This window comes from Patiria miniata, unplaced genomic scaffold (assembly GCF_015706575.1).
Source record: "Patiria miniata isolate m_02_andy unplaced genomic scaffold, ASM1570657v1 HiC_scaffold_8, whole genome shotgun sequence".
NCBI classification, from domain to species: domain Eukaryota; kingdom Metazoa; phylum Echinodermata; class Asteroidea; order Valvatida; family Asterinidae; genus Patiria; species Patiria miniata.
In genome coordinates, this window is record NW_024037075.1 from 12489403 (window position 1) to 12551893 (window position 62491).

General features: G+C 42.1%; 3 long non-coding RNA genes, 1 other non-coding gene and 1 pseudogene across 5 annotated transcripts in view; 4 read left to right on the forward strand and 1 right to left on the reverse strand.

The window, feature by feature from the left end:
* The window catches only part of LOC119719517, a 6604-nt gene extending 3256 nt beyond the window's left edge, over positions 1-3348 (forward strand). For both annotated transcript variants that reach the window (XR_005269968.1, XR_005269967.1), the window contains exons 4-6: positions 1-118; positions 563-710; positions 2674-3348. The exon at positions 1-118 is cut by the window's left edge and continues 8 nt beyond it. This is a non-coding gene — a long non-coding RNA (uncharacterized LOC119719517). The remainder of the gene's footprint in view (positions 119-562; positions 711-2673) is intronic.
* A 14507-nt stretch (positions 3349-17855) lies between these two features.
* On the forward strand, positions 17856-20659 carry LOC119719518. The gene is made up of 3 exons (XR_005269969.1): positions 17856-18044; positions 19699-19803; positions 20628-20659. It is a non-coding gene; the product is annotated as an uncharacterized LOC119719518 (long non-coding RNA).
* An 8252-nt stretch (positions 20660-28911) lies between these two features.
* On the forward strand, positions 28912-34396 carry LOC119719519. The gene is made up of 3 exons (XR_005269970.1): positions 28912-28997; positions 32500-32564; positions 34305-34396. It is a non-coding gene; the product is annotated as an uncharacterized LOC119719519 (long non-coding RNA).
* On the forward strand, positions 30192-30264 carry Trnai-aau. The gene has a single exon. It is a non-coding gene; the product is annotated as a tRNA-Ile (tRNA).
* A 1482-nt stretch (positions 34397-35878) lies between the features above and the next one.
* On the reverse strand, positions 35879-39226 carry LOC119719736 (annotated as a pseudogene).
* Between the last annotated feature and the right edge of the window lie 23265 nt (positions 39227-62491).

Consider the following 62491-nt stretch of genomic DNA (forward strand, 5'->3'; position numbering starts at 1 on the left):
GCGCTGTGGTCGTCGTTAAGAAGCGAATCAACAATAGATTTTGCTCCTTGAACCAAGGAAATCTCGTCAACCCATCCCCAGGAACGGTGATCGACTCGGTGGTCACCAAACCAGACTTGTAAGTAAACAACTCATTTAAAAAAATCAAACAGAAAACAAATTATTATCCCTGCACACTGTAACTAACAAAAACTAAAAAACTTCTGAAAATCATCAGTTTATTCTGTTAATATTATAGACTACTAGTGCAGTGCCCATTCAAAATGTGCCAGTTTGGAATAGGCAAATTAATTAGCCTCCGGTAGACCCCCAAACATGGCGGTATAGAGTGCAGTGCCTGTACAACAACGCGCCATATCTACGCCTCACTTTTGCGCGATCTTTCCCCTTAAAGAAATGGTTGAGTCCATGCAGCCAACCCTAACCCTGCTCCGAGTATTTTTATGACCCTGCTGGATCCAACAATCACCAGTAGATATTGAAGTATGAAGCCTGCTGAAACTATTAACATTTATTTTGACTGTATGTATCACTCTGACTGGTCTCCATTTTGTGTCCACAGATACGACTTCTTCCTTGTCAGTCAGTCTGTACGCCAGGGCACGGTCACTCCAACCAGTTACAATGTGATCTGGGACAACTCGGGTCTGGCACCAGACAGCATGCAAAGCCTGACCTACAAGCTCACCCATCTCTACTTCAATTGGCCGGTAAGGAGCGGGGCAAGTTATGAACGGCATTCCAAAGCACTGTGACTATCCTATATATATGGGGGGCTAAATGTCCTTACTCGTAGCATGAGCTGAATTCGGCCATTCACAATGCAGTGCACCATCAAGAGTTGGCCACCGAGAGTCCATTTTTCAAGTTTTGCGGTCAACAAAACATGGCCCATTTGAATAAGTGTCAGTAGACAACTTGAGCTAATATGTCATAGATTGGGGCATCGCGTTCTGCCGCCTTACAAAAAACACCATATTGATAACAAGAAAAGGAATAACAAACAGTGCCTCGAATCGTACGCTTACGAAACCACTGACCGAAAAAAAAACCAATTTCTAATGTCCCGCGCTGCGAATTTGTCGACCATCTCCCACAATGCACTGGGAAAATGAACTCTCCGTGGCAAATTCTTGGTGGCGCACTGCATTGTGAATCGCCCGAATTGTAATGCACGTAGCTACAAGGTGGTCTTGCCAAAGGCATGTAAAGGCACCTTAGAATGCCGCTGTATGACCCATGTCTGACCACGGAGCACAGCCAGAGATCCAAAGTGTTGATTTTTGCAGAGGGAGGAAAACTGGAGGTCCTTATGGAACAAAGATGGCAGACTGCTGCTTCAGTATGTGTAATGTTATAAGACACGTCATGAGGGAACAAAGATGGCAGACGGTTGCTTCAATATGTGCAATGTCATAAGACACGTCATGAGGGAACAAAGATGGTAGACGGCTGCTTCAGTATGTGCAATGTCATAAGACATGTCATGAGGGAACAAAGATGGCAGACGGCTGCTTCAGTATGTGCAATGTCATAAGACATGTCATGAGGGAACAAAGATGGCAGACGGCTGCTTCAGTATGTGCAATGTCATAAGACATATGTCATGAAGGAACAACGATGGCAGACGGCTGCTTCAGTATGTGCAATGTTATAAGACATATGTCATGAAGGAACAAAGATGGCAGACAGCTGCTTCAGTATGTGCAATGTCATAAGACATGTCATGAGGGAACAAAGATGGCAGACGGCTGCTTCAGTATGTGCAATGTTATAAGACACGTCGTGACGGAACAAAGATGGCAGATGGCTGCTTCAGTATGTGCAATGTCATAAGACATGTCATGAGGGAACAAAGATGGCAGACGGCTGCTTCAGTACGTGCATGTCATAAGACATGTCATGAGGGAACAAGGATATGGCAGACGGCTGCTTCAGTATGTGCATGTCATAAGACATGTCATGAGGGAACAAAGCTGGCAGACGGCTGCTTCAGTATGCGCATGTCATTAGACACGTCATGAGGGAACAAAGATGGCAGACAGCTGCTTCAGTATGCACATGTCATTAGACACGTCATGAGGGAACAAAGATGGCAGACAGCTGCTTCAGTATGTGCAATGTCATAAGACATGTCATGAGGGAACAAAGATGGCAGACGGCTGCTTCAGTATGTGCATGTCATTAGACATGTCATGAGGAAACAAAGATGGCAGACAGCTGCTTCAGTATGCGCATGTCATTAGACACGTCATGAGGGAACAAAGATGGCAGACAGCTGCTTCAGTATGTGCAATGTCATAAGACATGTCATTAGGGAACAAAGATGGCAGACGGCTGCTTCAGTATATGTGCAATGTCATAAGACATGTCATAAGGGAACAAAGATGGCAGATGGCTGCTTCAGTATGTGTAATGTTATAAGACATGTCATGAGGGAACAAAGATGGCTGACGGCTGCTTCAGTATGTGCAATGTCATAAGACATGTCATGAGGGAACAAAGATGGCAGACGGCTGCTTCAGTATGTGCAATGTCATAAGACATGTCATGAGGGAACAAAGATGGAAGACGGCTGCTTCAGTATACACAGGTCATAAGACAGTACAGTAATTATAGAGTTCAGTGTCTAGTTCCATACTCATCTTGTCTGTTTCTTCTGTTGTTTTGCAGGGAACCATTCGTGTACCAGCACCCTGCCTCTACGCTCACAAGCTATCTTTCCTTGTTGGCCAAAGCCTGCACAAAGAGCCCCGGATTGAGTTGGCTGACCGGCTGTTCTTCCTATAGGCAGTAAGACCCGGGGTAATATGTAAACAATAGCTTACGTTTGCCAGCGTTAGCAGCTTTTGCTCATGTGGGACAGACTGTTTTCTGCTGACATTTGCGAATGTTAACAACAAAGGCATATGGTCTTCCTATGTCGTATTGTCAGAAATTAGACTTTCATGCTGTAACGCTAAAGCTTCATGCTGAAGATGTCTTCACTGTTTTGCTCATACAAAATTTGGAAATTAGCAAAAACAAATTGACTGGAAAGATTCAAAATAATATAAATGGGGCACAAAACAGCAATTAACGATTACTCCTCTTTCAGTTTGTCATCAGGTTAAAAAAAACATGAAAACTACTTCATGATGAGGGTTTTGAGGTCACAAGAAGTTGGGTCATTCCATGGGTCGGATGGTCACCATCTCAGATTTTATTTTTAATATTCTTCCATAAGATCCAATTGTTTGTTATTCTGTAGGATCCAAATTGTTGCAATTTTCCATAAGATGCAGTTTTTGCAATCTTCCATACGATCCAATTGTTGCGATATTCCAATTGTTGCAATGTTTTTAAGTTCAAAAGAAAACTTAATATTCCAATTGTTGCAATGTTTTTAAGTTCAAAAGAAAACTTAATTAAGAATGTTTTTGTTGTAGAATTGTGAACTTGCACAAAATGTAGGCTTGTAGATATTATGTGAAATTTTTAAACGTGATTTACTTTAAGTTGCACAATTTCAAAAACAACACAATTTTCTGAAGTTTCTACAAGTCTTTTCGAAGTGTATAGCAGTTACAATGTAGAAAATCCATGATGTGGTTTGTAATTTGACTGAAGCATGACAGCAGTGTTTTATTCATCTTACATCCTGCCAAAATGCCTTTGAACAAAAATAATGACTTTGTTAATCTTAAAGGGAAAATACAACATTTGCAAACATCAAAAAACAAAACTACCAAATCATTTTGAAATACCTTGCTGGACTGTTAGTGAATGACAGTGTAAAGCATCCTGTAAAATCATGGCACCTGGTATACTGTCACTTTCAAGAAAAGTGCCATTTTTGTATCAATTTCCAACACTGATCGGCCGATCATCGTTGGAAAAAAAACTGGCTTTTTTCAAATACTGGCCCCAATTGACCATCGCACTTGTTTGCAATCGATTACACACACTATGAACGGGTACAAGCCAGCTAGACTGGTTCCCTGACCTTACAATTCCCCAATGTATGTAAACTGCTCTGTTTCTTCTTCAATGGAGTCAGGGAACCAGACTACAGGAAAATGATTGTTTTTTCTTGGTTTTTATGGCATTTTTTTAACCCAAAACCTCAAAAAAGTAAGTGTAACTTAATTTGCTATATATTTCCAACCCCCCAATTCCACCCATTTCTGAAAATTACAGCAAAAGCAAATGATGTATATTCCCTTTAAAGATGTATTTTTTTATACTTACAATTTTCGCTGTTTTACAAAATGCGAGTCAAAATTGATGTTACTTTTTTCTAAGAAATGTTAGCCATTGCAGATTGAAGTCTGGCAGTGATGTATAGTCAAAGGGGCTTTGAATGAGACTTTGAACATGAACACGTCACTTTGCTCATATGCAGGCTTACAATGTTGCCAAATTTCTGATTGGTATTCTTAACCCAGCCTAGTGTTTGCATAGTGCTTGTGTTCTTGAGCAAGCCACTTTACTGTGACTTTATACTCTCGAATACCGTGCACTGAGAAACCTAAATCTTTTGCTTGAAGTCCAACACATAGACCTCATGCATCACAGGCATCTCAGAGGCTGTTCGTTGTTATTTTAATCTAGTAACAATGAATACACAAAAGGTAGACTCATGCCTAGCCAAGCAATACCAAACCATTGCCCTCTAACTCCCCCCTAATGCATAAGGTCTATTAGTACTGGTCTGTAACATGTTTCAAATCTTGTCATAGGTTTCTCTGGAATCTCTTTTCGCAGCCTTGCATCCAGTCTGCTAATATTCAGTCCTTTTTTTTCAAGTTGGACATACATGGCACCAGTCTAGTCTTTCACTTAAAATGTTAAAATTGGTTCATGCTTCCAAATCACTTGGAATAGTCGATTTTTTAAGTTTGAATTAAGACTTTTAATTCGATATGATTGAAATACTAATGATCTCATCTTTACCTTATACAAAAATGGCAAACTTGCCTGAATACATATGTCCAACACTCAAGATTGTTATTTTAATCAGTGGTTACTAATGTGCTTTCATGTCGTTCTATTAATTATCAATTATTAACTAATTCTTAATTAATTGTATCTTATTAATTAGTTGGTTCTTAGAGTTCCTTAAATGATTGCATATTTTTATTAGTTTATATTCATTTGTAATATTTTTTCTGGGTGTTTTTTTTTCTGGGGGGGGGGTGGTCCCGTTTATTTAATCCCGAGTGTTTTTATTTTGTGTTTTTCCTTCTAATTTCACTTTGTAACTTCATATAGTTTGGGTCGAATAAATAATAATAATAATAATTATGTCTTGATCCTTTTTATGCTGATGCTCATGCCTCTGAAGTAGTATAAATGGATGTATAGTCACAGATAATATATAATTTCCCCTATTTTTATTGAAGTGGAGTGCTGTGGCCTCGTGGTTAAGGGCATTGGATTCGTCGTCTGCAGGTAAAGCTGTGGGTTGTGGGTTCGAGTCCAGCCTGGGGTTATGGTGCGTGTGCCCTTGGGCAAGGCACTTTGTCACTCATTGCTTCTCTCCACCCAGGAGTAAATGGGTACCTGTGAGGGCAGAGATGGTTATTGTGATTGAATTAGCTTCCTCGCTCCTAACAGGCATCATCGAGCTGTATACTCCCCAGGGAGCTGAGATGGTATTTGGAATGTTTCATTGGCCCAATGCGCAGGGGTAATAATGATGTAGGGCCTTGAGCACCAGTCCTGGTGGATACGTGCGCTTTATAAATACCCACTATTATTATTATCTTCATTGAAGACTTAGTGTCGTGCAGGGATCACAAGCAAATCAAGGGGGCACTATACTTGGCACTATTTAGAGGGATAATAAAATCTGCAAAAGAGCTCTCACTAAATTTGTGGAAAGAGTCCTTACGTAAAGAAAGACGTCAAAAGCCCTGGAGAGAAAAACAAAAGATGCAGGCAGCTGTGAGGGGGGGGGGGGGGGGAGCGTCCAGAAGATTCTTAGATCTTTTTGGAAAATGTGTTGGCCCTGAAAAGGATCGCGTTCGGGTTTGAACAAATTTAGTCAATTAATGTAACTGAATAAACGTATTCAATGGTAAAGGCAGCTCTATTTTTGTCAGTCTTGGGTGAAATTCGTTGCTCCTGTGTGAGGAACTCTAATGTTTCCTTCACTGTCAGCTGCACACCCCCTCCTTTTTTTCTCGTCGCCGAATACAAATTGTAGCCTAGGCCTACATTTGATTCTATAGCTCAGAATAGCTGATTCAATGACTCAAAACTCGAATGTTTAAAATTAATGATGATCTTTTGCTGAAGTGGTCAGAAATTGCCTCAGATTGCACCACAGAGCATCTAGATTCCAAAAGTTGTTCGGGGCCCGAACCCCGGCCACGCCATAAGGGGCTTCGCGCTTCGCATTGGTTCTAATTAAGGTATGCCCCCCCCCCCCCCCCCCCCCCCCCCGCCTACCCAACTATCGAGAAGCTATTGATGCCCTTGACTGGATTAAAGATCGTATATACTAAACACCCCGAAGAAATCGAGAAATGTATGTATAGGTGATTTCCAAAGATCCAACAATTGACTATAAGTTTTGGAATAAAGATTTCTACTGACGAAATCGTCTTTTGTTTCGTGAACAAAAGGTTCCAGTTGTGCATCCCCCCACACTGTTTTCTCGAAAAGTATAGGCATAATGTCCACTGAGCTGAAACTTCAACAGGTTAGGTTTTGAACCGTCTTCTTTGGAGTTTGAGTGTTATTATTGGAAACGAACAAACTAAGGGTAAAAACCAAACGATCATATACGCTTCTGCTTTTTATTTTAAGTAAATGTCGGAGAACATTTCAAAACATGCTTTGGTTAAACTTCTACGATGAAGAAAACAATATTAAAAGTTCTGAAATAGTGCTCGTTTAACAAAGTGCAATTTTAATTTTGTTTCGGGCGAATTTTCACAAATCTACATTTCAAATCGTAATAAAATGTCTTTTTTGCCCCTGCGAGTTCTGCTAGTCTATTTTGCTCGTGTGGTTTTTTTTGATAAGAGTGTAGATACACTTATCGAAGTTTTTAAATGTTGAACCCCCGATTTATTGCCGGGTGCTAAAAAAGCATCAAAACGAAAAATTTGGTGATATAATAAGAAAACAGTCCCCAAAACCCAAGGATTCTAGCACTGTCCGATCAGATCGAGACCGCGTCTGTCACTGCTTGGGCCTAGGCCTACATTTGACTTTTACCAAAGAAATTTTCACGAGCTTGTTTACCTCCAATTTACGCAACAATTGTAAGCACGTCAGCTGTGGGACTCTTCACCTGTTAATTGTTTAATGAACTTTCGCTCCCTTTTAATATTTCGTCTCATCATCATCCGGTCGATACCCACCATTGTTGGTTGAGGTGTACTATAATTATTATTGCATTTAAATGAGGTAAATCTATTCTTTTTAGCAATTCAGGTAAATGATTTTGTTTTGTTTTGTTTGTTTTGGGCTGTTAATACCAAACACAATACGAATTACATTGTAAATGTAATCTTCTGCCTTTCTGTTTCCTGAAACCTGCTGAAAATATATTTCAACTTTTCTCATTTTCTTGAAATCCTCGAGGGTTTTTTTTTGGGGGGGGGGGGGGAGTAAGCCTATAGCTACTTGTCTTCCAAAAAACCTAAACCTCCACCGTGATGAGAGTAGTATTGATTTGTTGGCATGCAAAGGGTGAAGTTTTCCAATTTTGTTCTTAAATTCCAGTCTCTCTTCGGGACGAATAAAGTGGCGTACGTAGTGCTGTTTGTGTGAACCGGTGGATTTGCAATGTGTTTGATGGCAATAATTGCCTTGTTTGGATCTAATATTGAATTTACATCACCCAGACGCAAATTAATTGTTCGGATCTAATTTTCTGCTGCTCTGACAAAAGAAAAGCGGATGTCCGCGTTTGGTCTGCCCAGCCATTACAGAAAAACATAACCTGTATCTCTGGTAACAGAAAAACAAAAAACTAAAAAATTGAACCTTCAAAAACTTTTAAACTGCCGTCTGCTACTAATTTGCACGTGACACCCGTTCGCTACCCTTCGCTCAGTTTTCTTATTAACAGCGCCCTCTTGCACCAAATGGTAAAAACAAAAACACACACATGACATGCATGACATGTGCTCATCTCAATTATTTGCAAGAAGTACCCTGGACTTCATGGACTTTGGAGGTAGGAAAACTGCTCTTTTGATATTCCCGTAAGTATTTCTTGAAGAATAACATTGAATTAGCCCCTTAAATGTGGCCAATTTATTGGACTACCTCCGTAAATAAAGGCCACACCGTCCACCATGTACAAAAACATGTCGAACTTTGTCAAGTTTGATTTTCACATTTAGGCCTAGCTGGAGTTACATACCCAGCCCTAAATTTTTTCATTGGGTTGTCATTTATGACAACAAAAAAAATATAAAAAAATAAATGACAACCCAATGAAAAAATTTAGGGCTGGGCAACTCCAGCTAATTTAGGCTAAGTTTGTAGCTTGATGAGTAACTCCAGCTGACATGCTCATATTCATCTCACATGTAGCTAGGCCCTACATCATGTGAATGAATATGAGCATGTCAGCTGTGGAGTTACTCAAGCTACAATGTTTATAGGTTTTATTTGCTTAAGAAGCATGTCGAGCGCAATTTGAGTCCCCCGCTTAAACTTGCGCGCGCAAGTTTAAACTTGCGCGAGGGACTCCCGAAGCGGTCCGCAAATTACACTGCGCCATTTTGATTTGCGCAAAGGCGATCGCAATTTGAGCATCTTGCGGCGGGATTTTCATTGATGAAGAAAAGCAATGTTACAACTTACATGAAGAAATAAATTAATAAATAATGAAATAAATCAATGAACAAAGACATAAATAAAAAGGGGAATTCAATTAGTGTCAATGAAAAGAAACATTCAGATTTAGCAATGCTTATCAGATTATTTTTTTAGGGGGCGGGGGCAGGGAGGGGACCGGGCAAGCAATCAATAAGCACACTAGCGGCGATTGCTTCGAAAGTGTACTGAAGTTGTTCAGTAATGGAGACCAGCTTCAAGTTTTTTGCCTTATATTCTTAAATGTAAATAAATCACAATTTTCTGGGGTATCCCGTTGTTAACGTCAAAAGAATGATTATGATCCCTTCAATTTATTGTTCATGTTTTGACGTACGTTATAGTAATCATTTACATTATTTTTTAAATGCTTTGAATTACATTACATGTACCAGAGTTGTAACAAGTCACTGATTTTTGTGACTCGAGTCGAGTCGAGTCATTTTAAAGAAGTGACTCGAGTCGAGTCATCAGGTCAAGACGGTCGAGTCGAGTCGACTCAGTCGATTCGAGTCACAGTGTGTAGTCAAGTCAAGTCGAGTCGAGTCGAGTCGAGCAAGTATTTAGCTCAGTCAATTCGAGTCACAAATATTTGAGCACTATACCATAAATAAACACAAGAGAGAAAGTCATTTTTTTGGCTTTTTAAATTTGACATTCGGGCTACTGCATGTGGCGACACCACATTTGGCTCTTAATGAAAATAAAAAGGGGGTGCCAGCTGATCGTCATTCAACTAATGGGGACACTGATCAAAAATGTATACATTATTCGTGAACATTCTAACGTGACGTGAACAAAAACTGGCACCGGTGTAATATTTTTCGCCAAGTCGAGTCGAGTCATTCTGATGAGGGACTCGAGTTGAGTCGAGTCATTTGCTCGCAGTGACTTGAGTCAAGTCGAGTCATTTGCCCTTAGGGACTCGAGTCGAGTCGAGTCACCAAAAGAAAAGTTGTGACTCGAGTCGGACTCGAGTCGAGTCATTGACTCGAGTCATTACAACTCTGACATGTACTCAATTAAAGAAGTACTTATTCTTAAAAAAAAATAGTCATTTAATTAATCTAGCAATTAATTAATTGGACGGTACAATAATTCATTTAAAAAAAAAAAAATACTTTGCATAACATTTCGAGCGCTGTGTACACTTCAAAAATGCATAATTTGAAAAAAATTCACGAACTCATTACTAATTTAATTAATTAATTTAAATAATTCAATTTTTTATTTGCAGGCTCAATAATTCATATTTAATGTTTATATGTTTTAACTTAAAAAATGCTATGCATCTAAAATGGTCATTATTTTAAAAAGTAAATAAATTTATTAATGATTTAATTAAATAATTAAATTTATTAATTTAATTAATTAATTTGACTTAATGAATAAATATGTTGTTTATTGTTTATTAAACAAAATCCTAATGAGCCATAAACAATAATACACATCGTGATGCAAAGTGCATAAATTGTTTGCATTAATTACCACCCCTTATCTCTGAACCTCTACACAATCAACCTCATCAGCATAATATGTTTAAAAAAAGGCATTAATTTAGGCATTGTCTCACGAAGCACAGTGGTGCTATTAATTGGAGAAAAATATGCTTTAAAAATATTGTTACATATCTGCATGAGTTTTTATACCAGGAAAAAAATTAGTTCAGCGGCTTTGCATGCATGGGGAAAATCTATGTAGCGCGCAAGTTTAAACTTGGGTGCGCAATTTGTAGCAAGGAAATTAATGCACGCGCAAGTTTAAACTTGGGTGCGTGCAGGTTTAAACTTGCTCGCGCAAGTTTAAACTTGCGCGGGGGACTCAAATTGCACTCGACAAGCATACTCACCCTCTTTATAGGCTAATCAGAAAGTGATGCCATTTTCTAATTTTTTGTGAAATTTCATATTGAAATTTTGATACGCAAACGGGTGCAAACAAATCTGGAAATTCTGGAAAATAAACATCTGAAAAAGGCAGCACTTTCTGATTAGCACTTTCTCAGCCATTCCATGGTGACTCGCGTGACATTTGAACAAAATGTAAAGTTTTAATGCATTACTGTTGTTAACCTGGCATTTATTCAACTCAAATTAGCATGTATTTGAGTCAGGGCATTGTGAATTTATGGTTTAGTCTTTATATGATTACTTTAAAATCGCTATTTTTTCATGTATCACAGTTTTTTTTGACGTGACTCGCATGACAGGATAGAAAAAGGGATTTTTGACATCCCTTGATTCAAATAGCTTTTCCTATGGATCTACCAGTGTTCTAAAAATTATTCTTACTGAACTTAGAACTTAATACCCTCATCCAATACATGCACAAGTTGTATTGTGCCAAATATCCCTTGTTGTAAGAAAAGGCCTGAAGAAAATGTGACTCGCGTGACACAAATGCGTGACTCGCGTGACACAGTAGCTTTTCACTTTCACATTATAACTGTAATTTTAGTATAACGAATCAAATCATAATATTATATTAATAAAAATGATTTACCTGTGAATACCTTATGAAAGAGTGTGAAAACTGCTATTTATCCCTTTACTTTGGCAAATGTTGGGGGTGGAAATCTGGTTTAAACACAATATCCTTAACAATGACATAGAGAGAAACAAATGTTTTGGAATTTTAGTTACGAAGTGATGTCATCAATCCACGGGTGATTATTTCAGGAAAACAGTTGTAATTCTTGGTCATGTAGAGTCACAGTTTCCTTAAATGGTAAGATCGAGCTGCAATTAATGATGCAGTTGTATCGGAATGTATACAGTACAGTCGAATCTCGTTTGTACAAATTCTGTTAATTATACAAAATTCTGGTTATAACAAACATAAAGCCTTAGTCCCCACTGTGCATTTATGTGCACAATGAATGGGACTGATGTTCCTCTTAATACAAACTTCTGATATAACAAACAATTTGGCTAGGTCCGAACGAGTTTGTATTAACGAGACTCGACTGTATATACATTTGTAAAAAACTGATTCAATTTCTTGTTACATAACTAATGCTTTTAAAGACTTAATTCGAATTCTATAATTTAATAGGGCCTATGGCATTGTTTCTTTGTATTACATGTAAATGAAACATTCCTGGCTTGTGACCAGGCGCGGATCCAGAGGTTTTTTTGGGGGGGGTCAACCCCCCCCCCCCCCCAGCTCTGTCAAAAAAAAATTCTCATACAAATTCCTGAAGAATAAGTCGAACCCCCCCCCCCCACCGCCTGACACCCCCAAAAACATTATACTGGTCTAATGTCCGCATGTTCAAAATACGGTACACCATTCTGTAATGTGTTAATAATCGTCGAATTTGAACAGCGCCCCCAATTGAAATTGGTACCAGCCCCCCCCCCCACCCCCCCCCCCCCCCCCCCAGTTTTTTATTTACGGAAGCGAGTGTCCAGAGAAAAAAACGTGTGCACATTTTCAAATTTTTTGGCTGATGAAACCCCTCCCCCCCTGCGAAAATTCCTGGATCCACCCCTGGTGACTCGCGTGACATACATCATGTGTGACTCGCATGACATTCTTGAGATAGTTTTTTCTACAAGGAATGTAGAGCAAATAAGAATATTCATACTTTTATTGATAGACCACCACTATTTCATTTACAAATATCAAACACTAGCTGAATCCCTCTATAGTTATTAAGTAATCTGAAAAAAAGTCCTTTTTTGTGACTCGCGTGACATATTTTTTAGGGTGTTTTCACGATGAAATAGTGGGAAAATACTGAAGACATTTCGAAAAATTCTCAATGTTTTATCAAATAGATTGGAATAGCTACCAAATGTATGCAGATAAAGCACAATCTTATGAATGAGCTTCAATTACTTCCTCAGTTTGTGATTTATACCCCTGACCCTCCGTTTCGCCCACAAAATTCATCCATGTTCAGGAGGCTGAAACTTTAATTCAAATGATTTATTTTAAAATAATCTTTTGAGATTTAGATGGTTTCAATATTCCTCTTATCAAATATAACTGACAAAAATTTATTCCTTTCACTTCATTTTTTGAGTTTGGTGATGACCCTTACATGGAATGGCTGTTCTGATAAAGGGGGCGAAAATGCTTCTAAAGCCAAAAAAACCTACAAACTAGCCTAAATGTGAAAATCACAATTTGACAAAGTTCGACATGTTTTTGTACATGGTGGAAGTGTGGCCTTTATTTACGGAGGTAGTCCAGTAAATTGGCCACATTTATGGGGCTACCATTGAATGAAACTTGAATTTTAGTACGGTCTGACTGAACTGACGAATGATCGACCTCTCTACCCATTTTCTTGTAAAAAGTGAGAGGAACAGTGGTGTTGTTGATAATCAACAGTGGGAGTCGAGTGCACGCAGCGCCAGCAAATGGCAATGCCAGCAGCATATAGCCAGCAAACAAAAACAATTGATACATATTTTAATCTACACACATGTCCATTGTGGGGAGGGGGGGAGTTGGGGGTGGGAGGGAGAGCATGATGCTGCATTGGTAGACCCTTGAAAACTACGCGATCTTACTTCTACGTAGCCCCATAAATGTGGGGCACTGAGCCAATCTCGCAGAGATTATGATCGATCGATGATTTTCGGTTCGCTCAATCGGAGCGTGCCATGGGGGGTACGGTACTTGCACTTGTATGCATGCATCATTTCGCATGTACCGTACCCCCCGCAGCGTGCTCCGAGCAAACTGGAAATCATCGATCGATCAAAATCTCTGCTTGCACGTTTTAAGTGTCGGATTGGCTCAGTGCTGAAAGGGCATATATTTCATCATTTTGGCCTGAAGACCGACAGAATCCAGCAATGTTTGTTTGGCGCACATAACGTGAGTATGTCATTAGGTATTGTACGAAGTTTAGGGGCAAACTGTGCAGCAGTTCTGTGGGAAATGTCGCTGTTTTGATGGACGTTTTTGTACTTAATTGGTCTTTTGTGCTGCAAACAATTTTGCGGGGTTCTGTGTAGCATCATAGTTCTAGGAGTAATCACAGGGCACTTTGATTGGTCACCGTGGAGACGCTCAATCGAGACGCCATGTGATTGGCCCATTGAGGCGACCAATCGAGGTGACCAATCGAAGCACCCTGTGATTGGTCTGTCTGATGCTTGGGGGGGGGGGGGGAGGGCAGTCCTGGATGCCAGTGGTGGTGCTCAATCTCTGTAGCATCCATGGGCGTCAGTTGGTTGGGGACGGGGGGTGGGGGGGACGAGTCCCACTTTTTTATCCCCGAAAAAACACTCCGACCACGGTTCCATGGTGCAACAAATTTATTGAAATCGCGTACTGATGTAAAGCAGTGTAATAACAAAAAAAAAACCTAGTGATGGTGACTGACTCACTTGAAGTTATTGACACATTTAAAAAAGGCAAAATCAATTCCGTGTGAGTCACTTCAATGAAAATGGCATAACTCCTCACCACGCCACTAATTTGAAAAATTAAAAATTCCTGTGGAAGACAAAGTGATGACCTTTTATATGACACGCTCTTTTTTTTCTCAGTATACTCTTTTTGCCACAAAAAATGGTTAACTTGGATCTAGATCATTCTGACTCACCCTGTACAGTTCTGGATCATCCACAGTTGCAGATCACTTGATTAAATAAATATGAATTAAACTGTAACCAAACTTTGTTTTTCCAAGATTTATTTTACCAGTTTGAAGGTATATCATTTGGCAATTGTTGGGAAAAAGAAATTTTTTGAAATTGCTTAAACATTATCCATGATCCAGTTTAGCAAAATGTCCGCTTGTTTTGTAACTGGCCTGTGAAAGGAAGCGCATAAAGGCAAAATTCTGGTTTCCTGTGGTCAACATTCGTCATTTTCTCTTGGACTATACTTGGTTTCCTTGTAAGGAAATAATCTCAAGTATCACTGAGTAACAATGATTTTGGCAATTTGAATTAAATTAATTGCCGTATTTGCCGAAAGATTTTTATACCCGCATGCGACATTTGCGCATCACCCATGCACACGATGCAGTATTGTGTGCAGTTTAGATGATGAAGGCGTAACACACGACACGCGCTGAGTGCGCTGTGAATGATGAATTTATACATGTACCAGGCAGGTAGCGCAGCGTGCGTGATCTGGAATTGTCGAAAGTGATCCGCAACTGTCGGGATCAGTCCTGTACAAAAGCCATGATTTGTTTCCCTTTAAGTTGAGTCTGTGTGAACATATTTGGTTTTAACTTGAAGAGGAGGAATTTACGAAATGATGTCACTCGGAAACTCTGAACGTGGGCGGGTGTAAGCGGTTTGTATAAAAAAAGTGATCCAGAATTGTCACACTGATAGTATTTTGCTCAAAGAAATTGCCTCTGATTGCACCACAGGGTGTCTAGAATCCAAGCATTTTCGGGGCCCTTAATCGGACCCCACACCCCACGTCGTTAGGGCTTCGCGCTTTGTGCTCGCATTACCTTTGATCAAGGTATGTCCCCACCCCCCCCCCCCCCCCACTTTTGAGAAGTGATTGGTGTCCTTGGTAGCATCCATGCTGAGTAGACGGGTTTATTTTCACCGCAGTGGATATCGTTACGACGGCATGTACTAATGCTGTACGGGCCCCTCTTTTAGTTTTGATCAAAGTAGAGTGTGTTTTATCATTCAAAAATGTCCTTTTCAACGTCGAGCAGACTTCTCAGTTCTCTCAACTCTAATGACATCTTTTTTGTAATTTAAAAAAAAATTTGGGTTCGAAATAATTATTTTTGTACGTGGTTTAGGTACTGTGGGAATCAGTGCGATTCAGCTTTCCTGATGGACATCAGCAATCATCCAGATGACATTTCAGACTTGCAGTTTGCAGTCATTGAACCCTAATATCTTAGTTTTTTCATAAGGAGCCTTCCTGATTTCTTGAAACCTGGCTCTGAGCAGGAAACCAAAAGACACAATTCATGAAAGGCCCATTGTCCTCCACCTTTCTCAATCCTTAGAGTTCCTCATAAACTGTCAGTGTCAGTGACATTCTCAAAAACCCCTTTGCAAGCAAGCTGATTAGAGTGGGACTCGAACCACGACCTCCTGCTATTCAACCGCTGGATTCTTCAACTTCAGGAAATGAAATGTAAGTTTTAAAACTGTTGCTCGTCTTTAATTTGCGGCTGGATTTCTTGGTGAAAGCATCAGAGGTTTGTGCAGGAAGTGACAGGATGAAGATGAACTTTAGGTAAGTTTCTTTTTTTAAATATATTTGTAATGTCCAATTTAATTGGACTGTCAGATTGGCTATTGAATTAAAATGGTTCCTAATAAGTGAAAGGCTCGATGCCTGTGTAGAGTTGGTCCAAACATTATAGTGCCAGTTTTAGTAGTAGGCCTACATCCAAATAATGATTCCAGCAGTTTTTAGTTGCATTTTATTATAATTTTTCTTAATGCCAATATTACAATATGTCACTAGATATATTTGCTGTATCACATGTTTAATTGTTCATATCATTCCAAGCTATGCAGGCCTATACACGTGTTGACTAAAGGCTCAAAGATGAATTGATTTGCATTGAATAGATGCTGAGCTTAAAATAACACTTCTGAAATCATGTCTTTTGATAAGAAAAGTCACCCATTGACTCGTCAGCTTTGTAGATCTTTCCATGACAGCAGACCAAACAAAACACTTCAGCGTGGACTTCTGTGTTGACTTCAAACAATTTGGGAAAACCCAGATGTATTTCTGTAGGCCTACTGGGATGTATGTAGTTCATACAATATCGATACGCGATTTGCCAGGATTAAAAACAGCCTTTTATTGCTGTTCTAAGATATATTTAGAACAAAAAAAGACTTATTAGGACAAGATACAAATATTGAAAGTGTATGTTTTGTTTCATTGGGTGCAACCTGCTTGCATGTGGCAGAATATCAATGTCATCTGTGAATCATTAACTTGTAAGGTTTGAGTCAGTGCAATATATGGACACTTATCAAGAGATTAATTTGCATAATGTAGTTCCGTCAAGTGGTCATGAGATCGGTGGGCTTAGCAGCTGCAGTGCTTTAGTGTGGTCTTGGATGTCTCTGAATCAACCCGCTTCAAACTTACCAGTAAGTTTTGCCACAGCGATGGTTCAGTTTCGTTTTTGATGTTTGATTTTTTGTTTCATGGAATATGCTAAACATCAGGGTAACCTATAATTAAGAGGCTTCACTGTCGCATTTTACCTCTCTCACTGACTGACGGTCAACTGTGCATTAGTCTGGCGCAGTTTCTACCAGTGACTCAAGACCACTTTTTCTCAGTCTCGGTCTCATCCTATCAGAGTCTTGGTCTCGAACGGGCTGGTCCCAGTCTTGAAAGTGCTGGTCTCCAATCTTGTCCCCAGTGCTTACTTTATTTCCAACCTCGTTTCCAATAGTAAGCCCTGGATAGGAAACTTTCTTCTTGTACATGTATCTTGATTCGATATCACAATTGGCTAGAAATGGATTTATGTCGTGTACTTGGTGTTGTTATTCACAATGTGCAGTACGTGTTTTTCGAGATCATTCGTCCACGCATTCACGAAAATATTCATTTCCTTTCCAATTTGTTAATATTAATATGACGTGATACTGCATGTTGTCTAGTTATGATCGCTACAGTTTAATTAAAGTAAAATCGTGTTTTCGTTACTCACGCCATGCTCGCACTGCATGCGACGAATTGAGTCTGTTTTTACCCCAGACACCGCATACAAAAACAAACGCAAATGTAACGTACAGGCGGGCACCAGGCTATTCCTCATTTGCATACGTGTTCAAAAATTTTGCACATGCAAATGATCCAATACCAGGGTGAGAGAGCAGGTAGTGGTGGGCGTGTAGTGCTTGACACCCTGGGGACAAGGTTGGCTGGTCTCAATCTCAGATGCCAAAGTTGCAGATTTTACCCTCGTGACCCATCAAGACCACAAAATGTACCATCTACATTGTACGCATGGCTTTATTCATGTGCAAGTTGAATTACATACAAACCTATAGTCTTTATTCCAAACATAAACGACATTGTGAGTACAAGTTTTTATGCTGAAGAATGAGATTGAAGCTGGAATGAAGACCAGTGTGTTACAGCTTTTCATTTTTCATCGACAAACAGGACTTCCATTTGTGGCTGGGTGATCCAAAGTACCATGGCTGCACAATCTGAAGCAGCCTGCCAGACTGATGTCCCTACCATGATGCAACAGGAGGCACAGGTACCCACCCCCTCAGCTGCAACAGGTGAGTACATTTATGATGAAGGGAGGGGCATTAAACTCCCCTTTCCTACTCGTTTATAGCCAGGAATGCCGATCAGCCCATCGCACATGCAGGACGCGCATGCTGATTGGCTGCTCACAGTGTCACGCCCTATAACACGCGGGCTGGCTTGATGGTTTGGTGGCTAGACTTAAAATCAGTCCACCAGTCCACCTATACATATGTACTCTGTTTCATCACACTATTTGCATGGGGCCAATGAGGGAGGGAGGGGCAATAACTCCCCCTCCCCACTCAACTCACTCACCCACCCACCCACCCACCTCACCCCAAAATGTTTTTGGAAGTCATCAGGTTTCAAGTTTGGAGGATCAGATTTCTCATAGTTATATATTCAGTTAAGGAGAATACACGAGAAAGTGTGGATTCGTAATTTAAGAATTCACGAGGCGCGAAGCGCCGAGTGAATTCGTAAATTAAGAATCCACACTTGCAAGTGTATTCTTCGACTTAAACCATTGCGTCAACAGAAGTATTGGAAAGAATGCTGCAACCTGACGCCACTTTTTTCTTCATATATCATCTTAATGAAGGCCATTCGTTGCAAAAATGATGATAAGACATGAATCTGGGACTGATAAATGCTTCCAAAATTGTTAGGAAATACTTAAAATGACTCTCCATAGACGTTGTACACAAGCGCGGAAGTGGCGTCAGGTTGCAACATTGTTTTTTTAGCCTGTTTAGCATGTGTATCGACACACCCGTACAAGATTTCTTTCTGACTAAAAGTAGATTTTGCAGTGACGGCGGAAAATCTGACAGTGAAGATGCATTGGTAATTTTCGGAAAGCAAATTTTCACGCAAACGGTCCTATTCATGCTCATTATGGAGAACAATTGTCCGACATGTTCAAAGTGTGGATTTGTAATTCCGAATCCACACTTTACTGAAGATTCGTCGTTCCGAATCCACACTTTGTGACCAGTGTAAGAGATTCATAGATCCGAATCCACACTTTTAACAATAGTGTGACGTCATAGCAATGGTTTAATTAAAGTTAGAGAAGATCATTTGCAGCTATCCAAAAAGTAACTGAGTTAGTTATTATTAAAAAGCTTACTTGGTTTAGAGATAGTAATGGAACCCACCTTCCCGTTAAATTCTGTCATTTTCAAGAAAACAAAAGAAAGTCATCTCCAAAGATGAGTCAAGTGACACATTTTTGGAAATTTCCGTTAGTAGTTGGTTTATAATTGGGTGAATCCGTGAATTGTTGCGCGTGAGCGTTGACACGATGCACATGCGAGCGCAGTTGCTATGATTTGTTGGTTGCATCGCTGCAATCGGCTGCAATCGGCTGCAATCAACTGCAATTTCAATTCAAAACAGACTCTGCAACTTTTGATTTGAAATTGAGATCCTGGAAAATTGTTTTCTCGGAATATGCAACATTCACTGGGCTGAAAGTTTATCAGGTTAGTTGTTAAGCACCTGTCTTTAGATTTTGAGGACTTTTCTTGCTTCAAAAGAAACAAATGCACATAGGACAAATGATCTGCTCTACCGGGAGTCACAGCTTTCAAAGCACGGACGACAACTAGAGATGTAATCAAGTACATGAATAGTTTGTCAATATCCTTTTAAAGGATGTTTGAATTCTTCTGATATTAGATTCCCCACAACAAGCTGGAGCCATCAGAAAGATTGGCACAGTCAGCGGTAACCACTGCCCTACCATTGTTGGTGCAAGTACAGTTAACTTCACTTATGGACAAGGTAAATATGATCTTGTTCGTTACACTACTTGATGTCTTAGATCAGATGTTAATGTATTTTTTGGGGGATGGGTGGGGGAGGTAATATACTACAAAGTCATGGACACAAAGGGCGGATTGCTGGTAATATGAGAGAATCACAATTTCTTCGCTGTAACTATAAACCAGTTTGTAATAGGATATAATGGTGAGCACATTAGGAGGGCGCTATTTATAGTGGGTAAAGTCGTGTAGTTGTTCTTTTTGTACCCACGCCAAATGGCACCCCCTATTGTGTGTGTCACATTTGGAGGAAAAAAGGTGAATATGCCGGTAGCTTTATTGAAGTTGCACATTAATTTTGCATTTATATTTGAATGAATGGAATAATGAAATCACTCTTTTTTGAGGCCTACACCTGCAGTTACCAGTTTTTGTGTGAATCTATTTTGGGTTGGGTGTAAAAAAAATGTGAAAGTACTATAAACCAATCAGACAAGTTTGTGCCCAACAGAAGTACAAGAGCCAAAACTTTCTTTTTTGTTTGTTTTTGCTTTTGGAAAAATTGGTACACTGCTTTACTAACGAACTGTAAATCCCAAGTCTATTTCTTTGACATGTTTGCCTCCGGAGAGGAATACTATTTAATCGTTTCAGAAACAACGTTTTAACAGAAGTAATACATGTACATTCAATATGGGGTTGTGCCCTCCACCAACATATTTTACAAATACTGTTTACTCGATTTTTTCCCGAGTGATAATGAGAAAATCACTCGTGTGTGACTCTAACCCATGACCTCCTGCTTACTATAACATGTACATATTGCTTGTTTGACCTCAACAGGAGTACCTCCACAGAGTCAGAGACCAGACCAAGTCGGTAACAAGACCAGGGACATTTTGAGGACATGTTACAAGACAACGGGTAGCTATGTTCAGTTGAACCCTGGGGCTCCTGATGATCAAAGACCTATGGTTGGCATTTACACTAAATTGCGGGTTAGAACAAAGAAAGGTACTGTAGAAGAAGAATACTCTGAGGAAACTGTATATTCCACAGAGTATGAGAAAATATTGAAAGATTGGCCTGAGACTGAGTTCAATCGTGCTATTTTATTTGGCATTGGTGGTGTCGGGAAGTCAACCATTTTTGACAAGATTGCATATGACTGGGCTGATGAGGCATGTGAAATCCTGAAAAGATTCGAGCTTGTCTTTCTGTTAAAGATGTGTGCCCTGTTGCAAAAATCTGATCTTGTTGATGCCATTTTTGATCAACTTCTAGGCAAAACATCTGGAGTAGCCAAAGTTGAACTTGATAAATTCATTCAGGACAACTCAAATAAGGTCTTGATTCTTTTGGATGGGTTTGATGAAATGAAGACCAAAACGCTTGATGCAGCCTCATTCGGGTCTACCCTAAAAGCGCTTAGTAGAACAGAATACAGGGATTGTTTTGTGTTGGTATCAACTCGCCCCTCTCATCTTGAGACACTGATGTCAAAATCACTTGTCCAAAATCCTTGCACACACGTAGAGGTTCTGGGGTTTACCAAGGAAGATGTTAATGAATACATTCGGAAATTCTTTTACGAAGATCCTGATAGCGGCAGTGCACTGATCCAAAACATTGAAAAATCCAACACGCTGCTCGATTTCTCCACGAATCCAATGTTACTCCTTCTCATGTGTTTGTTGTGGAGGGAGAATAAACAACTCCCTGATACAACTTCACGCCTCTTCACTGAGGCAGTTGATTACATGTTCACAAGAAAAGGATGCAGCTCCGAAGATGCATCAAAAACAGTGATTGCTATAGGAAAAACTGCACTGAGTGGATTCATAAGTGCCGACCAGAATTTCTCATTTCAAAAAGATGAGTTCGAACCAAATGCGCTGGACCTGGCACTGAAAGCGGGCATCCTAACCCAGCAGAGAGTTATCAAAAACCTCAGATGCCACAACAACATACAATTCATGCACAAGACTATTCAGGAATACTGTGCTGCGAAATATTTGCAAAGTGTACATATGTTGAACCCAGGATTTGTAAAGCGTACGGTGTACAAATTTGTTCCATTTGGAGAATTTCAAAACCATTTAAGGCAACTATGTCAGACAGTTGAGGGTGTTGTTTCAAATGATTTCCTTTTACGTTTTTGTTGTGGTGACAATGAAAAGTGCATGTCTGACATCGTAAAATTGCTTGCTCGTAAGTTCAATGAGAAATCTAGGTCTGGGGGCATGTACGATTCAGCTGTTATACAAGCCATTAGTAGACAGTGTTTTTTTGAAAGTCGATCCAAAAAGGTCCCACGGTGTCTCCCAAGTGATTCACTTATCTCATCACGTATCACTGTGCTTAGCAATACTGATATCCGCCGTTTCGTACACCTCCTTGAAATCATCAGTAGGTCAGACAGCCAGACAGCACAACTGGCATGTATTACATACTTTTATGTTTATGGCGTGTCTTTGGTCAGTGCTTTAGCCCTTGCCCTGGGTTACATGGAAAACCTCAGGGAGCTGGTGCTCCGTGGGTGTCCTTTAGTGAAGGGTGATCTTGAAAAAATCCTGACATCACTGAAATGCAACCATGTCTTGACCACGCTTACAATAGATGATTGCAATACATTGGGAGGTAGAGCTGTAGAATGGGCCCCTCATATCAAACACTTGACAAGCCTTGAGAAACTTGAATTAAGGATTTGCAAACTTCAGAGCACAGACATTGAACACATTGCCTCGGCTGTACATGACATGCACAAACTGACTGACTTGATGCTTGACTGCAACGGGACACTGGGCGGATCCGCTGACTTGTGGGCCAAGGAATTGCCCAAAATGAGGCGCTTAAATAAGCTGGACCTGGGCAATTGCGATTTGACACAGTCAGACATTCCACACATTGCCTCGGCTGTAGGTAACGTGCCCAGACTGACTGACTTGAATCTTGGTGTCAATGAGTCATTGGGTGAATGTGCTGCATTGTGGGCCAAGGAATTGCCCAAAATGATGCACTTAAATAAGCTGGACCTGAGCGATTGCGATTTGACACAGTCAGACATTCCACACATTGCCTCGGCTGTAGGTAACGTGCCCAGACTGACTGACTTGAATCTTGGTGTCAATGAGTCATTGGGTGAATGTGCTGCATTGTGGGCCAAGGAATTGCCCAAAATGATGCACTTAAATAAGCTGGACCTGAGCGATTGTGATTTGACACAGTCAGACATTCCACACATTGCCTCGGCTGTAGGTAACATGCCCAGACTGACTGACTTGAATCTTGGTGTCAATGAGTCATTGGGTGAATGTGCTGCATTGTGGGCCAAGGAATTGCCCAAAATGAAGCACTTAAATAAGCTGAGCCTGCACGCTTGCAATTTGACACGGTCAGACATTCCACCCATTGCCTCGGCTGTAGGTAACATGCCAAGACTGACTCAGTTGAAGCTACATAGCAATGAGACATTGGATGGATGGGATAAGTTAAAGTCCCTCTTCCCATCACTTAGGGTTATACATCGACGTCGACATCCTCTCTTAAGCTACAGTAGGTATTTGCACAAGGTATAACAAAATGAAAATTATAACATTCTCAATAAAAGGAAATGAACTTTTACAAGAAAATCAACGAAATTAGAGGGTCTAATGTTTCAATCCTAAGCAGGACCATTCTCAAAGGCAAAACATTGTAATACATTCTCAATTTAGATCATCAGTAGGGTCGCACAGCATGTAAGACAATTAGCTGTTCAACATCTACATAAAACAATAATACCCTGAAATCGGATACTTGTGCAAAATCCAAAAATAACCATTAAACAAAACAAAACAGATAATTAAAAATGTGTCATTCCAGGATGCCTATTTGCAAATAGGCTTGAGACCTAATGATGTAATGGCTTTGTTTATATGTGCACTTTCCTATGTGGTAGACCGTTCCTACTTCGTCTGGCGTCCCGACTTCGCTCCCATAGGAAAGCGCATATATGTAAACAAAGCCATTACATCATTAGGTCTTAGGTCTATTGAAACATGAACATCATATAACACATTCTCGATTCAGATCATCATTAGCGTTGCACTGCGTTTAAGACAATTAGCTGTTCACCCTCTACTGTACATATAACACCGTAGTTTGTCATCAAAGTCAAACTGACACTTTTAAAGCCCTGGGTCAGATATAACCATGCATCTGGGTCAGATTGAACCTCACACTCTTCTGGGTCAAAATGACATATTTCTTGGTCAAATGGCCAGAAAGGTGACTCAAGAGAAGCATTATGTTGACCCGGAAAAGTGTCCAGTCAAATCTGACCCAGATTTGGGTTGAATTTGACCCCAGACTTTTTAGAGTGTGTATGATTTGCTGATTGGGTCAATGAGAATGGACAAGGAACTGTAAATTCATGCTAACAATGGACGGGGCGAATCTGGCACAAATCTACAATTCCAAGTCTATTTTCTGACTTAAACTATTTCTTAAAACAACAGTTAATGCAAATAAAGATCCCTGGTTTACCACAATCTCATGTTCAATAAGTGGAGATTCCACATCTGGAAACTTTTGAAGTGGCAACAAAAAATGACTGCAGACCTCAAATCTTTACGTGTGTGCATGGAAACATCACTAATTTGAAAACCCAGTGGATATATGGTATTTGTTGATTTCTGAGGCTGTATGGGTGGTTTGGTCCATTTCGAAGTTGAGACTTGTTGTCCTGACAACAGTTGTATTGATGTATCACGTTTAAACAATGAGAACTTCTGTTATCGTTCCAATCTAAGATGGAAAATACATGCAAGTGTTGTAAATAAAATTATATTTTTGAGACTTTTAAGCCAAGTGGCTTAATTGTACTTAAAGAAAAAGGTCAAACAATTAAGTGTTACCCGGAGTAGTTTTGGGATTTTCCTCCCACAAATTAGTGACTTTTTTGTAACATAAGATAAGTCTTTTATGCAGTCAATGCAAAAAGTTAAAAACATTTCACATAGGTATAATTTTTACTGATTACTAAATACGCAGTAAAAAAATGAATAAAAAAGTGCACACAGATAAAAACAAACATACCGGTACTAAGACCCATTAATATACATGAATTGAGAAGGATAACATTTTTTGTGAAACACTTAGTGCCATAAAAAGTCTTAAGACGGCGGTTGGATGGAAGAAATGTAAAATAATCGGTTGCTGGATGGAACTAGCCATTTATTATACATGTATACAGGTTTGTGGTACGTTTTCACATTCTGTCATTGTTAATGGATTCCAGTGATGGCAAGCTGGCACCTATGATCTTCTCTGCTGATCGCACAACAGAGTGTAGCTTGTAGAGATCACTTGGCCAAACCAAACAATGTTTGATGAAAAGAGGATGCTCTCAATGATAGACCGGTAAAATGCTAAATTAAACAGTTTTTAAAAGAAAGTGTAAGTTATATTTTGTTTATATTTTCTGTTAACCTTGGAGCAAAGGCATGAAAATGTTAAATTACATAGTTTTTAAAGAAAGTGTGTGTTAAATTTTGTTTATATTTTCTCTAAACGTTGGTACAGTGGTGGGTGGGAAGATTAGTTTTCAAAACTGCAAAAAGATGAAGGAATAACTGATTTGACACAGCATTGACACCGGGGGGTGGGAGGGGGTGTTACCTTAGCAAATGTTTTTGGGATCATATTCATTGAAAATCAAAAGTACTAATTGAAATACAAAAAGAATTTTTATTTCAAATAAAAGACAAAGGGCAGCTGACTATATGCATTGTAAGCTTGTTTTCATAATTATTTAAAACCAAAGAATATTGTGCCATATTTGGATATTCATAGATTGTAATATCAAATTCACTGTCTGTATTTTGCAATGGCTGACAATGCTGACTTTTTCTGTGTATTCACAAAGTTTTTAATTTTTTCTTCATGCATATATCTGTAATCACACATTAATAGACCCACTTTTAAACCACTGATCTAATTGCTTTATATTAGATGGTTCATCTTTGCTGGGACGTAACGTGTGTGAATTCTTGGACTTGCCCAGTAATAGCCTGATGGAGTAGACATATGGATTGCATTCAGGTTCCATATTAAAATACATGATGTTAGTATCTCACAATTGTTTCTGGTGTGATCATTTTGTGTCAGTCACATTCTGTTGTATTGCATTTTACCTTAAGATGAGTATGTGAGGAAGAGTGTATAGTGTGTGACTTTCTGGTTTGCTCAGAATTGAATGGTTCAAACCCACCATCATCCCTGTCCTTTTTTTACGGATATTCAATCAAACACAATCCAGCCCATGTGTTTATCTGAAACCCGATTACCGTATTATCTGTAAATTCACAGCGCTACTTCAATGAAGATGGGTCATAGTTCATTGCCTTCAACAATCTTGTTTTGTTTCTGCACTTTCTTTTTGACTTTTACATGTTGGACCGAAATGGTTGAAAAAAAGTACCGGTACCTTCATTGTAGGTATCTTTCCAATATTTATTTTGAGGGTGCCCCCCCCCCCCCCAAAAAGTCACCAACAAACAAAGGGAAAATATGAACAAAGATTGAACTTAATAACCATTATTAAGGGAATAAATATGTGCTTAGCCGGTTTTAAACGAGTACCGGTGTGTTTAAAACCAGCTAGGGACCTGGTTGCCAATCGACTCGGGCCATTATTCTCCACCAGGCCCATGGCTGGTTTTAAACATACTTGTTTCATACCTGCCAAGCACATTATTTATTCCCATTCATAACTTTTGGTCAAAGAGTCATAAGAATTCAAAAATTCACAAATGTCCAACTATTTTGTTCAGCAAATTACTTCGTGTTTAGATAAACACCCCCCTGGCCATGTCTGTGTACTTGCCTTGTCCATGCAGTGCTCAGAATCTCCTATGGAAATTGACGTGCACGTTGCGCATACTAGGTGATGTGGTGCAGAACACAGGAATTGTGTTAACTGATGTGTTGTCAGTAGCTTAAACCACCCACATGACATTTCTCGACCAATAGGCTTTATTCATGAGTCGGCCATATTAAATTGAAAGTGAGGTCAAATCCTCATGTTTTTAACTTGCGAACAGAAATGAAAGCAATGACTTAAAGTAAATCACAAATTATTAGTCTGCTCCGATGAATAATTTAAAATTTGTGATTAAACAGGTCCTAATGTTAAAAGCCACATTTAAACAAAAAAACAATTGAAAGTGATAGTCTTTCACCATTCCATTCCACAATGTACAATTGATTAAAATACATTCAGGAAACGATCAAAAGTGGTTTCCTTGTAAAGAAGGTCTGTAGCCTAGGAAAGGGTGAACTGTCTCAGGTATTTTAGGCCCCCCCCCAAAAAAAATTTGGTCTCTGGTCAGACCAAAGTTCCGGAATTGACGCAGCCACGCGGCTTTTTTGTTTTCGCTTTTTTTTTTCTTCAAGCTTGGATTGTACAGACAAGGTGGGGTACTATTTTGCTTTTTTGGTGTCCTCATGTACATTGGTGTCCTCCATAATTTGCCTTGGTGCTTTCGATCATTTGCCTTGGTGCAATTTCCCATTCCTTGGTGCTCTTTGGTAAAAAAAACTTGAGGAGGTGCGGAAATAGAGGGCGCTGTTGGAGCTACCGCGGAACATTTTGGGAAAAAAAAAGATCGACTCGCATGATTAAAATCGACGCGCGCGCTGATCAGAGACCGACTTATTTTTTGTTTGGCCTGATGACTTTTGGTTTATCATGAACTAGGAGCAGTTAGCTTCAAAATTGTCATCTTGGATGCATTCCTGTGATCATGCATGCACCACTGATGAGTTCCATTGTTCTATAAATGGTGTATGTGAAAACCCTCTTGGAACAGTTTCGGGTATAAAGAGCACATCCAGACATACTGTTTTATCTTCCTACATCCAGAGCACATCCAGACATACTGTTTTATCTTCCTACATGTATGCCATGCGTTTTACATGCGTTGCTAGTCAATAATATTCAGATCATATTTCAAGCAAGCACTCTGACTTGTCAAATCCAGTCAACAGCATAAACAGGCAGGAAGTAGGCACAGCTGGCTTATCAATCACCTACAGTCAAGGCATAGCTGTATCAAGTTACGTAAACAGTCCCAGCGAGTCAATCCTGCTTTATGTAGGCTGGGACCTCTTAACTGTTGAAAACAGTCACTTGATTGATTTTGACTGAAAGGACAACTTGGCACAATGTATGTTTGCATAGAAGCACATCCAGAATGTTTTACTTTGAGAAGACATGAACAAATCTCAACAACTGTCACTTGATAATCGCATTATCCATGCATGACTTTTGAATTGCTGGGAGAACTTTGAAAAAAAATTACATGATCAAAATAAATTGTGTAAATTGTTAGGAACAAATGAAGGTTATGAAAGTAATAAAGGGCGTTTTGATCTTCAATAGCATTTACAATAGCCACATCAGTTTGCTTAGCCAACTGATACGTGTTAAACATTCCAACTTGGTGATCGGTCCAAACACATGCTGGGACTGTCTCATCAACATGGGTGATCAGTTGGGAGGGGCCCAACTTGGGCAGGAACCTTATTCCCATCTAAACGATCATGATAAAAGTAAAGTTTGGTGGGACAGGGCTAGGGTGCTTGGTCCTATACCATTCAGACGGGAGGACCAAGGGCACTTGCTCAGGCCGGGCCTGGGAGCTCATCAGAGGCAGATCAAACATGTCGTCTTTTTGTAGCAACTTCCAGGGTAGCCTTGTAGAAAATGACTCGGTTTGTCTGATGACACTTTGCAGCACATGGCCGTGGATGTGCTCATCACGTACGCTCGTTGGTAAATGCGCGCCCTCTAACATCCATATATGAGTAGCAGTGCCCAACCCAAGTTAGGCCTGCCCATTGCAACTTCAGTGATCTAGTTTGGCTCAAGTTGGGACAGTCCCAACATAAGCTTGGTCTGACGACCAAGTTGGGGCATAGTTGGTTTGCAAATGAACAAAAGTGTGAAAAGTGAGGACCAACATTATCTTTCTTGTTTGATAAGCTGTACGATAATTCACAATGGAAACATTTCCGTATCTTTTGTTCATTTCTACTGGAATCTCTTATCTAATTTTCCTGTGGATTTGTTGGTTTTATCGTTCCAGCATGTGACATACCTGGAGGTCCAGTTGGAGGTCAAACAAAGGTCACCCTGCGAAACGAACACTTGCAATACATCGTTACATGGTGAGTACCATCAATGCTCGAGAAAGACACGGCATTATTTGAAGTAATGAATTTGAAGTACAATGTGTGAGTGAAATGGATTTAATTGTTCTGAATAAGTTGACTCCCAGGGTTGTATGGTATCGGAAATTTTGATTTATTGATACATACCGGTATATCTTCAATATCGATTATGTTTAATATATCGAATATTTGCAAAATACGTTGCAATTTCTTACCATGCAATCGCGGATCAGGTGCTTCTGAAAAAATTCCTTTATGAAGTATTTTTTAAGTGGACAAATTGTTTCAACGAACATGCTTCTCAGCAGCTCTTCCACCACAAAAAAAAGATTGGTTTGTTTACTTCAAATGAAAGGTTTGTTTACTTGAAACTCAGTTTTTTGACGAGACTTGCAAGCTTTCCTTTGCCTAGGTGAAAGTACATGCAGGATGTATGGTTCCTGCCACTGTAAAGATAATAGCCAATGCTGGAAGAAGTAGGAGCAGTTTACAGCACTGAACATAAAGTCAAATCTTTACATCATGAAAAGGTCACGAAAACATCTTTAGAAAACAGGTTTATGTGTGATCATTCACAAAGCTTGATCTCACTTTTCTGGGTTTGTCTTTTCTGACTTTGTCTATATACATGCAAGTTACAAATCCTGGCCTGCCTGCTCTCATTTGAAACAGCAAGTGATCTGAATAGAGGAATTTTTTTCTATTGGCCTACTTCCTAGTCATCAATATTACGAAAAGTGATGACACGTATATTTTACGTACACCAAATTACTTAACACACGTGGCTCAGCGAGAGACGTAATGTCACACGCACACATTTTGCGATGCACTGCACGTGATCTCTTCACAAGCTACACATGCTCAACTCAACTCAGCTGAACTCAGTAAATGTCGCTTTGGACCACATTCTTGCACTAGGGATGTCAGTCATTGTTGGGACATTTGCTTACTTTTCGTATGATGGAAATTACAATTATTAGGAAGAACACTTTTTTTTTCTTTTATGCTATACTTTTGAAAAGTTGAACAAAGAAATTGACTTGAGCAGGGTTTAAACCTGCAACATCCGGATAACCATTCCTGGGTCTGTTTCATGACTTTGGATGTGGTCCCTGGCTACGACCGGTTTATGGCTTCTGACTAGCGTCCCTTGAACAAAGATGTTGACAAATTGGGGCACCGCCAACATAGGGCTGGATAGCTCAGTTGGTAGAGCACCGGAATAATTATTCGGAGGTCGTGGGTTCAAGCCACACTCAAGTCAGTTTCTTTGTCCAACTTTTCAAAAATTGTTATAATTCCCCTAGTCAGTTTATCTTTGTATCTTTGTTTTTCAAAAAACGATTTTTAAATAGTTGAATGGAATTTACATATTTGCTTAAACTATGCTCTTGAGCCATGCCAATTAGTCAATTAACCTTCTTGTCATTCCAAGGGACCTCATTTGTATTTTTATTTTGGATGAAAACAGATCCTGCTTTGTCTTTGTCAACACAAAGCTTTTTGAAGTGGTCCATCCACAAAAACAGATCCTGCTTTGTCTTTGTCAACACAAAACTTTTTTCAGCGGTCCATCCACGCTCGCTCATGCAGTTCGTATGTTCATGCCAATGCACTTGCGCACGACAGTCACTGGAATTAGCCGAGATTTTGGCGCATGCGCACAAACTAAGTGGAAGGGACGAACATACCTGGCAGACACACATATTTTTTCAATCACTGTCGATTAACTCGAAATGATTTTAAATAAATGATATCAACGATATTGATCACTTTGACATCGAGTAATTCAGTAAATCAATGGACCCTATTGGCTGCAAAGTACATTCCGAATTCGCTATGAAATCTTCACTGGCAAGTAACAGTGTACATGTAACTAGTATTACTACAATATTAAACTTCAATCTTTAATCTTTCCTGGTAGACAAAAATCACCCAAATGACATTTTAGGCTTGCTATAGTGAACAACTAGACCTGTTTGCAGTCATTGAACCCTAATATCTTAGTTTATAACACCTCTCCCACAGATTCTGTGTCTTGATTGGCCGAAAGCGAGTCACATGTTACTTTATATTTTTGCTATCTTTCAGTGCCGGCCAAAAGTACTGTAGGCCTACCCATAGCAACCAAAGTACCTTACTATACTTGAGTAACCAAAGTACTATACGCACTGTGTGCAAAATTGCATAGGAACAATTTCAGGGTTACTCACGTTACATTTTTGATGTACTTTTGAGTTTCCTTCGACTGTAATTACCTTACTGAAAAGGTTTAATAACTGTTATTAGTTATTACCATGGTAGATAGAGTAGACCTAGACCTACCTAAGCACCAAAGATGACATCCAGAAAAGTGTGTTATGTTTGATAAACAAGACACACAAAATCAGTTACTGACGTTAATTTTCAACTAATTTTGTATTCAAATCGAAGTTAATTTTTATTATATTCAGATTAAATTAATCAGTTATCACCTAAAATCAAGCATAATCTGTGGGAGAGGTGTTATAAAACAAAAAATGACTGCTTTATCTCGTGGTGAAGTAAAACTGTCCTCCCTCGGTGATCCATGGAGCCTCGGGAAAAATAGAATGCTTCATGGATCACCTCGGGAGGCTAGTTTCCAGGCAGTCCATATTCCAGGCAGTCCATATTTGTATATTATTCGTAAGGAGCCTTCCTAATTTCGTGAAACCTGGCACTGAGCAGGAAACCAAAAGACACAATTCATGAAAGGCCCGTTGTCCTCAATCTTTCTCAATTAGTCCAGACTCCAGAATGCCAAATCGCTTTAACCCTAAAAGGGCTGGGGGTGGAGGGGCATCCACGCCCCCCCCCCCCCGACTTTTTCCGCGATAGCCTTAAAAACAAAAATTTCATGACCCGAGCTCTTATGACTTTTTAGCCTCGAGCCTTACGCATCTTTTGACACTAAAAATATAAAAATCGGAACAGGGGTTGTCGCGCAGCGAAAAAATTTTCCGGCGCTATGTACCGTGAAAACTGAATTTTCCCATATACGTCGTGTACACAGACCAGAATTACCATTCATACATATGAATAATTAATTAGCGATAATTCCAAAACCATGAAGAGTTGCTCCATGCATGTACCGAGTTTCAAAATTTTTCGTCACTCGATGGCCGAGATCTTGGGGGGGGGGGGGGGAATCCGCCCCCCTGGCTGAGAGATGGTCAAAATAACCAGGCCCTTTTAGGGTTAAGAAATTATGAGCCTACACCATCGGCTCCCCTTAATTTCTTGTTTGTTTACGATTTGCGTAGTTATTCTTATGAAGAATCGAGACGGCGTAAAGAAATTACCCATTAAAGAAACAAAAAAACTGCTAGTGACTTAAAGAATTCTATCAAAAAACCCTTGGCAAGCAAGCTAATGGGACTCGAACCCACGACCTCCTGCTATTCAACCGCTGGATTCTCCAACTTGAGGAATTGAAATCTGCGTTTTAAAACTGTTGTCTGTCTTTAATTTGCGGCAGGATTTCTTGGTGAAAGCATCAGGGTTTTGTGCAGGAATTAGTGACAGGTTGAAGATGAACTTTAGGTAAGTTTTATTTTTCAATATATTTGTAACAATTTAATTGGACTGTCGGATTGGCTATTGAAAAGGCCTGATGCTTTTATAGAATTGGGCAATACATTAGTGCCAGCTTTAGGATGTAGGCCTACTTGCAAATACTTATTCAAGCACTTTTGAATTGCATTGTATCAATATCATACACTTAACCAAAAAAGAAAGTCCCCCCCCCCTTCCAATACTTTTTGGTCTAACTCAAAAACTACTGACCTCTCACTCAAATAACAACTAATCACTAAAGAAATTCCTTAGCAATCCAGCCATACTCTTTTTTTGGCTCAAAACAGTGATAATGTGTACGACATGATGCAATTTATGACAAATGATACCGAAAACAGTTACACTTTTGTATACGTGCAAGTTGTGGTTCACACTCACCTTGCACCTATACAAAAGTGCAACGTTTGTGCGGTAGCATTTGTCATAAATTGCATAATTGTGTACCCATTATCACTGTTTTGGCCAAACAAAGAGTATGGCTGGATTGCTAAGGAATTTCTATATTATATAACTGACATACAGATCCTAGTCATTTGATTGGTGGAACTCACATCACGTGGCATTCGTTATTGCTCCCATTCATGCCACGGCTCAAAAAGTACTATCCGCCCATGGGGAATGGGAAATACTATTCAACAGTTAGGATCATGACGCGGTATTTGTGTGCAAATGCAGGCTGGTGTGCGCGTTCAGCGTTGTGCGTAGCGCGTATTGTTCCAAAGAGCCAGCGCTACAGCGTTGGGTTCAAACATTTTCGTGAAGGGGTGGTTTGGAAGAGACAAATACATTTTCCTCTAGGTTTGTATTGAAATAAAAGTTCAGATATATCAAATGACAAGGATCTATATGTCAGTTATATAAAACAAATATGGAGTGGCTTTAAATTGTGAAATGGGAGGAATATTATCGCTTGGTAAAATCTGGACTTTTCCATTGCACTCGGCTTCGCCTCGTGAAATGGAAAAGTCCAGATTTTACCTTGCGATAATATTCCTCCCATTCCACGCTGAGCCACTCAATATTTGTATACTGATTAGTTGTAATTTGAGCAAGATGTGCTCAGTAGTTTTTGAGTTAGACAACAAAATATTAGGGAGGTCTTTCTTTTTTGGTTGAGTGTAGTTCCTCATAATGCGGGTATTACAAATATGTCACTAGATATGCATTTGCTGTATACCAAGCTGTTGAGGTCAAGATACACCTACGTGTTGACTAAAGGCTCAAAAAAGAATTAAGCTGCATTGAATAGATGCTGAGCTAAAAATAGCACTTGTGAACTCATAAATCACGTCATTTGAAAAGAAAGGTCACCCATTGACCCGTCAACTTTGTAGATCTTTGCATGACAGCAGACCACACAAAACTTTCCATTGTTGTCTCCAGGCTAGCTGTTGACAATAAAACATTTTGGGAAAACCCAGATGTACACAATTTCTGGAGGCCTGCTGGGACAAATGTGATTTATGTATTTGTATCGATGCGCGGGGTTTCCAGGATAAAACAATAGCCTTTATTTTTTATTAAGATATTCTCCAGACTTATTAGGACAAATATGGATAGTGCAATGTTTTGTTTCATATTGGATGCAAACTGCTTGCATGTGACAGAATGTCAAAGCACTTGTGAATCATGACCTTGCAACTTTTGTAAAGTTTGAGTCAATGCCATATATGGAGGTTTATTGAGGGATTAATTTGCATAATATAGTTCCGTCAAGTGGTCATGGGATTGTTGGGTGCGGCAGCTGCATGTACAGGGCTGTAATGCTTGGACGTCTCTGAATCAACCTGCTACAAACTTAACTGTAAGTTTTGCCAGAATAATGGTTCATTTTTGTTTGGGGTTCTTTTGTTTTTGGTTTCATGGATTGTATTAAATGTCAGGGGTAGCCTATTAGCCCTAATCCCCTTGAGTGATTTACTAGGAACCTATGTCACTCTTGCAAATTCCAAAACTATATGGCAAACCCTACACCCAAACTGCTGGACTCTGCAGGTATGCCTAACCCAAAGTAAAGCATGTAATCAGTTTACTAGTTTTGTATGGGATTGTTAGGGTTAAGAAGTTTTGCAGTCACATTTTACTGATCTCACTGAATGACAGTGAACTGTGCATTAGTCTGGTGCAGTTGCTATAAGTGACACGAGACCACTTTTTTTTTTTGGTCTTGGTCTTGTTTCAGTCTCGCCCTAAAGTCTCAGTCCCAGATGGGCTGGTCCAGTCTTGAAAGCGCCGGTGTCAGTCTTGGTCTCGGGTGCCAAACTCCCCGGTTTTACCCTTGAGACTCGTCGAGACCACAACAAAATGTCCCTATTATGTATGGTTTTATTTATGTGCAAGCTGAATAACATGCAAACTTGTGGAGGACAGTTCCAAGCATTAGAGTGACAAACACATATTTATTAACAAATAAATGGTACATTGAGACAACTACTGTTACTCGCTTTCTAAACACTGAAACTTTTTAAGTACACATTTTCATGCTGAAGACTGAGATTGAAGTTGGAATGAAGACCAGTGTGTTACAGCTTTTCATTTATCATTGACAAACAGGACTTCCATTTGTGGATTCGTTCCAAAAAGTGCAAACTGCTATGATGAAAAGATCAACGCACTGCAGGTGGGTGAGGTCTGAGTGTGGCTGGGTGATCCAAAGTACAATGGATGCACAATCTGTAGCAGCCTGCCAGACTGACGTCCCTACGACGATGCAACAGGAGGCACAGGTACCCGCCCCCTCAGCTGCAACAGGTGAGTACATTTAGTAGCTAGACCATTTGCATGGGATCTATGAAGGAGGGAGGGGCATGAAGTCCCCCTCGTCCCTCCCAACTCGCCCCCCTCCCCCCCCCCCCCCCTCCTACCTCACCTACCTCACCTCACTCCAGGATTTGTTTGTAAGTCGTCAGGTTTCAACTTTTTTTGGGACAGTCAGATTTTTCATAATTATACATGTTAGGCCAAACAAAATAAATGGTGTGTTTACGGTAACGGCCTAAAAAAAAAAACACCAGATAGGTACTGGTAGGTAGGGAAATAATGTTATTTTGTGTTTTTTGGGGGTTTTTTTCATTTCAGTTGTTGCATTTGCATGCTCTTTTGCAATGTTTGAAACTCACTTAACATCATGGGCGTCGCCAGGATTTTGTCATTTGATCATTTTTTTAGGGTAGACAGGGACATTTGCCCCCTCCCCATCCCATTAAATTAATAAGAATATTATTTCGCGCCAAACACAACTGTTTGCGCAAGGTTAATCTGTTTTGAATAATGTCAGCCTGTCAGAGTCTGGTGTAAATGTTGTGAGTCTCTGGAAAATTGAAATGTATTGTCAGACAAAGAACTTCCTGATTCCAAGTCCAGCTAGTGCCAACTTGGCCTGGGTGATCATACATGCACTCCAAAGAAAACTGCAGGCTGACCCAGAGTTGAAGTTCATCTACATGTACATGCATTTATTCTTCATGCATTCACACAGCAAAACAGCTCAATAATAAAACACCTTAAAATTTAGAATTGGAAGTTGGCACTGATTTTTTATTTTATTCAACATCAGAATCACCTGTCTACTTTGAAAAAAAATAATGTGTTCAGGTCGGATTCAATTCAATGAATTCCTAAGTAAGATTTGAGGCTTTGCATGGTGGAGATACTAATGAATGAAAGGTTTGCGGATACACCATTTGCGAATAATTTCTCAATTAAGAGAATGGTTTTGAAAAAACCAGAGGTATAAACTCGACGTTCCGGTCAGTATGCTCTGACCGTCTTCAGGAGAGTACCTAAACTCTAAGAAAGTAAATAGTAGCAAAAGCGAAATCGATGAAGTGTGAAGTTGCATCCTGTGTGGATTCCAAGTAGCTGGGAGCCTTGAGCAAGCTGTGTGTGCCCACTGATTGCTGGAACAGTAGGGTTGCAGTCTCAGTAGAGGGAGGACCTACATGTAGGGTATAGGAGACCCATTAGTCTTACTGATAGCAGAGGACCTAGGGTATATGCAACCCATTAGTCTTAGGTAATAGCAGAGTACCTATGGTATAGGAGACCCATCAGTCTTACTGATAGCAGAGGACCTAGGGTATAGGAAATCCATTAGTCTTAGGTGATAGCAGAGTACCTATGGTATAGGAGACCCATCAGTCTGGAGGAGTGGGAGCCAGATGTCTTTGAGGTGAAACCCGATGTCTTGCGGAACTGTGTTGTGCTTGCAGATCTCGATGGCTTGTCGTATTTGTCTTGGATGCCAGAACTGGATCGGGGCGATGAGTTCAGCTGCATCCCAATCAACTTTGTGATCATTGATATGGGAATGTTTGACAATGGCCGATTTGTTAAAATCCCCTCGCCGTCCATGTGCTCTGTGTTCCTTGAGCCTAGTGGGAAGTTTTCCGACTAGTTTTCCCGATGTAGACTTTGCCGCATTTACATGGAATGCGGTAGACTCCGGGCTTGGAAGAGGAGTCCTGCTTGTCCTTGTGAGTGTGGAGGGTGCCTTGGAGCATGTTACCAGATGAGTGGTACACCTTGACGCCGGCTTGTCGGAGGATGCGTTGCAGATGATGAGAAGCTGGACCTCTGTAAGGAAGAGTGACTGAGGAGATACATTGGAAGGACCTTGGGTAGAGGAGACCCATTGGTCAGGTTTGCTGATCTTGATGCGGTTGGGTTTGTAACCGTTCTGTTGTAGTGATGCCTGGATGTGCATGAGTTCGTGCTTGAGGTTGTCTTGGTCGCAGACGTCGAAGGCTCTCTGTACTAGGGTCCGGATGACCGATGACTTGATGCTAGGGTGATGAAACGACCGCTGGTGGAGATAGCGGTCGGTGTGGGTTAGTTTCCTGTAGATGCTGTGTCCCAGGGTGCCATCCGGATTCCTGGAGATCTTGACGTCCAGGAATGGTATGGTACCATCTTATTTATTACATTTATTTACCCAGGGTATGCCCAAACAGTTTAAAACTGGTTTCCATTGGGGCCCTGCATACAATAAATAATAACTACCAACATGTATACAATACATTACAAATACAATACAATTCAATACAATGGGATAAAACATTATTTGATAAACGCATAGTTGTTCAGCAAATATTGTAAATACAATATATTTTAAATCTACATGTACATGTATTATAACTAAATGTACAGTGTGCACGAAGGCTTTACTATAAGGTGGATTCATTGATTGTACCAGTTACAGCAAAGCTTGAGGCATAACACAAAAACTTTGGATCTATCTTGTAACATCAAGAAAAAACAATATTGCTGTAACTATATTTGCTGATTATGGGAGGGGCGAAAACCCCGCGAAAAACCCTTTTTGGAGAAAACATGGGGAAAGTCCCATCGGGCTCCTTATTATCTCCTTATTATTTTGGCAACCAAGTTTGTTAACTCTGTTAACTCTGTAGATCAGCATATAGATTTGTAAAATCAAAGACATCGACAAATACACACATAATTATTTGTAGAAATATTATTACTGACTGAACGTTTTACGTAGTTCAGATTTGAATGAGGTTAGAGAAGTCATGGTTCTCAACTGCACATGCAAATTATTCCATATGATTGTATGCCAGTTACAGCAAAGCTTAACATTATTTGCACGATCTCGCTGTCGCATAAGTTTTAGAGTTTCCCCATCGAGCCAAGGCAATGATGCACCACGAATACGTTTTGATTTCATTGGTGCATGTTGGTGTACTCATAAACAAAGAGTGCCACATGGACCATGCTTCATTTACATCATGACAATTAAGGACATGTTCCCATGGGGCATTAAGGAGGTCCTCTTGAAAAGCGTCATTGTCGATATCTTTAAAACACCTGAAGTTAATTGAACGGCCTTCTTTGTTGGGAGGTTTCCAATTATGAAGACCGTAAACAAGATAATGATCACTAATCAGGACAGGTAGGACACTGTTTCATTTACAAGTTCAGGATGTGAGCTAAAAATTTGATCAATGATTGTTTCAGTAAATTCAGTGACGCGGGTAGGTTCATGAATAAGTTGCGTCATTTGAAACATATTAAAGCAAGAAGTTACAGGGTCTGAGTAAGTACCATCATCAATATCACACTTAAAGTCGCCAGTTACAATAATTTCTTTACATTCACATGAGGCTCTATCTATAATACCACTTAGTTTATCTATGAACTCAACAGAACTTGAAGGTGGCCTGTAAATAGAACTTATAAGCACAGGCTGCCTTTGCTTACATTTGAGTTCAACCCACAAACATTCCACATCATCTGTTTCTAGGTCATCACGGCGGATGAAAGTTATATTATTTCGGATGTACATTGCTACCCCACCCCCATGACGGTTTCTATCTCTTCTGACAATACAGTATTCGGGGAGTTTAATCTCTTCATCGGATATTGAGGAGTCACAAAATGTTTTATTTAAACAGATGATATCAAATGGATTTGTAGACATTAATATCTTAAAATGGTTGAATTTATTCATAATACTTTTTACATTGAGGTGGGCAAATGAAAAACCACATGCACTTTGATTGCTCTGTGGGTTGAGTAGTTCTCCGACCTTCTCCAGGTATCGGTTCCATTTTTAGTCTCGGAGTTGATGATGGGCGTTGTGGGTCTCGGATTAGGCCAGCTTGGGTCATGGTTGGTAGTGGATGGGCCTGACATCGTTTTGAGGGTAGTACTGGTTGGATGGCCGGAAAACCGTCAAAACATCTTGACTAGCTCCAATCGGTTTCTTGAGGGCATCAGAGTACGACAATGCACCAAAAGATGTTCTCTGCAGCGTGAATTCAGTCCATGGTGCACGTCGATATGTTTCCTCTGATGGTCTGGCTATGTGCTGTAGAAGGTTTTCAGCCAAAAATTTTGTTCCTGTTCCATGGAGAAGCATGATGCTGGTGTGTTGCTGGTTGAGGTACTGGAGGAAGTCCTGGAGTGTGTCTGGGCCATGCATGGGCCAGACTACGAAGGTGTCATCAACGTAGCGTAGCCACAGACTTGGCCGAAGATCTGCTGTGAGGAGGGAGGAAGACTCGAACTCCTCCATGAAGATGTCGACTAGGACCGGGGATAAAGGAGATCCCATGGAGGTCCCAGCCATTTGCTCGTACAACTTGCCTTGCCACTGAAAACAACTGGAAGAAATACATGTTAGTAACAGATCATGAATTTGGTCGGGGGACAGGTCTGTGCGTTCACCAAGAGTAGTATCATGTTCAAGTCTTTCCTCAGGTAGTTTGCAGACCTCACCTGTGGGGACATTAGTGAAGAGTGAGACGACGTCAAAACTGACAAGCAAGTCAGTGGGGTTGGCAAGCAAGTCAATGAATTCCTCACATTAATGCAAACTAAATATGTGCATTGAAAAACAAATTGGCCAGGGGTTCCGTATTGATGGTGGACCCAATAATACAGTTTTTTTGAATCAGGATATCATTGATTTTATTCATAACAAATTGTCTCTAACTTTAATTTATACACAAAAAGAAGGAAATAATTATGCAGGGATTTATTTTCAATCCGATACAATTAATTCCTCACATTAAAAAAATACATGAAACTTGCCATCCAGTGTTATATTTTGTAGGTTTACATTCAATATACAAAAACTTGACATTCAGGCAAGGATATGATCATAGACCCAATTTAGGTTCTGTGTAACCGTTTAGGTAAAACAAACAGCGGTCTTGCCAGGATTTTCAGTCAGTGTGGGGAAGTTTGAAATAATGTGATTTAAAAAGTGGAAGATGGGGCTTTCAAATTCAAAGAATGCAGCTAAGAATCAGCTAACTTCTATTAATTAAAACAAAAAAAATTATAAATTTAAAACATATTGTAACGGTCCGCCGACCCTTCGTCCCTGCCTCCAGCCGGGAGATGCCCCCGGACGGACGCTGACAGGATTAGGCTTTCCCGATGAGCGATTACCGGGAAACCCGGGACGTTACTTCGTTTGGAGGAAGTATACCCCCAGGCATTGCAGTGGACCAGAGATACTCGCACTCAATCACTCGATTTAGGCCCAATAACTCACAGGAGACAATGTCACAGTCACAGTCCTCTTTATATAACGTAACAATGGTGTTTTATTGTGTGCGCCTTGACAGGCGACTCCTATATAGGCGTCTATCGCTAACTCTAACGTGGACACAATGTTGGCTGCTTATTCTAACTCTTCCTGGCCAGTAAACTCACCAACTAGTGATGTAAAGGCAGCCCGTCCGGTGGGTCCCTCTTCTGGATTAACTCGCTAGCGGATAATCAATCGCAGCGCTGTCAGACCTGCATGAAACTGGCTGACGACTCACCCAAGAAATAACTCGTGTCATGCGCTTCTGCTTGTGACTCAGCTTGTGACTGACAGAGTAAGTGAGTGAGTATCGGGCGCGCGAGTGACGCACACTTTTATACCCGCGGGCAGCGCGTGCATAGACAGTAGCAGCGCGGAGACCACCGACGCGGGCACCAGTACCCTAGACTGGCACTATGTCCAATGTTTCGTTACACAGCCCCGCCTTAAGTTTGGTCAGTCCCTTTGACCAATAAACTAAAAGAAACATTGGTCCACCTAAAGTCTCTTAAATTTTGACATAAGGTGATCTCTACTGGACTTCCTTGTCCTAGATAGGTTCCTAGCTATACAGCATAACTTCAATAAACATTAAACTTCAAACTGTTCGACTTTTATAAACACTTCTTAAACTTATGGCCTCAATAAAGTTAACATGTAAACACCAAGTTTAAACAACTCCTAAGCTTAATCGGTAAACTTAATTAAACAACTTGCAAACTTCAAGGTGTAAGGCGTTTAAGGTGAAACTCCTGGTTTCTGTTAACTTGTGAACTTAGAAAGATGTAAAGGCGTCTAAGGTGAAACTCCTGGTTTCTGTTAACTTGTGAACTTAAAAAGATGTAAAGGCGTCTAAGGTGAAACTCCTGGTGTCTGTTAACTTGTGGACTTAGAACCCAGCTTTAAAATTAACATCAAAAACGCGCTCGGTTTCCTCTCGGGTAACCAACAGTCCTCCATGGTACAGACTACGGGTCTTCCTCTCGGTGATCTTTGTCACGTTGCCAATCATGGAGCCTTCCAGTTGTGCGTTGTTCATGGAGGGTCCCACGCTTTCTGACCTCGAGTCCTTATCCACGATGATCCTACGAATCTTCACCGGGGGTGGCGACTCAAAAGTGTGGCCCGCCTTCTCAGGCTCGCTAGCCTCTCTCAGTACGACTACATCGTAGTGGCGGGATGCAGAATCGTGCAGGGTACGCATCTCACCAAGGTAAGTATCTGTCTTCTCCTTCTCGGTGATCCTCACGACTTGCCCGGCAAAGATTTCCCAAGGGGTATCTCTCCTGGTTGCCGTATCGGCTCCTCTGGTTTAGTGGCAGTGCTACACATCGACTCGACATCATCGGGGCCCTGCTGCAGTTGCCGGACCAGGCTCAAAGGTTTCCCTCCTGTCTGTGGCTTAGGCGTATTTTCCTCCGGCATGCTGTCCCACAGCATGGATAAGGTAGGCGAAACCGCTATCTCGAGGATGTCCTCACTTGCTAGGAGCGGTCCCGCATCCAACTCTGGCTGGGAAGAGCCCTGCCCTGCAGGCTCTCCATGCTCGCCTGAGGACACTGTCTCCAATGGGTGAAGCGTCGCCTTGCCTAGCTTTGGCCCTACTTCGTCAGCTGGCGCCTTCGATACCGTGCTAGGTGGAGTATTCGCCTTCTTCGTAGCCTCGCCTAGCTTTGGCTGTACATCGTCAGCTGGCGCCTTCGATACCGTGCTTTGTGGAGTCTTCGCCTTCTTCGTAGCCTTGCCACGATCTTTACTGGGAAAGTCCTCTGCCTGTTCATACTTGCGTTTCTTGTCCGATGTGGCCTTGTCCTTGGATTCGGCATTGCTTTCCCTTCGGCGTCTGTTTTCGCGGGTCTCGTGAGACTCGCCCTTTATCTCGCCCACTTCATCCATGCGGTCGGGGTGACAGTCGCGGTAGTGCGCCTTCAAATTGTCTCGGCGATTGTTCTTGTGGGCGCAGCGCCTACACCAGTAGTACAATCGCGGCCCATGCTCTGTAATTAGGTGGGGTTCTAGGCTTTTCTTGTGAAGTCTCACGTGGCACTTGGGGCACCTAGTGTGGTCCTGGTCCACCTCATCTCTGGACTTCTCTTGACTGTCTCGGCCCATGGCGAGTATGTACAGACTCTGTAGGGAAAATGCAAAAGTGGTGCATTTCATTAATGTGTGTTTCACCTTCTCTCGCTCTCACAACAATCTCTCACATCTAGCGATATCTCTGGGGCACCCTGCGATGCCTGGGGGGATTCCGACGCGGTAATGGGGTCTCAGTATGGCATGTTTGCCCTTCCGAGTTTTCAGGCCTCAATGGGGTTTTGGGACTTGGAATCACAATCGATGGTGTCTCCTGGGTAGGGTGATTGTCCTCTGGTAACACTCTGGGGGTGAAAGGACGGGCGGTTGGGTTTGGAATTCGCCTCCCTGTCGTAGGCGTCTCTATTTGCCCGCTGGAATTGTCTTCCGCTTGTGCTGGAACGCTGGTTTCCTGCTGTTGGCTGAGCATGTCTGCATTAGCCTCTGTTGTGTTCTCAATCCATGAGACTAGGGGATTTACTATGTAGGACTTCAAGCGGACCCGATGCACAACTTTCATCTTTCCACCCTTTTTACGTTGAATTCGGAAGACGACATCGGACAGCTTGTGCATGATGAGATACGGACCCTCCCATCGGCACTGCAATTTAGGCGACAAGCCTTTCCTCTTTGCCGGATAGTGCAGCCACACGAAATCTCCAGCCACTAAGTTATACTTCACAGATCGTCTGTCGTAATGAGTCTTCTGCCTTCTGGCGCTCCGCTTCAGACACTCACTTGCCCTACCGTGCGCGAGTCTGAACTGCTCCCTCAGTTGTTGCGCATAGTCAGTCTCTTTGCCTTCAACCTCTTGTTGGTCGTCACGGGGTTGTTCAACAGCCAAGTCGATGGGAAGGCGCACCTCGCGTCCGAGCATCAGCATATTAGGCGATTCACCTGTTGACTCCTGTGGTGAGGCACGATAGGCAAACATTGCCAGTGGAATCTTTTCATCCCAATCTCGCTGTCGTCTGAGGGGCTCTATCATCATAGAAACCATTGTGACCAGTGTGCAATTGAATCTCTCAATCATCCCATCACTCTTCGGATTGTACGGCGTCGTTCGCGTTTTCTCGATGCCCAGTAGGCGACACATTTCCGCGAAGACCTGGGACTCAAAATTACGACCTTGGTCGGAGTGTAGAACCTCGGGCACACCATACCAGCTCACAAACTCTTTCACGAATTTATCGGCTACTGTTTTTGCCGTTTGGTCCGGGATCGGGTAGGCTTCTGTCCACTTACTCAGGTAATCGCCCACCACCAGTATATACTTGTTCCCTCTCTCGGTAACCGGTAAAGGACCAAGTACGTCCAAGGCGACCCTTTCCATAGGCGCTCCAACCATCTTTTGCTGCAGGGGAGCTCTTCTGGTCTTTGTTATTGATTTTTTACGGGCTCAGACATTACATCGCCTGAGGATGGACCGAACGTCTGCAGAAATTCCAGCACAGTAGAATCTCACCTTAACTTTAGCCAAGGTTTTCCTAACGCCCAAGTGTCCTCCAGATGTGTTGCCATGTAATTGATTCACCATTTCGTCTTGGTATTTCGCTGGTAGCACCGTGAGCCATCTCACCTCGCGCCCGTCGTCTGACTCCCATTTCCGGCAGAGAACACCACTGCAGATTTCAAGTTGGCCCCAGTGGCGCCTATAAGTCTTCGCCCTGGACGACAACGCAGACATTTCCGCCCAGTCAGGTTCTCGCTGATGTTCTTCTTTTGCTTTCATCACCCATCTGAGGTCTTCTTCCTCCAGCTGCGCCTTCCGCAACTCTTCTGAACTCAGGGTCGGTTGTGCGGTCACGACTCTCGAGTGAGATACCGTCGACGGTGTTTCTGTTTTCTTTACTTCATCGTTGTCTGTCGGTTGACATTTTGCCTGTTGTCCCTCTTCTCGGCCACATTGAGTGCAAGGCATCCTTGATAGGCCGTCCGCATTCGTGTGAGAGTGCCCTGCTCGATGTACCACAGTGAAGTCGAACTCACTGATCACCTGCAGCCATCTCGCCATTTGCCCTTGGGGATCCCGAAAGTTTACAAGCCATCGCAAGGCTCCGTGGTCTGTCCGAATGGTAATTCTACACCCTTACAGGTACTGCCGAAATTGTTTCAGGAAGACCACCACCGCCAAGAGCTCGCGCCTCGTAACGCAGTAATTGCGCTCAGCCTTGCTTAACACTCTACTCGCGTAGGTGATGACTTGTTCTCGACCTTCAACAATCTGCGATAGAACAGCTCCTATACCCGACCCACTGGCATCAGTATCCAAGATGTAATCGGCATCTGCAACAGGATAGGCGAGTATAGGTCACTGTTGTAGTCTCATCTTTAGCTCCTGGAAGGCGTCTTCACAGGCGCTACTCCAAATGAAGTCTCTGGACTTCTCGGTGAGACCATGCAGGGGGCGGGCAATGTCTGCAAACCCTCTGATGTACCTCCTGTAATAAGACGCCAGACCTAAAAAGCTCTGGACATCTTTTACTGTCTTGGGTGATGGCCACTCCCGTATGGTGCGAATCTTGTCCGGGTCTGTACCGATACCCTCACCCGACACGACATGCCCTAGGTACAGTACACTCTTCCTGAACAGGTGACACTTTTTAGGTTTAAGCTTGAGACCGGACGCTCGCAGGCGTTGGAATACTGTCTCGAGTCGGCTCAACTCTTCCTCCACCGTTGTTGCAAAGACGATTACATCATCCAAGTAAACCAATAAGGTTTCCCAGTGAAGGCCAGCTAGCACCTGCTCCATCAGCCGCTCAAAGGTGGATGGAGCATTACATAATCCGAATGGCATGACTCGCCAGGAGTACAAACCACCTCGGACTACGAATGCCGATTTCTCTCTCGCATCATCGTCGAGCTCCACCTGCCAGGTCTAAGGTGGAAAACCACTTGCTGCCGGATAGGGTGTCCAGGGACTCGTCAATGCGGGGTATAGAGAAGGCGTCCTTGATGGTTACCGCATTTAGGCGCCGGTAGTCTACACAAAAGCGTTGGCTGCCGTCCTTCTTCTTTACGAGGACCACATTCGATGCCCAAGGACTTTCTGTCGGCTCTATCCTACCCTCCCTAGCCATTTCCTGGATTTGCCGATTGATTTCTTTCTGTTCACTTGGAGGAAAACGCCTGGGCCGCTCCTTGATAGGATGCGCTTCGCCTGTGTTTATCCTATGTCGGACCAGGTCTGTACGGCCGATATCTGTGTCGCTCCTTGCAAAAACGTCTTGGTATGTCCGCAAGAGTTCACCTACTTTCCTATGGTACTTCCTCTCCACATCTTGGATGCTACGGTTGTACAGATCCTTAAGGTGTTCGGGGACATCTACCTGCCCCGTCTCAGTAGGCGGTGTCAGCCCATTCTCTACTTCATCATTCCCCACAGGCGTTAGGAAGCCCACCATAGTACCTCGCCTCACAACACATTCCCTCTTTCCAGGGTTGAACACACGCACGGGAAGCAACTCTTCTCCTGGGTTCACAAGAACACGCGCGACAATCATGCCCTTGTCCGCCACCTCACTTCGATCAGAAGGCTCTATAAGACCCAGCTGACTCCTGACGCGCTCACCCGTCACCAACCCAGGCACTAATGCTTCATGTCCTGCGGGAACCCTCGTTGTTTCTCCTACGATTACCCTTGCACATAGGCCTCCTCCATTTAGGTCATTGCATGTTATTTTCTCCCCATTTAGTTTCAGTTCAAGTGAGTGGAAGTCCAAAGAACCCTGCGTTGGCAACAGAAAATCCATTCCCAGGATTCCTTCAACTTCACCTATTTTGCCGAAAACAGCCCGAACAGGACACGTCGTCCTTCCAATTTGCACTTCTACCAAGGCTCTTCCGAGAGTTTCCATGTTGCTACCGTCAGCGTTACGAACTCCTGTACCTCCACTCTCCAGCTTAGGTCGTTTCTCAATGGGAATCTTGTAGTAAAACTCTGACGATAGGACGGTGTCCGTCGCACCTGTGTCCACCAAGAGGTTTGCCTTGACTCCCCTTATAAATGCCTGTACAAATAGTCCAGCGCGCGCCGTTTGGCCAACGGTAGGCTTCACATCTCTCCCATCCCTACTTGGTGTCTCGTGGTTGTCTCCGTTCTGATGTTTCGGCCCGTCTATTTCTCCAGCTGTCCCTCGGGCCTTGGAGCCAGCTGGCTGTCGTTTCCCGACGCCTGTCTGTCGATGTCATGTCCAACGCGCTTCCTGCACTCCCGTGCAAAATGCCCTCGGTTATTGCACTTGAAGCACAGGTCTTGGGGAGTTGCCTTGCGCCTGGCAGCAATCCTCGGCCCTCTAGGCGCTCCTGGGTTTCGCTTTGACTTCACGTCCTCTAGCATTTTTGTCATCCTTTGGAGCCACTCCTTAACTTCTTGGTCACTTGCACTCTGAATAAATGACTCCTTTGCTTGACTACTACTCTCCCGAACTTCACTCTTGACCTCCTGCATAGGATCGTTCGCTATCCCGTCTACTCCTCGGGCGTACTTGACTCGTCTGTCACTCCTTTGTTCCTCAATCTTGAGGAAGCTCTCTGTGCTAAAGGCGGCGCGGATGGCTTCATCCAGTGACGACGATCTTGCCCTGAACACTCCTTCCCGGATGGCTTGCTCCAGAATTGCGTCTGAAAAATGACCCCTAGCTAGGCGATCTCGCCCGTCGTCTGTCAATTCTGGATAGGCAAGTGCCGACAGGTCACGTATGGATTGTCCCAACTCTTGCAATGTCTCCTTATCTCCTTGACGCCTGTGGCGAAGTTCCACTAGGTGAATTTCCGCCAGTTGTCCGGGGCCAAATCGCTTTTCAAGGAGACCCATCAGCTCAGTATAGGTAACGTCTTTGCCGCTGGAAGCGAGGTTCCCAAGCACTTTCACTGCCTCGCTTTGGAGACTTGCTGCAAGGAAAACTTTCGCTTGACTATCGGTCCAAGCATTTGCCAGTTTACACGCCTTGAAGTGTTGCTTATACTCCCTCCAAGGAGTCTTCCCGTTGAATCGGTCTGGTAGGATGTTCGGCCGCTTACTAGTACTAGTGCTCGACTCGCAGCTGCCCTTCTCCTTCGTTGTGGTTTTCTCCCTGATGCCAAATGGATCCAGCTCGCCTCCTTCGAACTTGGCGCTATGATTCACTCGCAGAGAGACATCTTCTATTGCACTCGAGGGCGGAACTTCACTGTCACATCTGGAAGGTGTCCATACTACAAGGTTGCTGGTTTCAGCCGTAGGCATCGATGAAGCTGGTTGCGTAGGCACTGGGGTAGGTGGAGGTGCGAATGTGTTAAATTTCCTTCTAGGTTTTGGAGTAGGTGGAATTCTTGACCGCAGGGCAGGCGCTGACATCACCGAACCCTGATGTCCAATGTTGAGTATCTCGAGTAGTTCTTGTACTTGAAGTTGTAACCGGTAGTTTTCAGCCTTGAGTTTCTCTCTCTCGTTGGTCGCTCGCTGAAGATCGCTGTCAATCTGGTCGACCTCCGACAAATCGCCATCAAAATCAATGAGGCTGACAGCCATGACGCCTAGGTAGGTGAAGTACTCCTTCACATTCTACCGATGATTGATGGTGACTGATGTCACTGCAACGCCAATCCCACTTCTGACACCAAATTTGTAACGGTCCGCCGACCCTTCGTCCCTGCCTCCAGCCGGGAGATGCCGCCGGACGGACGCTGACAGGATTAGGCTTTCCCGATGAGCGGTTACCGGGAAACCCGTGACGTTACTTCGTTTGGAGGAAGTATACCCCCAGGCATTGCAGTGGACCAGAGATACTCGCACTCAATCACTCTCACCCTATTAGGCCCAATAACTCACAGGAGACAATGATTAAGTCACAGTCCTCTTTATATAACGTAACAATGGTGTTTTATTGTGTGCGCCTTGACAGGCGACTCCTATATAGGCGTCTATCGCTAACTCTAACGTGGACACAATGTTGGCTGCTTATTCTAACTCTTCCTGGCCAGTAAACTCACCAACTAGTAATGTAAAGGCAGCCCGTCCGGTGGGTCCCTCTTCTGGATTAACTCGCTAGCGGATAATCAATCGCAGTGCTGTCAGACCTGCATGAAACTGGCTGACGACTCACCCAAGAAATAACTCGTGTCATGCGCTTCTGCTTGTGACTCAGCTTGTGACTGACAAAGTAAGTGAGTGAGTATCGGGCGCGCGAGTGACGCACACTTTTATACCCGCGGGCAGCGCGTGCATAGACAGTAGCAGCGCGGAGACCACCGACGCGGGCACCAGTACCCTAGACTGGCACTATGTCCAATGCTTCGTTACAATATTAATTATTATCCTTTCCCGTGCCCATCAAGTTTTTTCGCAAAAATGCGGATCATACCGGTATCAAAGCTCCGTCGTATACAGTCAGTCAGATCAGTCAACAGGAAAACTTGAATCACATCTTCATGTATCTATGAGGGATCGTGAATCTATAATTTGAACAGTTCTGCTCAGAAAAAAATATATTCGACCGCTGCTACATGTGTTCTGCTTTGTCGTCTCATGAGACCCGAATGGCGAACTATTTATCCATACAGAGATCAATGCAGTGAACCTGCACTGCAGGCTAGCTAGCTAGCTGTTGATATGACATTGTGACATACGTCAAGCCCAAGCCAGGGCTGGCTAGCGCTAGCACTAACTCATACACAAGCTGTGTTCGTCTAAAAACAAGAAGAATATATCAAGGACAAAAACATACTGTGGAAAAGTGATGCTTGTAAAGCGTACGCCGGCCTTTCCATTGGCTGGTGTCGCACGCTTCTCATTTATCATGTTGGTTCACATGAGTTCTGCGTGTACTAGCTACCTAAGAAATGAAACATATCAGCTTGTACGTGAAATTAAAAACAGATGTACTTTTAAGGCCTAGTGTTATTCAAGATTTTACGTCGTCATGATTGCACATTTTATCACAGGTATGTTTGTGTGATATCATGGTCAGTTTCAAGTGTGGAAAATTATTGTGGCAAATATTGCAAATAGTTCTCATTCAAAATATGAGTGTGCATTTATGGGTAGTATACAGGAAGCGGGCATACCCGATTGCAAAAAATACAGGAACCCGGGTATCTGTGAAAGAAATCCAAACTCCAAATTGCTGTACACATTGTTCATAAGGTCACTGCAATCCACATCAGTGCGTCAATACAGAAAAATGCAAGTGTGTACATGAACAGTGAGTTCTTAAGAGTCATTTCGTGTAAATACTTCATATAAGTGTCCACGCTCAAAAAATCGAATTTTTTTATACTTTGTGGGATGGAAGGACTTTGGGAGCAAGTAACCAAAATAGACTTGCAAGCCGCAATGAATAATAATGGCCATATCCATTGTCCTCTGATTGAAGTGCACCATTATTCAAATGATGTCCAGTCCTTCCCCTCCCAGCTAGGCCCCGCCCCTTCCTTTGCCACCAAATTCAGATTTTGATTTCTGCATGGATTTGCCTAAATTAAATTGTAAATACTAGATATCAATTTGAAAGTGAACTTTTTACGATCTACACCAACAGCCGTTTCACAGATAGCCCCTTCCCCTGCCACCCCCACTCCCAAAGCTCAAAGAGAACCACGCCCTCCCCAACAAGTCAACAAGTACAATTTTGTTGAGATTACATACATACATATGGTCTTGGGGAAAGTCTGAATTATGTAAGGTGGCTTTTTTACAACACTGGGCAGCTTGAAATATCCGAAAAGTGAGGATGAGAAGGGGTGTGTCGTGGGGTTGGGTAGGGGTGGGAAGGGTGATCTGGACACATGCATGTACGCTGTACACATTTGTTTATATTGCAAGCTACTTTGGAATTACTGTAAAAGGTGTGGTGAACAAAATGATGTTTATTTTATAATTTTCAAAACGGAAAAGATCTGTCGATTTAGAGAGCAACTAAATCTTATTTGGTCATATTGAAATACATGTACTTTAAAACAACGATCACTCCAGTGAAAGCTCCGAGAGAATACAGCATCAATTTGATTGCATGAATTTCACTCTGACTTGACTTGGCTATATACATGTAGTTAGGGTCTGAAGTATTTTTTTAGTGGAATTGTCCTCCAAATTTGTATTTGCCTGATCAACATGAAGTTTTGTGGCACCAAATACACTTCTGTAGTGTGCTTATTATTACCATGGCAACCGTTGTAAAGACATCGGTGCTCATAAACTAAAGTCAAAAATACTTCCATTTTCAAAGCCTATCACGGAAGTATTATCATATGACTGAAATTCATGGCTATATAATTAACAACAACACATGCTCAGTATGTAACATGGCCGCCATTGGTGCGAGAAGCGCATGTAATTTTCACCTTTCAATCTGTACCATTTTGTTTGTTTTGATGTATGTTTCTTATAGTTATTACATGAATGAATTGCAGAGCATTAAATAACATCACCACAATTGTGTATATTTACTTTAGTTTTGCCAATTCGGGTTGAAAACCCACACATTTTTTTAATAAAATCAGTAATTATAAGTCCCTATGGCAGTAGCAATGGATGCATACAATTGCTTGACTGGGATGAATGTTCACACAAAAATACAGAAATTATTCTCAAAATGTTATCTAGACAAGAGTTTGGAAAAATGTATAAAAAACACCTCTAGTGGTAACAGCAATAGAAACAAGAATGTCATATTATAGAGTAATGGTCAACCAATATTTTCCTGCCAAATCGGTTGTAGGAAAATCGGTCAAAGTATCTGCAAATCAACATGGGATCACAGTATGTTGTACCCCTTCCTTTCAGAAAAAAAACCCAAATACCCGCCAGAAAGGGTTAAAATCTGTAAGCACTTGTGGTTCGGTGGGGAAGTTGATTTTTTTTTTAAATTAACACATTAACAAGACATTCCCTGCTTGTATACAAAAAAACCCTGTAATTTATAAGCACCAATACATTTAGATTGCTTGCCATGTAACAATGGATGCACCACAGAAGTGTGGCCATGTTCACTGCTGATGACAGTTTGGAAGAGACTCAAAATGTCATGCTGATTATGAAATTACGATTTTGGAGGGCATAGCAGCACCCATAACGGTACTATATTCGACTTTTATGTGCTTGATCTGACCATATTTACACGTTCAATTCAATCAATCAATATAGAGGCCATTTTGAGTTTTCACTAGAGTGATAGTTGTTTTAAAGTACATGTATTTTAATATAAAAATATGAGTTATTTGCTCTCGTAACCGCAATATCACTTCTCTGTATTGAAAATAATAAAATTAATGCAATTTTGTTAAAACAAATTTCAGAATTATGTACATGTGTAAATGAGGCCCCCTCATTTATAGATCACAACCCCCCCCCCCCCCATTCTCTTTTTGTACATTAAACAAATTTAACCAACAGGTCTCCTTCACACTTAAAGTTACATCTTTGCTCTACCCTGGTAACCCCTACTTGAAAGTGGACTGACCCCTGAGCCCAGAGGGTGCAGTGGTTTGGGGTGGTGTGGCCTAACATGCCTTAGTGCTATTTTTCCCACCAACTAAGCCGCTGTTTCCCTCTCCATTTCAGGTAGGAAAAGTTACTTTTATTTACATCTTATCCTTAGTTTTCACATACAAACAGAAGTGGAAATTGTATAGATCAATATAGATGTTAGTTTGTTTGACTTTGATTTCAGGAAGTATTGTTTTATTGTAGTTAAACTTGGAGAAAGTTAGTGACTTTCACAGATATCTCCACTATGTGAAACAATGGTTGCACTGGTCCAAAATGGGCCTTATTCTGGATCAGAGTAGACTTTTTATTCTTTATTTTTCGTTTTACTGAAGTCAACTGTGATCAAGTAGCTAGAGTTAATGAAAGTTCATACTTCATAGATTTGATTGACATTGTAGTTTGATTTGACTTTTCCAACTTGTATAGTATTTTTTAGGGAGAAAAGTCACCTTTATATTTTAGTTTTCTGAGACAGTGCCTTTTCACTGTACAGTGAAGGGTATACTCAGACAGCATGGTCCGAGCCCTGGGTGGACATTCCTTTAGCCATATGGTAGGGTAATTAACTCACATGCCCTGGGGGCTGGTCAGTAGAAGCTGAGGACTAGGCTAGCCTTTGTTTATGTCTCCCAACATAACAAACCCCTTTCATTTCGTTATCAGAGGCAAGTGCCAGGCTATGAGAGGTTCTAGAGTCCAGACTTCTTGTTTCATAGGAAAGACTATTGTTTATATTAGTCTCCTGAGCTAGGCTGAAACTGTCTTGTTAGATTGTTGTGTTTTTCTTTATTTTGGTTTAAGTGTAGATAAAGTGGCTGGAGAGAGTGCCACATTTGCCCCCCCCCCCCTCCTTAATTCTTGTCAAAATAATAGTTTGTTTTGGTTTTTTGGCCAAGTTCTGACTTGATAACAGACTGTCCAGTTCTGAGTCAAACAGAGCTAATAAATATGAACTTGTTTATAGGCCTATTTGATGTAGAGTAATGGCTTAAGCAAATGCCTTGGATTTATCCTGTTAAGTGTTTCTTTATGAATGTAAAGTTTTATTTCTCACTTTTATTGAAACTGGTTATTTGGTAATAGTTGTGTTTCCAATCAACACTGAGTTTTTAGTTTTTGCTTTATGTAGTCGGCTCGATCAGGAATAAGTTTATCCTATAGTTTTGCTTTATCAGGATTATATTAACCATGTAGTTAATGTAAACTCTTTTGATTTCAATATGTTTGGTTTAATAAATAAGTGCTATTTTTCCCACCAACTAAGCCGCTGTTTCCTCTGTTCCCTCTCCATTTCAGTCGGTTATAAAGAACAAGAGTCACCATCCTTTACAACGTGTCAGAAGTGGGATAACCGACATCACAATGAATGGAGAGAAGGCAGCGGGAGGAGCTGGGGCGGCCCCAGTGCTCAATCAAGTGGCGTATGTGCCATTTGACTTCAGAGTGGGAGTCTTCGTCGGGCGCCCTCAAAGCCCAAATGACCCCCATGTGGAAGAGTGGGTTAGAGATATGAAGTCCCTCTTCCAGTCATGGCAGACCCCAGCTGACCAGCAGTCTCAACTCCTGTTGAAATATCTGTCGGGAGAAGCTAAGAGAGTTGTGTTGGTCATGGAGCCAGACGAGCGAGAGGACAGCCAACTGATCTTGGAGCGACTCCTAGAAGTCTACGGTGATAAAACACCAATTTCGTCACTTCTTCAGACCTTTCATAGTAGGAAGCAGAGAAGAGAGGAGACTGTGAGGGAGTTCTCCCTCGCTCTTCTAGAGATCGCCAACCGGATTAAGAAACGTGACCCCGAGGCCCTGGCCAAGCAGGATGAGATGCTGAGAGACCGATTCATCCAAGGTCTCCAGAATCAGGAAGTTCTGAGGTCCCTAAAGTCAGATCTTCGGCGGAAGCCAACCCTCAAATTCAAGGACGTACTGGCTGAAGCACTTCAACTGATGGCTGACCATGAGGAGAGTGTCAGTGTACACCATGTGGCGTCACGCTTGGAGAATCCTCAGCCTCCAGCGCTTTCGAAGACCTTACAAGAGGATGTACAGAGGACCGTCGAGCAGCAAAGAGAAATGGCAGAAATGGTGGCTGCCATGAGGAAAGAGTTGAACCAGTTACGCGTAAGTAATTCACCCAGTGGAAACTACCAGAGCAGGCCAAGACGACAACCCAGATGGGATGATCAGGGGAACCCAATCTGTTTGAATTGCAACAAACCAGGTCACATGGCTCGGGAGTGTCCAGAGAACAGAAGGCAGTATGTGACCCAACCTTTCCAGAGCCAGAGCCCCCAGAAGCCAGCACCTTTAAACTAGGATGTTCCAGTGTCGAGGGCCAGACACTGGAACACCCTAACATATCTCAACAGAGGTCCGTTGCACCGGATGAGGCCGTTGGAGACTGTTTATATATTGACGTTGATATGGAAGGAGTTATTGTTCCCAGCCTGTTGGACACAGGATCACAGGTCTCCACTATTTCAGATGAGCTATTCAAAGAACACTTCCATAACAACCTCAACTCTAACAGCCTGGCTAACCCATTCATCCGTCTTGTGGCAGCTAACGGCCTAGACATCCCATATCAAGGAGTAGTTGAGCTTAACATCAGCCTGATGGGATGTGACATTGAGAAAGCAGTGTTCTTTGTTCTTAGAGAGTCAACTGCAACAAGTACATGTATCATTGGCATGAATATACTCCGCAGGTGCCAAGATGTCCTTTTCAAGAACCCTCACTCCACCCATTTCCAGTCCAAGCCACAATCACGGCCGATACAGACGTGGCAGCGACTCCTGAAGACAGAGGAAGCAGATACATGTATTCCCATTTCTCGTGCCAAAGACAGTGACGACCCAGTTAGCTTTGTGTATGCTGCTAACCCCCGATCCATTGTAATACCAGGTGGTACTGAAGTCGTAATCCCTGGGAGTTTCCGTCAGTCCACATCCAGAGAAGGTCCAGTCCTAGTTGAACCAACAGCTGCAAAGTTCCTACCAAAGCACTTGATGGTGGCCCGTGCAGTTTGCATGATCCGTGATGGTCGCGTTCCAGTGAGAGTTGCCAACCCTAACCAGTGGGACGTAAAAGTGCACCACGGAATGCGACTAGCCCAATTGAGTGATGTCACTGAAGTCCTCCAAGATCAGCCATCCTCACTGGAGTTAATAGAACTTGGACTTCATGAAGTAGAGGTGTGTCTTGAAGGGGAGCCAGATGCATACCCCAGGGTAACCCCTGTCGAGGAACTCCCGATACCAGTGAATGTTGACAGAGAAACATTATCCACAGCTGAGTTTGAGCAACTCAGCTCTCTTCTTCATCAGCATAGAGAGGTCTTCTCTAAAAGTGACGATGACTTCGGTAAAACGACGACTGTCAAACACACCATCCCCACCACAATGGATAGACCCATCAAGGACCGTTATCGCAGAATTCCCCCACATCTCTATCAGGAAGTGAAGGACCACCTGACAACACTGCTAGGGAAAGGGGTGATACAGGAAAGTACAAGTCCATGGGCGTCCCCAATAGTGCTAGTTCGGAAAAAGTGCGGTGGACTTCGCCTATGCGTGGATTACCGACGGCTCAATTTGGTCACTGTCCCCGATGCATACCCCCTCCCCAGAATTGACGAGTCCCTTGATGCCCTGCATGGTGCAAAGTATTTCTCAACTATCGATCTTGTGAGTGGCTATTGGCAGATAGCTATGGACCCAGATGATCAGTCTAAGACGGCATTCACCACACCGATGGGTCTATTTGAATTCAATAGAATGCCCTTTGGCCTTACTAATGCACCAGCAACATTTCAACGGTTGATGGAGCGATGCTTTGGAGACCAATCCTGCGAAACGCTGATGTTCTATCTTGATGACATTATTGTCTTCTCCCCCGATTTCACATCACATCTACAGAGGCTCGATATGGTGTTATCACGACTCGCCAAACATGGACTGAAAGCCAAACCATCGAAATGTCATCTACTGAAGAAGTCCATCGGTTTTCTTGGTCATGTGGCATCAGAAAATGGTATCCAAACCGACCCGGAGAAATGTCTCGCGTTGGAGACCTGGCCAACTCCGTCAACCCCAAAGGAAGTGAGACAGTTCCTTGGCTTTGTCGGATACTACAGGCGTTTTGTGAAGGATTTCTCCAAAATTGCACAACCACTATTTGCCCTGACTGGTCAACCTAAGAAGAGCAAGAAACCCCAACGACGTCTCCCCTTCCAATGGACCCCAGAATGCCAACAGGCATTTGACAAGCTCCGGCAATGCCTGATGTCCCCACCAGTACTTGCCTACCCTGACTACACAAAACCGTTCCTGTTGTACACAGATGCAAGCAACCAAGGCCTTGGAGCCGTCCTATCTCAGAATCAGGATGGAAAGGAAAGGGTCATTGCCTATGCCAGCAGAGGGCTGCGCAAGACCGAACGCAATGACGCCTACTACAGTGCATTCAAGTTGGAGCTCCTTGCCTTGAAGTGGGCTATAACAGATAAGTTCAAGGAGTATCTGATGGGAGGGAAATTTACAGTGTTCACAGACCACAATCCACTAGTACACTTGAATACAGCCCAACTACGAGCAGTAGAACAGCGTTGGATTGCCCAGCTGGCAAACTTTCAGTTCGACATCAAGTACCGTCCTGGGAAGAATAACGATAATGCTGACGCCCTCTCTAGACTTCCACACCCTGAGGTAGAAGAAGACCATGAGACTGACGAGTGGGAAGGTCAAGTTACGGTTGCAGTTGTGAAGGCTTGCTTCAATGGTCTCAGCCCTAATAGTGTCCCTACCTCTCCACTGAGTTTGCATGTCATTGAAACTATGCCGGGTTTAAGTTCAGATGAGTTGTCCGCATTGCAACATGGCGACCCCAATATTGGCCCGGTACTGCAGTACATAGTGCAAAACAGACGTCCGAGTACAGGGGAACGTGCAAATCTTAGTCCAGTGTCCAAGCAGATCCTGAGTGAGTGGAAGAAGCTTCAAGTTTCCAACGGCATTCTCTACCGGGTTGTACAAGATCCGAAGCAGCTCGAGGAGAGGAGACAAGTTGTTCTTCCTTACAGTCTACATGAGGATGTCTTGCGGGAGCTGCACGATCGTGCCGGTCACATGGGAGCTGACCGCACTCAGGAGGCGATTCGGCAGAGGTATTTTTGGCCCAAGATGTCTGCTCAAGTCCAGGATTGGTGTGCTGCCTGTCAAAGATGTTGTTTGAGGAAGCAAGGAGAGAAAGCCAGGGCCCCTCTTGTCTCCATCAAGACCACTGCCCCTCTAGAGCTAGTGGCCCTGGATTTCTTGACCTTAGAGCGATCGTCAGGTGGCTACGAGCACGTGTTGGTCATCACTGACCATTTTACCAAGATGACGGTAGCCGTACCCACCCGTGACCAGACTGCGACAACCACCGCGAAGGCTCTGTGGGGAAAGTTTATAGTTCATTATGGGATGCCCACCAGAATACATTCGGATCAAGGTGCCAACTTTGAATCAAACACAATCAAGGAGCTGTGCAAGTTATATGGTACTACGAAAAGCCATACAACCCCGTATCATCCAGAGGGCAATGGGTTATGTGAGAGGTTCAACCGGACCCTGCTTAATCTCATAGGTACTATGGAGGCTGAGAAAAAGCGACAGTGGGCAGACTACCTCCCAGAACTCTGCTTTAGCTATAACAACACCTGCCACTCCTCCACTGGCTACACTCCACACTATCTAATGTTTGGTAGGCATGGGAGACTCCCTGTTGACTCGATGATTGCCCCCTCTGAAACTGAAGGCAGTGTGACCTCGGACGACTGGGTGTCCAAACATCACCATCGCCTACAGTTCTCTCATCGCATCGCCAGAAAGACCCTTGATTCAGCAACTGCTGCCCAGAAGAAGGCTTTTGATAAGAAGGCAAAACATCTGCCCTTACTTCCAGGAGAACGAGTCCTTGTCCGGCTGAGAGGTCTGAAGGGGAGGTCGAAGATACAGGACCGTTGGGAATCAACACCATATGTAGTCTTGCGGCAACCTAATTCGGACGTGCCTGTCTATGAAGTAGAGCAGGAAGGGACAAAGAAGCAGAAGGTTCTTCATCGGAATGCACTGTCTGTGTGTCGTTTCAAACAAGCCCCAGTACCAGCAAGTTCTCCTTCAGCTGACCCACCTCCCAACCCAGACTCATCGGATCCCTCCTGTGCCAGCACCCTGAGTCCAGAAGCCCCGGTCTTTCGTGCGAGAGGTTGGCTAGTGACAACACCCGCCCCCAAGCAAACAGGATGCAGAATATTGCCAACACCACCGCAGGCAGAATTGGCAGAAGCGTCAGGAGAGCATCCTCGGAGGAGACTTCCTTCCCCACCGATTCAACTAGTGTCCCCTGTCCCGGAACATCCCCCCATGGAGACGAGTCTCCATCCATCTCAACCCGAAGTTCAAAGCCCAGCCATAACACCGAGACCAGACTCTCCCATTCCGAAACCAGTGCCAAGACGTTGCTCCAGCAGGAGTACGAGAGGGAAGCGTCCGGAACGTTTGGTTTTTTGAGAACTTTAAGTAGATTATTGGACACTTAGGAGATGTTTTTTTGATTTTTCTGATGTCTTTCGGATATTGGCAGGGACGCCAATCGATTAGCGTTGGAGGATGTAAATGAGGCCCCCTCATTTATAGATCACAACCCCCCCCCCCCCATTCTCTTTTTGTACATTAAACAAATTTAACCAACAGGTCTCCTTCACACTTAAAGTTACATCTTTGCTCTACCCTGGTAACCCCTACTTGAAAGTGGACTGACCCCTGAGCCCAGAGGGTGCAGTGGTTTGGGGTGGTGTGGCCTAACATGCCTTAGTGCTATTTTTCCCACCAACTAAGCCGCTGTTTCCCTCTCCATTTCAGGTAGGAAAAGTTACTTTTATTTACATCTTATCCTTAGTTTTCACATACAAACAGAAGTGGAAATTGTATAGATCAATATAGATGTTAGTTTGTTTGACTTTGATTTCAGGAAGTATTGTTTTATTGTAGTTAAACTTGGAGAAAGTTAGTGACTTTCACAGATATCTCCACTATGTGAAACAATGGTTGCACTGGTCCAAAATTGGCCTTATTCTGGATCAGAGTAGACTTTTTATTCTTTATTTTTCGTTTTACTGAAGTCAACTGTGATCAAGTAGCTAGAGTTAATGAAAGTTCATACTTCATAGATTTGATTGACATTGTAGTTTGATTTGACTTTTCCAACTTGTATAGTATTTTTTAGGGAGAAAAGTCACCTTTATATTTTAGTTTTCTGAGACAGTGCCTTTTCACTGTACAGTGAAGGGTATACTCAGACAGCATGGTCCGAGCCCTGGGTGGACATTCCTTTAGCCATATGGTAGGGTAATTAACTCACATGCCCTGGGGGCTGGTCAGTAGAAGCTGAGGACTAGGCTAGCCTTTGTTTATGTCTCCCAACATAACAAACCCCTTTCATTTCGTTATCAGAGGCAAGTGCCAGGCTATGAGAGGTTCTAGAGTCCAGACTTCTTGTTTCATAGGAAAGACTATTGTTTATATTAGTCTCCTGAGCTAGGCTGAAACTGTCTTGTTAGATTGTTGTGTTTTTCTTTATTTTGGTTTAAAGGGAATATACATCATTTGCTTTTGCTGTAATTTTCAGAAATGGATGGAATTGGGGGGTTGGAAATATAAAGCAAATATAGATGCACTGACTTTTTGAAGGTTTTGGGTTTGAAAATGCTATAAAAACCAAGAAAAACGATCATTTTCCTGTAGTCTGGTTCCCTGACTCCATATAAGAAGAAACAGAGCAGTTTACATACATTGGGGAATTGTAAGGTCAGGGAACCAGTCTAGCTGGCTCGTACCCGTTCATAGGTTTGTAATCGATTGCAAACAAGTGCAATGGTCAATTGGGGCCGGTATTTGATAAAAAGCCAGTTGTTTCCAACGCTGATCGGCCGATCAGCGTTGGAAATTGATACAAAAATACCACTTTTATTGAAAATGACAGTATACCAGGTGCCATAATTTTACAGGATGCTTTAGACTGTCATTTACCAACATCCTATTAAGGTATTTCGCAAAAACTTGGTAGTTTTGTTTTTCGATGTTTGCAAATGTTGTATATTCCCTTTAAGTGTAGATAAAGTGGCTGGAGAGAGTGCCACATTTGCCCCCCCCCCCTCCTTAATTCTTGTCAAAATAATAGTTTGTTTTGGTTTTTTGGCCAAGTTCTGACTTGATAACAGACTGTCCAGTTCTGAGTCAAACAGAGCTAATAAATATTAACTTGTTTATAGGCCTATTTGATGTAGAGTAATGGCTTAAGCAAATGCCTTGGATTTATCCTGTTAAGTGTTTCTTTATGAATGTAAAGTTTTATTTCTCACTTTTATTGAAACTGGTTATTTGGTAATAGTTGTGTTTCCAATCAACACTGAGTTTTTAGTTTTTGCTTTATGTAGTCGGCTCGATCAGGAATAAGTTTATCCTATAGTTTTGCTTTATCAGGATTATATTAACCATGTAGTTAATGTAAACTCTTTTGATTTCAATATGTTTGGTTTAATAAATAAGTGCTATTTTTCCCACCAACTAAGCCGCTGTTTCCTCTGTTCCCTCTCCATTTCAGTCGGTTATAAAGAACAAGAGTCACCATCCTTTACACATGTACCATGTACATTTATCCATATTACATCCCCCCCTCCCCCTGCACTTTCCAGATATTCCAAACCACTCCCACGTTGACAAAAAAATAGCGAAACATACATAGGGTATGTAAATATGTGGAATTTCCGCAAGGCATAATCTAACCTTAACAATAATACATATTCTGTACAATTCTTTGGGAGGGGAGGGGTAGTTGCTCATAATGAGCACTGGTGTAGGAAGAGGGATGGCAGGGATGGGCTGTGAGACGGGTACGCCTGTTGGTGTAGATTATGAAAGCTTCACTGGCAAATTGACATCTATTTACAATATTAATTTAGGCAAATACATGCAGAAATCAAAATCTGAATTTGGTGGCAAGGGAAGGGGCGGGACCTAGCTGAGAGGGGAGGACTGGACATCATTGGAATAATGGTGCACTTCAATCAGAGGACAATGGATATGGCCATTATTCATTGCGGCTTGCAAACACATGAGTTTTGCCCATGTGACAATGATTGTACCGACAATGCCAAGTTATTGGTGGGTGGTCACACCCCACCCTCAACCCCAAGCAATGCCCCCGGGGTGGGGGAAGGGGAGGCTGTGAAAAGGAATTCTATGTTATTTCTAAAGTGTTCACTTGCATATTTACAATTGTTTCGTTATGCAACATACAAGTTCAAAATTCGGAGGTACAGGGGTAGTGGGCGGGGCCTAGCCAGGTGTGGGGGGAAGTGCACGACCTACTATTCATCCAATGGTCTAAAAATGATACACAGTCTGATTCTGTTTGTAAAAATGTGCTAGATTCATGAACAATACTAATTATACAAGTTATTACCCAAAAAAAAGGAAAACACTGAAAATACACTTTTTAAGGTTTTTGTGAAATTTACCATTTTTGGAGCGCTACTGCACAAAGGCTATACAATAACCCAAAATTTTCTCACCAGATATGAAAAGACCAATGTCTGAACTAACCATAACCGAAGGGAAATTATTCTGAGTGCCCTGGCAAATGCCATTTTGGAGGGTTAAAAATGGGGTAAAAAATGCATTTTTGCTAGTTGTAAAAACATGCTGTATTATAGGGCCTAAAAATAATATAAAGGAGATTTTTCAGAAGTGTTTCTATTTTTTTCTTGTAAGGGTACGGATGATACTTTGTCGTGATATAGTTAATTTTGTGACATTACTTTGCAGTTTGGCTGGATGACCTTTGAAAATAAGGCGAAAAATGAATTTTTGCAGCCTCAAAATTGCCGAAAAATGGCCAAAACACATAATTTTATAATAAGTCTATTTTGGTTACTTGCTCCCTAAGTCCTTTCATCCAACAAAGTTTAAAAAAATTCGATTTTTTGAGCGTGGACACTTTATATATGAAGTATTTACACGAAATTACTCTTAAGCTTTGCTGTATAAATTGCATTTTCGCAAGCGTCATCAATGGGAATCTGTTTCGTTTTTCTATGTATAGCCTGGTTTTCATTTTAAAATTGTCCACAAATGACATAAAAACCTTTTCTTCCTTTTCATTGTTTGAGAAGTTACTAAGTCATTTGTAAAGTTGGTTACTGGTACCCGATCCCATAATCTGGAACCGGTTCCTGACATCAACGGTCCA